Genomic DNA, 69788 nt, shown 5'->3' with positions numbered 1-69788 from the left:
TAAAATGTTTACCGGACTCAACATTACCCCCCCACATACAACATAGTTCGTCCCTTCGGCTCAATGTTGCTGCCCCTGTTCGTGTTTTCTATTGATTTCTCCGAAACGGGGGAAATTGAGCCCTTCAGCCATGTTGTTTCTTCCATTAAGCAGAACGGGTGCTATTACCAGACCCAGGCCTGGGGTTGGGTGTTCTTTACAGAGCCCTCCCCTCTGTCACAGACGGTGTGAGCCTTCAAGGAATATCCCTTCCTACGGTGAAAAGGTATATTTCTTCTTCCAACTGCTACATTACGCCAGTTTTATTGTGGCGCCAAAACGCCTTGTAATTGAGTGGAGTTCTTCGGTGCCGGCACTGCGTCACCCAGTAGCAGCAACACACCACGAGAGAACATAATTTTTAACATGCTATTTTGCAAGTAAACGCTTTAACTCACCTGTATTGGCCAAGTTTGCCATCGAACAGAAAGAGTTTACGCTATCGGTTCAACCGGATAAGAAGACGCTTCGGGAAAAACTTTCGATTCGAAAAAAAAATCACCCTCCTCCAAACGGGGAAGCATCGTTCGGTGCCGGGCCACGCTAGATGAGGTGCAATTTTGCAGGCCCATCCTTCGCTCGCACAGCTACACAACTGCAAATCCTTGTTAAGGCTGAGTTTATAATATGCAACATGATTTATCGCATTGCTGGCACCGTCGCCACCCGATTGCAGCCCCACCAATGCCTCGTGCAATGCGCTATTTGTACCGTTTGCCGTTTGTCTGTCTCATGAAAGCCGGCAGTTATCCTCGAGAACTGGTACGCATGCAAGCATTGCAAACGGGTCCAAAGGCCCTTACACACGCACACACGAACAAGTACAAGGAAACACATTTATTAACTGCAAACATGCAGGATCAAAAGGACTCTCTCTCACTCTGCGGTAGGACAAATGGGAGACTCTCGGTTGGAAGAAATTAAACTATTATACGGCCGGCTAGCTGCGCACCTTTTGCCCGGTGCCTCTTGCAAAAGGTTTGCCAAAGCGTACGGCGAAGGTGACATCACGAACGGTAGCACTAACCACGCTCACCTGCCATGTCCCCATTTTGGGGTAGTCCCATCGTGTGCTTCGAAACGATGGTAGTACGTAATACCCCACCCCGGTAACATCATCTCCAGCACGTTAATTGTAAGCTTCTCAAGTAACAACTTCTTCGACAAAGCTCTCGCTGTGCCGTCCAACCTCCAACCAGGGTGTATCCGTTTTCGGGGGGGTGGCATCTTGTACAACAGCTAGTACCATCCAGCTCTACAGGTCGTCCAACGCTGGGTGAGCTCATCGACGGAACATGCAAAGCGGAACATGTCACCTTAAACCGTACAGACACCGTTCACACCACTCGGTCTGGGTTGACCCCGGGTACGGGATGTGTGTTTCAATTTGTGTAGTTGTTCACTAATTTCACCAGCATATAGTTCCTTTTGCGATTGTTTCCCCGTGCAAAAGGATAAGGTGTGCTGGGTCAAGATGTTTCCCCCGCACACCTTGGCCAAACAGCTTGTTCCGATGGGTGTACAACGTGTTAGATAAACTGTCGTTTAATTGGGACAAAACATATCTAATTGGACCGGGGCTTGAGTCTTGTTTACTTTACAACTGGTTGTAGAATTATATGTGCTTCAACTAATGTTATTTCTGGCGTATATGCGTAGAATGACGTTCGTCACTCCTGAGTGGCTCCTTGTTTGTGTGGAGTGAGAACTAATCTCTTGAATAACAACATTTCCAAGCCTATTCATTCCCAATACTATCAATATATTCAGGCCGCATGTATGTGAGATCAGCAACATTGGAAACAGAAGAGTCACTGCGAAGCATCTCCACAAAAATTCGACATTTTTGTTTGATTCTTTCTTTGGTTTCTTCGGTAGCTCTACTGCAAATGTTCAGCGTGTCAAAAAGCTCACTGTGAACCATTTTCTCTATGCTTCGACCGAATGAATTATGAAACCTACTAGACTACATTACAACGTTTTAAAGCGTATCATACTGCAAGACGGCCTGCTTGGTCTTGTTAAGTTTGAAGATGCTGTTCGGTTTGTTTGTCGTGTTGATGTTCGGAAAAACGAATCACCCAGGATTTATGTGATCGAATGGAACAAGTTCGTAATCAGATTGGACGATTAGGTCGAATTTCCCAATTTTAGCATTGTTACTAACGTTGTCGTACCGTAGATGTCGTCGTGACCGTACACAGGACTGACTATCCACCTAAATAAATAAAGTCAAATGCCAGAAATGACACGTCTAGATCTCTTGAGGTTGTTGTGCCGATTAAAGAAGAATAAAGATGTTACTCAGAAATGGTCCAAAAATTCAGAATAGATGACACTAGTGCAAGGTGAGTTAGAGTTAGATTCCTGTATCAGAATGAATCTTGGAACTGAACGAATGAATCTGAATCCATATTTAGAAGACTCATAAATCCTTTAAAATCTTTCGCGTCCCCACCGGCCTGACTATCATTCCGCTTTAGGCCTCTAAGAGGCATGATTCGCCACATGATCGCCAAGAATCACTTACTGATTTGAATGATTCCGCATTTTAGATTTATATAAATGACTCTTTTCATTAAGCAGGCCACCTTGCAGGTAATAACATACTCGAGAAGCCTCCATTTTGTTTTTTCCTCATAGCATAATCGTAAGAAATCCAATCATGAATATCCGTTGGTTATTTAAAGGTACCAAAGGCTTATCATCTTCTCTTCATTTTCAGAAATTAATTCAGAAATCAACAGTGCTTTCCTTGCAAATTTACAACAATTAGCACGTATCTCCATCATGCCGTATTACCAAGAACATCTTTAATCATAATAGCCTGCATATATACATATTTGATCACTATTCATCGTTGATCATTATCATTATTGATAATCCATGATTATTAAAATCAAAATCAACGTTAATCAACTTGTATGATCAATAGCGTTAGGGAATAGCATATTGTTCATCAACATTAAAGAGAATTTTTCAATAAAATTGTAATAGATTGCTTGCCTACCAATGCAAGAATGAAATATAAATTCAACACCACACATACAACTCCATTAGTACAGCATTGTTTTATCAGTCGGAAAACTTCTTATGCGTTCCTACTGTCTTATACGTGTATTGCTCCAACCCTCGCCCAACTTCCCAACACGTGGACATTGTGCCCACCGATTGCCTAGGACAGGTGAAAAAAAATCCCTCCTCGACAGTAAATCATCTTCCAGCGGTATTCTTTTCGCAGCGAAAGTATTTCGATATTGGTTTCCGAAGCTATGCGAGTGCCAGCAAGGAAGTCTAGTAATACCGGGAGCTAAACAACACACACAAAAACCCCCCATCAACGACCACATTCTGGTGTGGGTGCATATGGGACCCCCGTGTGTATATGCTGTAGTCCCCACACAAAACCCCCCTCAAAATCCGGTGGCCTGCTGCCATTTTCTGCCACTCGCCTCTATCATTGTGAACAAAACAATACCGTTCCGTCGGGTGCGATGTTTGGAATGGCATCGTTAGCGCGTGGGTATAGTGCCAGGAAGCCAGGATTTTATAGCGCAAATCCTTCGCTCCGTGCTGCCGGGCTGGAACAATGAAACAAAACCGAAAAATAGAAAGAAGAAAAAAAACAATCAAATATTCCATACGTCTCCCATCGTCATATGCATTGTTTTTTGATAAACTTTTCTAGCAGAAGTTTCTGCCGCTACCGATGCTGCTGTTGGCTGGTGCTTTTGTTTCGCCTAAAACGATCTAACTTCGAACCTTTCCCATCTTTTATGTTTGTCTACTTAATAACGGCCGCCACTTTAAGAAATGCAATTAATTTTGTTTAATTTCATGTTTGAAATATTTAACGATGCGGACATCGTTATAACTAATTATCAATCTTTTCCTTCAGGAAAGCTACCCAAACACACTGCTTCGCATGGTGCGCTAAACAACGTGACTATCGCTTTCATATTCGCGACGTTTACAAGCCCTCCCTCGGTTCGGGCCTTTCAATCTTTGCCCGGTTAGCATCAATCGTACCATCATCCCGATCAATTCCGATTGTTATGCGTACAAATTTAGCCACCGAATCGTTTCGACCACCCAGACTTTATTGCTAGCGTTTGTTCAAGGTGGTGGTGAGGAGGAATAACAGCCACCCGGCTGGTGCAATTGGCGACGGTACCATAAACAAAACATGCCAACATTTGCTGGGAAGATTCTGGTGGGCAAAAACCTGTAATACGAACAAGTTGCTGGAAGCTACATCGGTGGGAACAGTAAGAAATTATGGCATCTTCATTCTCGTGCCGTGCTTGGCAGCTTCATGGCGAACGAAGGCTCCCGCGCATCCCGGCAACAGTGTCCATCGATGGCTAATCGTTTCGAAAGGTCGGTTAGGTCGAATTAGTAGCTATTCCTCGCTCGTTTCAACCGATAATTGGCACAACATTGATAAAACACCGGTGACTGGGGGTGGCGGTATGGGCATCCGTCGATCGTCCGGTTAAGTCTACCCATCGTCAAACAATCTGCTGTTTCCGGCCGTATAATTGTTCGGTTCTGGTTTGGCGATGTTCTGACCATTGGGTGATTTTTACCTACGAGTATAATCGTGCAGATTACCACTGTTTAGCGTTGAATAATATGTTGGTCAACTTCAATTTTGAGTACAATGCTAAAGGTGGTATTTATTGTCCTATACCTCATGAGATCTTCTTCCGGATTACAAACGGTGATGCATCTTGGTACTTCCAAACTGTGTGCGACTGGATGTCCAGATTCATATTCCCATATCCTATGCCATGTTCTATAAGTTCTACAAGTTTAAAACTTAATTAATTATCATGATCACCATTCCGATCACTGTCGATTTTGTTAAGTGATGAATCTCTCGTGTTACGATCTCCTTTACAGTCATTTCCTAATGATCAATTATACACGGATACAGAGTATCCTCTCAGCTTGAGATCAATTCGCGATTCTGTACTAGTGTCCCTGAATAGGTAGTTAGTAAAGGTACTTAAGATCACAGACTGGCAATCAATTGTTAGAAGCTTGAACGGTTGCGTAGTTCTTCGAATGAGAATGAGCTGCTCCTTTCACATTAAGATATGGAACGAAATTAATTAATAAATATGTTGCTCTTAATTATTCATGTGCAATGGTCTCTTCGACGTCCAGACTCTCTTGAATTTGGATTTAATTGATATGAATCGAGGTACGATCTGCATGTACTCAATGCATACATAAACCAAAATGCAATGTACTCCACTTACCTGAATAGCATGATACTGATAGATGTTCGTTGATACCTGATGTTTGAAAAAGTCTATTAGTTGCTTGAAGAAGTTATCAAAAGTGTGTCAGCGACTAACATCTTTAAACCCCCTAAAGAATATGTTTTTTAAAAGCAAATTGATCATTATGATCGTCGTATGCACATCTTGGTGCAGTTTTGATTGTAGCTAGTGAAAACAATCCGCGGGCTATCTTCTCGCTTTGGTCACGCTTGAGTTAAGACCCCAATTCTACCATTTGATTGCGTCCTGCACTCACACACTGCCACACGGGTCTACGCACAGCTGGGCATTCCAGATGATAACGCTCTCATAAATACGTGTCAGTTCAGTTGGCTTCGGTCCAGCGCAGTCGTACGCAGTCGGTGGCAGCAGCCAGAACTCCCCGGGCAAACAAGCGTCACACGGTGGTGGGATAACAAGTGAAACAGCTGACCACATAAAGTGAGACCTAGTGAACCGTTTCCGCCGACGCAGCTTGCATTGACCGGCCGGTACTTTACGCAAAAACCCGTTTGCACTTGTCGCGTACGGTTGCAAGTGCGAGCATTGTTTGTTTACATTGCGACACGTTCGATCGGGAGTCCGTGAGTCGGGGAGTGAAGTCGTTTCATTCGTGGCGAGCTCATTCGGTGGTTCGTGCTCCCGCTCACGATGACGAGCGATCGGGGCGACCTCTGTGTGCAAGTACTCGAAACTGTTCCCAATTGCGGGCGGGTGTCTCGACTGTCGGAATGTTTTTCAAATGAGTTTGCACGTGCTCCGAGCTTCATTGTGCGGTGCAGTGGAAGGTAGTGGCGATGTTCTGATCTTCTGATGGATCATGTCTTGCCTGTCTGTTTAACTTGGACTGGTCTTCTGTTTCGGGATCTATTTTCTCAGAGTGAACATTATTGGCGAGCATGTCGACTACTGCGGATATCCCGTATTTCCGATGGCCATCGAACAGACGATCCTGCTGGCAGTGGCCCCTTCGGACGACAATCTTCTGCACATCAAGAATGCCGATAGCAACTTCAAGCCGTACAAGTGCAATGTTCTCACTTTTAGGTAACTGAAAGGTTCAAGTGTACAATGTTTTGTTAGTAACAATCCCCTTTATTACTTTTTACTTGACTTCTTCCCAGCATTGATGTGCCCAGTGTTGGTGGACCGAACTGGTATCAGTACGTGTTGTGCGGCGTGAAAGGAATACTGGAAAACAACACCATACAGCACGACGCCCCTCGAGGCATGATGATCATGCTTTCCGGCAACATTCCTCCGGCTTCTGGACTTTCCAGCTCGAGTGCCATCGTCAGTGCCACAGTCCTCGGAACAGCGTACATGCATCATGTGAGTGTTTTACCACACAACCAAACCAATCCCGAGCTTCAGCGTTAACCGTCTCCCATTTCAGGCCACGCTGAACAAACAAACTCTTGCCACCATTTCGGCCGAGTGCGAAAAGTTCATCGGTACTCAGGGCGGCGGTATGGATCAGGCCATTGCCTACCTAGCACAGGAGGGATGCGCTCAGCTGATTGAATGGAATCCGCTCCGAGCCACTCCGATTCAACTGCCAGCACATGGAGTGTTCGTCATTGCCAACAGCTTGTCCGAAGCGAACAAAGCGGCCACTTCCGATTTTAACCAGCGCGTTGTGGAGTGTAGACTCGCGAGCAGGTAGGTTGCAATGTGTCCATCCCGTACGGAACACCCTCTAACACGATGTGGGTCCCTAATTGTGCAGACTGTTGGCGAAACAGATGAAACTGAACTGGCGCGATCTGAGCCGTTTCGCCGATCTGCAGAAGGCGCTTGGATATTCTCTGGAGCAGATGGAAGCTCTTGTGCATGCCAATCTGGTGCTGAATGTGTACACTAGGACGGACTTGCTAAAGCTGCTGGAAGTCACCGAAGAGGACTTTTCCAACAATCTGCTCACGCCAAACACACGTCATTCGCAGACATTCAAGCTCAGGCAGCGAGCGTTGCATGTTTTGCAAGGTAAGCCTTCGTTTGTGGCGTTTATAGTTCGCTAATGCTTTCTTCCCGCTCGCAGAGTCACTTCGGGTGCAACAGTTTATAGAAACTGCCAGATCGAATCCAGACGATTGCATTGCGCGCATGAAATCGCTCATGAAGCAGTCGCATGAATCTTTGCGCACGCTTTACGAGTGCTCGCACGAAAACTTGGATCGGATCGTTGAAATTTCGGATCAACTAGGCGTAGGAACGCGTCTTACTGGAGCAGGGTAAGTATTGGCAAGGGGTTGAAAGAATTCGAGGGCTGTAATACACTTATACGCGACTCTCTTTTACTCGTAGATGGGGCGGATGTGTTGTGGCCCTGTGTGACGGTGAGGAGGAAAGCAAACGCTTTGTCGAGACGCTGAAAACGGAGTTCTACGCCAACATTCCTAAAGCACAAACGTGCGATATTGGTACGCTGTGCTTTGGCACCAGCCCCCAAAGAGGAGCCGAAATTTACGCGATCGATAAGCAAAACAATATTCTGAACCCATCGGCTTAAACTGTAGATTCCACTTATGAGCTTACTTGTAACTGTTCTTTCAATAATCAGTGGATAGATTCTTTCTTAGTTTAGTTGCCATGTTCAATTATGCCATGGCAAGTGTTTTCGCCAATGTTTCTTCTATATACCTTGGCCACAAAAAACATAGCCAGCCATTTTAGCTTTATTCCACTACATACTACGATAGTTTATCTCTAGTGCCTTCAAACATGAGCTTGTGTTGTGCTTTAGCCGATTAACTGCAATGGAAACTATTAAGAATAATAAGTAATATGAATTATATGATAATACAGCTTACAAAAAAGCTAAATTGCAACAGTGTTTTTGGAGTTTTGGTCAGTTATAGGTTAAACACATTGTAATTAGATTATAGTAAATTGCAAATAAAACCTAAACATAAAGCATTGGCATTTTTAGCTTTATTTAATCACATAATTTTAACCAAATATGTAATATATCATGCTGTTCAAGTGTTCACTTACGCATGACATTAATTGTTGTTTGTTAATCTTTATAAGAATGATAATCTTTAAAACCGTATTAATTCTGATGAAAAATATATTTGCGATAATTTTTTCCATAAATTTATCTAACCCACAGACAATACTTCAAACAGTCTTATTGTTACAACGGCCACAAATGATGTTTATTATTGTTTTATTGAAATTCATATAACAAGGCAGTCTTAAAATAAATGATAATTATTCATGTGAACGGCGTCTATGGCTTAATTCGATGGGTTCAGAATGTTGTTTTGCTTATTGATCGCGTAAATTTCGGCTCCTCTTTGGGGGCTGGTGGCAAAGCACAGCGTACCAATATCGCACGTTTGTGCTTTTGGAATGTTGGCGTAGAACTCCGTTTTCAGCGTCTCGACAAAGCGTTTGCTTTCCTCCTCACCGTCACACAGGGCCACAACACATCCGCCCCATCTACGAGTAAAAGAAAGTCGCGTGTAAGTGTATTACAGCCCTCGAATTCTTTTAACCCCTTGCCAATACTTACCCTGCTCCAGTAAGACGTGTTCCTATGCCTAGTTGATCCGAAATTTCAACGATCCGATCCAAGTTTTCGTGCGAGCACTCGTAAAACGTGCGCAAAGATTCATGCGACTGCTTCATGAGCGATTTCATGCGCGCAATGCAATCGTCTGGATTCGATCTGGCAGTTTCTATAAACTGTTGCACCCGAAGTGACTCTGCGAGCGGGAAGAAAGCATTAGCGAACTATAAACGCCACAAACGAAGGCTTACCTTGCAAAACATGCAACGCTCGCTGCCTGAGCTTGAATGTCTGCGAATGACGTGTGTTTGGCGTGAGCAGATTGTTGGAAAAGTCCTCTTCGGTGACTTCCAGCAGCTTTAGCAAGTCCGTCCTAGTGTACACATTCAGCACCAGATTGGCATGCACAAGAGCTTCCATCTGCTCCAGAGAATATCCAAGCGCCTTCTGCAGATCGGCGAAACGGCTCAGATCGCGCCAGTTCAGTTTCATCTGTTTCGCCAGCAGTCTGCACAATTAGGGACCCACATCGTGTTAGAGGGTGTTCCGTACGGGATGGACACATTGCAACCTACCTGCTCGCAAGTCTACACTCCACAACGCGCTGGTTAAAATCGGAAGTGGCCGCTTTGTTCGCTTCGGACAAGCTGTTGGCAATGACGAACACTCCATGTGCTGGCAGTTGAATCGGAGTGGCTCGGAGCGGATTCCATTCAATCAGCTGAGCGCATCCCTCCTGTGCTAGGTAGGCAATGGCCTGATCCATACCGCCGCCCTGAGTACCGATGAACTTTTCGCACTCGGCCGAAATGGTGGCAAGAGTTTGTTTGTTCAGCGTGGCCTGAAATGGAACAGGGTTAACGCTGAAGCTCGGGATTGGTTTGGTTGTGTGGTAAAACACTCACATGATGCATGTACGCTGTTCCGAGGACTGTGGCACTGACGATGGCACTCGAGCTGGAAAGTCCAGAAGCCGGAGGAATGTTGCCGGAAAGCATGATCATCATGCCTCGAGGGGCGTCATGCTGTATGGTGTCGTTTTCCAGTATTCCTTTCACGCCGCACAACACGTACTGATACCAGTTCGGTCCACCAACACTGGGCACATCAATGCTGGGAAGAAGTCAAGTAATAAGTAATAAAAGTGATTGTTACTAACAAAACATTGTACACTTGAACCTTTCAGTTACCTAAACGTGAGAACGTTGCACTTGTACGGCTTGAAGTTGCTATCGGCATTCTTGATGTGCAGAAGATTGTCGTCCGAAGGGGCCACTGCCAGCAGGATCGTCTGTTCGATGGCCATCGGAAATACGGGATATCCACAGTAGTCGACATGCTCGCCAATAATGTTCACTCTGAGAAAATAGATCCCGAAACAGAATACCAGTCCAAGTTAAGCAGACAGGCAAGACATGATCCATCAGAAGAGAAGATCCTCACTACCTTCCACTGCACCGCACAATGAAGCTCGGAGCACGTGCAAACTCATTTGAAAAACATTCCGACAGTCGAGACACCCGCCCGCAATTGGGTACAGCTTCGAGTACTTGCACACAGAGGTCGCCCCGATCGCTCGTCATCGTGAGCGGGAGCACGAACCACCAAATGAGCTCGCCACGAATGAAACGACTTCACTCCCCGACTCACGGACTCCCGATCGAACGTGTCGCAATGTAAACAAACAATGCTCGCACTTGCAACCGTACGCGACAAGTGCAAACGGGTTTTTTTGCGTAAAGTACCGGCCGGTCAATGCAAGCTGCGTCGGCGGAAACGGTTCACTAGGTCTGACTTTATGTAGTCAGCTGTTTCACTTGTTATCCCACCACCGTGTGACGCTTCTTTGCCCGGGGAGTTCTGGCAGCTGCCACCGACTGCGTACGACTGCGCTGGAGCAACCGAAACCAACTGAACTGACACGTATTTATGAAAGCGTTATCAACTGGAATGCTCAGCTGTGCGTAAACCTATGTGGCAGTGTGTACGTGTATTGGGCAATCAAACGATTCTATTAGGATCCGCTGAAGCATATTGTTTGCAGAAAGGTTAGGTCGACGATTGTGTGTGATAAAGTTTATCAGCATTATCACACTCAGAAGCAGTTTTGCACGAGTGCTATCTGTGGCAAATTTCTATACACTTTGCGTTGGCGATGGAAGCCAAAATTGTGATGATTTTCGTATTCTTTTCCCCTGGAAGAGTAGAAATACAAATCAACATACGAATTTCATACACCAAATAACAAGACAACAAGAGTGTTTTTTGTGTAAATTTTATTGATGTTCCCCTTGAATCTTACTAAAAGATTAAAATACTCCACGCTGCTTATCATATGATGATTGGTGAAAAAAACACAGACCCAATTTCATAGGCCAACCAATGAATGCTTTTAAGAGCAGCTTATGACCTATAATCAATCCAAATCGGGGCTAAACATCATTTTGCTCACGACCACCAACCAGATGTAACTTTGTGGGTGCTTGAAAAAGCGATTACAACATTCTATGAAACTGTCTTAAACGAATATATCATTGCTTTCAATGAAATCAAGGACCACAATCGATTTAAAGTGCACTTGTTTCATACAAACCTCATAAAAAAGGAGGTGCATTTGAAAATAAAATTTTTAACTCTAACTTTTCAACCGCTAATTCAAATATACACGCTGGCATACTTTTCTTCGACCTGTCACATCCTTTTTATACCAGCACGAAACCAGCCAAAGATTTCGACCAGCGCTACCGAAGTTTGACAGTTCGGACTGCTGAGATTCTACTGTGTTTGGTTGCTCAATAAACAAAAGGTTGCAAAAGCAAAAAATCGCTTCAATCACAATCCAGGCATAGAAAACGAATTTGGTGAAATACCTGGAAATGGACGCCATAGAATCCCAGCTGCATGTGCGAAACAAGTGTGAACAGCTACAGAAATCGATCAAAGAGCTGTACGAGTGGGAAGAACGCATGAAAACTACAAATACTGCCAAAGCTCCACCAGCGGATAATAGTGAGGTTAGTTGAAAGAGATACAGAAGTGTTGGCTAAATGTTGAGACAAAGCCATAAGGGAATTGCAAAACTGCCCATTTTGTAAAATCGTGATGAGTACCGATTTGTTTTTTTTTTTTACAGAATAAAACATTACCGCCCGTGCGAAGTGATGTGAGAGCAATGAGCAAATTCTCCGAAGACAAAGCGAATGTCGAAAAGCAGGATCAAGCAGAGGGTGAAAGTAAGTTAACAGCGTTTGAAGTAGTTTAACCTACAAAACTACTATTAATCCGCAAATAAACATTTACCTTGTACAGCTGTGAACAAAAAAATGTTGGCCGATGCCGAGATGCTCAAGGAGAGAGGCAATAAGCAGTGCAAGCTGGGAAACTTCCAGGAAGCAATAGAACTGTACAGCCAGGCCATTGAAACGTACGGCGATAATGCAGCGTACTACAGCAACCGTGCGTTGTGTTACATGAACTTGGACCTTTTCGACGATTGCCTTGCGGACTGTAGCACAGCAATCGCAAAGGATCCCAAGTACATAAAAGCTTACTACCGCCGGATGCAAGCGTTCGAACGTTTGGGCGAGAACGAAAAAGCTGCCACCGAATGTCGCGAAATATTGCGCCTTTCGCAGGATGAGAATGAATTGAACACGGCAAAGCGAGATTTGGCCCGAATAGAGAAACGCCTAGAGGCTTCCCAAAAGTCAGCGGCATCTTCACCCGGCAAAAACAGCGCTACGTCAGCGGAAATGGATCCAACACTTGCACTGGTGAAGCAGGAAGCCGACAAATATAAGGAGCTTGGCAACAAACATCTCGCACGGAAAGACTTTGAAAAGGCCGAACGTAGCTACACGAAAGCGATTTCTCTGTTTGCCGAGGAAGCCATCTATTACACCAACCGCAGTCTGTGCTATTGGAATCTGAAAGATTATGACAAATGTTTGGCCGATTGCAATAAGGCAATACAGCTGGATGAAACCTATTTCCGGCCCTACTATCGCCGAATGCAGGTTCGGGAACTTCGCGGTGCTTACCAGAGTGCGGTCGAAGACTGTCGCAAGTTTATCGAGTTGGTCAAGGACGAAAAGCAGAAAGGGACAGCGGAAAAAGATCTTTTGAGATTGGAGCGACTGGTCAAAAATGAACAGCCCGCCAAGCAAGCGTTCGTTTGGAGTGAAATCAAGAAAAATGCTAAGCTGATTAAGTTTATCCAAAAGCCACCGCATCTTCGATCGAAAAAACCACTTACCCGTGTAGCCATCAAAGACCTTACACCCTGTCCGATTGTAATCGACAACAAAAATCTTCCACCCCCGTCCAAGTGTAAACCGATTCCGGATGCAGCGATCGATAAAATGTTTAACAACAATACGGGCGAACGATTAATAGAACCGGAAGAGCCAACCAATCTGGAACATCTGTTCCCGGCGCATTCGAAAAAGCTTCGCAATCTCTTCTCACCGCCTACTACGCCAACCGAACAAAAGAAACCCTTCGCGCCGGCAATCAACAAAGCAACGTCAGCGACAGGAACGGTCCCGAAGAAAGCGGCAACCAACAGCAGCAGTAGCAGCAGCAGCAGCGCCACACAAGAGCAAAAGGATAAATCCGCGAAAAAGGTGGAACCAGTGCAAACAAACCAAAAGAAAATGGAAAAAGGAAGTCAGGTTCGTATTGAAAGTAGTATCGTGGTGAATAGCCCTTTTTTAAAAAAAAACGTGTACAAATTAACCCGCTTAAACACCTATTTCACTCCACTCATGGACGAAAATCAGACAGGGTAACAGGGAATTAAGGAGATGAAAAAGAGAGAGAATGATAAAGAATATTACGTACATTATTCTATTCTAAAGTATTCTGTACTCCGGAAATGTTGTATTGGTTGTTATTTAATGGGGAATATTTTTGCAACTTATATTCTTTTTTTATCTGGCTACTGCGGAGAGCAGAGGTACCAAAAACAAATAGAAGCTCACTTCAAAAAGACAGCGACTCACATGTGCTACCGACGGCCCAAAACTAGTTAAGGGGAAACACTTGTAGCTCTAAATTGCTTCTTTATTTTTTAAGGATTCAAACGAAAGGCATCCCAAACCGGCTACCGTTCCCGTTGTGACCCCCTCGATGCGGCCACCCACCACTGTTCCTGGCGTTCCAAAGACAAGTGCTCAATTTTACACCACCTGGAGTGGATTGGACGAGGATTTGAGATATCAGTACTTAAAGGTAAGAATATTTTGACACTTTTGATATTAAGGCACTGAGAATCAACACAGCTTTCCTTTTCCCTCCCCTTGCAGACGCTTAGCAGCACACCATCGTGGCGAAATTTGCTCGGCGCCGGCCTGTCGAATGAAATGTTAAGTGAGCTGTTACACATCCTGCAGAAACGGTTCATTCCCGACCGGGTCGAGGTAACGACCGTTTTAAAAGAAATCGTGCAAAACGAATCGATCGGCATACTGTCACTAATGATGGACGGAAAGGATCGCGAAGGTATGGGGTCGAAGCGTTGCGCTGAATGTTGACAATCTCTGCCATTTATTTACTATGCAATCTGTCTCTTTCGCGTTTTACAGCTACGGAACAGCTGCTCAAATATATGGAAACTAGCAGTGTAAAGAAGGACGACATAGAATCCATTCGGAGCAAACTTCTATAATGAATCGCGGAGAACCGTGGTACTATAACTTCACCGTGCGCAACTGAATGATGAAAAAGAAACCGCTTAAATTAGTAAACCTACAGTTCCCCAAACGTACTTTCCATCGTGTTCACAAACCAGATCTTTTACTAATAATTATCCACGTGCACCATAGGTAGTAGAGTTGCCAAGTTGCTCCATGATTACAAATAAAGAGAATTTAAACGTTCCAAAAATAACATTTTATTTGTCTAGAATTGCTTTCCCTGAGCGGAAAGAACTCACGTGTATCATGAGTTTAAAAAGTTAAAAATGACAGACAAAAACCACTTTCGTAAAACAACGTCGTTTGTTTTATTATGTTTTGTATTGGCATTAGCTCCTTCAATTAAAAAAGGGCTCTTTGCATGGGTTTAAGCCGGAGCCACTTGTGTTCGGGGGTGTTTCCGTTAATTTTACCCATTCATTACTGAGTGTGTTACATGCCCGTACAAAAATGGAACAACAAGTAAGATCTCCCCCAACTCTATCCGTATATATATTTCTTTAATACTACAATTTCGTTTCTACGTTCCTTTCCGGTCTGCATTCAGTCAGCGCAAATAGTCTCTGGTCTGGTTTGCAACAACTGACACGCTTTGTCCCCCACACTGTGTGTCTACTTTCCATTGTCCTTCTGCTCTCCCTCTCTCTTAAACGCTCTGTATTCTTGTTGTACACGAGCATGCTTGCGTTCGGATTGAAATTTTAGATGTTTTTTTTTTCAACGCCTTACAACATATTCCATGTCCTCCTGCACATTGTTTTACCTTTCTAAAAGACATCTGTTAAGTTTTTGTTTTGTTTGTTTTACCATCTAATATATTTTTTCTGCTTTTTACTTGGTTTTTCTTTTTTTCTATCGCTAATAACAGCGCATAGAGTTTAGAGCACTTTCAATACATTTGGTTTGCTTGTGTATGTTGTGTAAGTGTGTGTGTGGTGTGTGAGTTTTTCTTCGTTCCGCTTACTTGTTTGTTGCTTTTTCAATTACATTTAATGTACTATTAATGGCGCGACTTCGCTTTTCTATTTCCTCCACTGCTTCACACACTAACACAGGCGACAACACGCGCACACACACACTCTTACTCCCGCAAGTGGGGTTGTGTAAAGGAGATGAAATCGTACAGGTTATTAAAAGTTCAAATAACACATTTCAAGCTGTTGGCGCTGTGAATGACGTCATACGCTTGAAGTGGTTGGTTTGTTTGTATGTGTGTGTGTGCGTGTGTGTCGTTGTTTTGGTTCATTGGATGGCTGGTTGGATGGTTGATTATATGGTTAGTTCATCATCACCCCGCTTATCGTAAATGGAAGTAGAACAATCTGGCCAAATGCGCTGAGGATTGAGTGATCGCACCACCTGCCCAATTACTATGCTCTATACACACACGCACACGCACGGCATAATGCATGTAATGGGAGTAAATGGAGAATTCGGTAGAATATACGTGTGGCCTTCCTAACACTGGTTCAAATTCTAGTAGTAGGGTGTATGAAAGGGAGAGGAATAGTATTTACTGGACAGCCTAAGCCTTAATGAGAACTATGGACCTCTTGCTAGTTCGATTTATTTAGTTCATGAGATTACTGGAATTTATGCTGGTTAGAAGAAAGACACTTAACATTATACTGTTTTTTTGTTTTTGGAAAAATGTTTCCTTTCCGTATTCCAGCACCACTCTCCCTCCTCCGTGCGTTATTATCTGGGGGATGTTGGTTTTGTAGAAATCTTTAAACAATTCGCTCTCGCAATCAGAACTGAAACTACAAAATGAACGTAAAACTATAAACTAAATACCCTGCCGGTCATTAACTGCCGAACCGAACTACTAAACGTAAAGAAAATGCCCGTATTATTATTAACCCGGAGCCAATCTAAAGGTTCCTTTCTTTCTCTCTCTAGTGATGCACTAGGCAAAATCATATATATGTTTTTCTTCTTCTGGATTTACAACCTACGCGGTACACAAAATACCTTTCTGTAGCACACATGCCAGTGAATTGAAGCGAACAATTAACCCCTTGAAGAAATAAATGAAAAAACACGACTGACTGGCTATAGCTTCACTCTCGCAAGCTCCATCGAGTTTAGTATTCGTTTACTAGTATTGGGCTCGACTAAGCAAATTCCCCCTGAACACCGTTGCAAACAAACTCGCTTACTACACCTACGGCTCGAATGACACGGGATAAATCGTTGTAAAATGCTGTTCGTTACGTGCGCTGAGCGTGTGTTCGGGACTGTGTCGTAGATAAAATGTACGTAGTCAAACAGCAAAAGGATACACTCGCACAATCTCTTATTATACCTTCCCGTGAGTGTTACTACTTCTTCTTCGACTGTTCACACGATACGCGCTAGGGTGGAGGAGACTAGGCTGTTTCTGTTCTTATACGTTTATCCTACAATGTGTCCTACGCAGTTCTAAAAGATCCAACTATGTTCTACGCACTTCCACCTACCCTCTGCTTTATTTCCGCTTTAGTATGCAGCGTTTATGCGGCACATGCAATTACTCCCGAGGAAAAAGGAAAACATCTCACAAACGGCACGCCATATCCCAACAAAACATGCGGCGCTTAGTTGCGATTGAAACCGCCACCCGATCCGGCGCCACCGCTCAGGTTTTCACGAACGCTAAAAATAAACACGTAATGAATCCTTTATTAATGTGTTCTGAGAAACTGCAAGCGTATACGTATATACACAAAGAAACTATTGATAGTATAGGATAACACAATAACGAGCTAAAACAACCCTTCAGCAAAGGGATTCGATCAATGAGTTGTTAGTTGGTTGATTGGTGATGTTCGTTATAACGGTAGCGAGAAGCAAACTTTGTAGAAAGACGAGAGATTTATTGTTAGTATCGTAAGCCAAACAACAAAATCACTAGTCTTCCATACAATGTTTTGCCATTGACAGAAGAGATGTGTGGGTCACCCGTGCGCAGCCAGACCCTGATGGTTGTTAGTTAAGCAAACAAACGATGAAACGATGAAAGTGAGATGGGATTGTTATAAAGCGATGCTGCCGTATCCTTTCCCATTATGCATGACACAAACACCGACGCAATACGACGATTATTGGAACCACGTGATTTTGTTGCACCATTCACTAAAGTACCTATTCGTGCATGATCGCTTCTTAAGGCTATATGTGTGCATGTGTGTGTAAGTCGAGAGACATGAACAAATATTTACCTTTGCTGTAGCATGTACTGCGCGGCTTGAATTTCCTTCGGTGTTCCCGTAATCGTAATGATTCGATCATTCGATCCAGGTAAGGCTTCGTCTATCTGGATGAAAGCGTTGGATTCATTCCGAATGCGACGTATCCGACCGCCTCCCTTGCCAATGATGGCACCAGCCAGCTGTTTGAGTGAATGTAAACAAAACTTTAGCAAATAGAAATCGCGTTTGCATCTTCACCATATATCCTGCAATACTTACATCTTTGGGAATTGTAACCTGCGTTGAGGCTTTGTTATCCATAGCACCGTTGTTACCACCGCCAAAGTTTCCCAGGCTACCGTTGCCCAAATTGCCACCGGCACCCCCCAGATTCAGACTTCCGAGATTACCCAAGGCGAGGCTGTTGCCACCCCCGAAGCTTCCACCCATATTATTTCCATTGATGGGATTCGCCCACGGGTTGATGTAGTCTCGATCTCTGTCAAAGGGGGGTTTCGAAAGGTACGATGATTTTAAAACATTTTGTCACTCAAATTTCACCTAGGTCGCACTAAACCCAACTACCTACCTCATTCCACCGCCGCCACCTCCACCAACACCTGCTCCCGCACCACGGTTGGCACGATCATTGCCCCGATCGTACCCACGGTTGGAGCGGCCGCCTCGATCATCGTACCGATCGCCACCGCGTCGATCGTATCCGCTACCGGGTGCAGCACCGCCCGCATTACGGCCACCATTGCGGAAAGCACCGCTGCCACCACCGCCACCGCCACCGATACCGTAGCCACCATACTCGTCCGCATACATGTCATCGTAGTTGTGCGGATCGTAGTTATGTACCGGACCCTTTATCGGTGTGCCTTTGATCAGCTTGATGATCTCGTTCAGTGTCTTCAGACATTGTTCCTCGCTGCCTATCACTTGAGCAATGCGGTCTGTACTTTGCGGTGGTATGTTCGAGAAGATCTTCAGCCGACATCCAATTTCCTGCGTAACGACAAGAAGAAATGCAACATTTCATTAACTAAAGTCTAACTATCAGCTAGTGAAGTGCTGTGAGTGAATCATGATAGAGAGTGGACTGTCCTTCATTGGCTCAGTAGAAGAGTTACCTGTGGAAGAATTTTATCTAACCTGATACCGATAAGTTGTTTGCATTCAGCAATTCACTCACAGAGATTCAAATCGCAAATGAGTCATTCAACTCCTGACGTTGATTAACAACTCGCTCACAGTGGATGAGTTACATACACTCATGATAAGTTGGGGAAATAAAAATCAGTAACTCTTTATCGATATTCAAATTGACTTACTCAACAGTATGGTATAACTCAAGTTTACTAATTAATTAATTAATCTAATAAATTTTCAATTAATTAGCGAAAAGCCAAATGATACTCTTTGATCGCAATTGCAATTAGGACAATCGCAATTCAACGATCCATGGAAGGAAAATCCAAAGAGAAGACGAACATCTGTTTTTTTTCTTTAACTCAACAACATTTTTGACCCCCTTGTAATCAAGCGAATCAAGAAAAGGAGGCAAAAATACGGTAAAAGGTGCAAATATTGTCCAACTGTTTAATGATGACACATTTTCCTTCACGGTATTATAGTACCATTCGCCAACCCCTTAGAGCAGAAGCGCATTCAGAATGGCATTCGCACAATTCGCACTCTTCGAAATCGTGCAAGTTGTGAAACTGAAGGAACTTGCGCGCATGCATGTGCCAAATAATGCGATCCTTCTCAAATTCAACACTCTTCCTTCCGGTACCCGGGGTTGGCAGGACCCGGGATAGAGTGCGTCCGTATAATTACGGTAAGATCCGTACCACGAACAGCTCTGTCCTTCTGCTCGAAGCGTTTCCTGCATCAACGGAGACACGTTGATCGGTTGTAAAGCGCTCTTTGCCCGCTACCATCTGCGCAAGCTTGATGCGGCGCAAGACAAATGGGTTCCTGCTAGAGGCACACGAATTATGGTTGAAAACGGAATAAGAACGGAAAGGAAATGCACAGGAAGTAGAAGAATGCGATAAAGAGCATATAAAGCTAACGGATGTGGCGTGTACCGAAGAGCGGAGAAGAAAATAAGAAGCAAAACGATCGAACGAGCAAACAAAAAAAAACCCCGAAGCGCAGCTGTACGAGAAATAAATGGTTGAGAACAAAGAATAAAAATTGGAGGGAAATGAACAAAATAATAATTATTCGAACCATCTTAGGGGTTTCACACTCGCTTTTTTGTTTTAAGACTACGGATCCAAGGATGCCTGGATGTGAGACAAGTCAGCGTGACTGACATATCAAACACACAACATGTGCGTAAAATGCTCATGTACACGAATGCTTGTGTGTGGACCACTACGACACAAATTAATTTACCGGAATTTCGACTACTTTCAGCTTCATTTTGCCATATGCCGAACGCACATATGCGCACATTCTTCAAGAAAAACGACATTATTTACACTGTGCACGCACAAGGGAAAGCTGACTTAATTGACAACCAAAAAGAAAACCGATGCGGGAGAGAGAACTGAGTTGATGGTTGCTATGTGTGTGTCTGTGTGCAGGAAAGGCCAAACCAAAAGAGGAAGGACAAAAAGAGATTACACTTCACGCAACAGGGGACGTCGACGATGACGACGGAACACACTAAATTACCATCGTCGACAATGTGACGATGACGAGACCGACCGATGGCAGATGTGTACGGTAGCGGTGTAAAAGGATACCGCGTGAATGTTACATACGCACACACAAACAAGTTCACAGAATAAAAAGAAAAGTAAAAAAGGAAGTCTACACCAAAAAAAATCCATTTCAATGGTTGCTCCAAAAAAGACAGCTGGCTACATTAACGAATAGAATTGGTTCGGTTCGGTACACGTTCCGAGAAAAAAAGGTATCGTCGCTGTGTTCATACTCGCACTCAGCAGGGCCTACTTTTGCTTTCCCAATTTGCTCTCTCTCTCTCTTTTTTCAGTGGAGACCAATTTGGGGCACATCCTTATGTTTCACTTCCTTCGACGATGCATTCACACACACAGCGCCCACAGAAGAGGACGAACCCCAGGCCGCAGCGAATGAATCATCTAAAATACAGCAGTAATACGTTTTTAAATGTAATTGAACCGTCATCAAGCAATCGTTCTGTAATTTGTGTACACGCCACCATTATTTCAACCTCGAACAGGGAACGCCGCCACTGAATAATCGAACAATTTTTTACAAACCCCGAGAGCATCATTACAAGTGCGCGAATAAATCGGGTGATCTATGTGTGGGGTGCGGACAGTTGGAAAGTGGCGGGCCGGAGGAGAAATGATATACAGCCGGAAACACACAACTAAGGATTCGTACGTATTCGGGTTTATAATACACATTTTATCGATTTGACGTGTGTCTTCTTGCTGTGTCCCCCCCAGGCAAACAAACGTCGTTGTGGTGTACAACAGTGCACCAATGTATGTGTCCAATGGATATTGTTGGAAGGAAAAAGGTGATACAAATCCTTGTCTGATCCGTCTTTCGGGCATGGATCAAATTCGATGGTGCACATTATACAATGCCATCGAACAGTTTTCGCTTTTGCAGGGTTTATTAAAGCAGATCGAACAATTTGCCAACTGCGACATTTAAGGATACAAGCTTACCGCCACTGTTTGGTGCTGCTGCTGCTACTATTCCTCATATACGGTGGTATAGGCCTCAAGGAATGGTTAATGCCTGTAGCAGTTCCGCTTCTGAGCGCTCCGTATCCTCCTGTCACCCCAACGAAGCATCTACGCAGGGTGGCCGCTGCTGACTCTCCAAAGAGGAACATCATTTTCTTGCTCTCAACCGAGACAAATTGAAATATTTCTTTGTTCGATACCCGCAACAGGAAGTACCGAAAACAAAGCACCACCTCTGGCTCACCCAGTGGTACGGGAGTACGGGTGTAGGTGGAAGTTGGGAGGTCAGAAGAATTGGGAAGCGCGCGCGCACACACACACACACGTATAACACCTTGCTTAGTTTATACAGTAACAGAACTCGAGTTTCGATGAAGACATCAGGGCGATTGAAAGGAGTAAACTTTCTCCATTCAAACTGCACCAACCGCGGGCTATTACTTTTTTTATCACAACCCTAATTCTTTCTTGCTGACTGAGAATGTCCGTGATGCTTTTATCAATCACCACCAGCACAATTACACACACCGGATTGGTATCAACGCGGTAACTTTAGCTCTGTGTACCAGTAATTCCGCCCAATTTCTACTGGGCAAGTTTATGGTCCGATCGACAGCAGAGTTGAAAATGATGCCGGCCAAGTACCGTCGCGTTCCTCGAACGGCAACTGTTCGATGCCAACTGAATGACGAGAAACGTGTCCATTGAGCAGAAAGCTGTTGCGCATGCCTTAACCTCTCCCGGTTACTATCATCTTCCTTCTTTCCACCTCCCTCCCCACACGGGGTTTCCTTACTTGCACATCCGTGCTTTAAGGGAATGCAGTGTGTGTCCTTTTCCCTTTTTTTCCCCATCGACCATTCGTCAGGCTCTCCATACAGCTGCCAACGCACCGGAACGTATCTATGGTACGCGCGCTCTTCTGCTCTGGTGCCGTTGTTCTGGTGAAAGATCGCGACTGCTCTACGCTCACTGCTCTCACGGCGCGCGCTCTCGAAGCGGATTTTCGTACACGTGCACGCATACAGAGGCAGGCACGTGACAGCATACATCATATCGAACGAGAGATGATGCTTTCTGCCTTTCCTACTCAGAAGATCCTTTTGTTTCTTCAGCGTGTTCTTCTTTGGTTTTGTAAAAGCCCCGCGCCAGAAACCTCGCCGGTTCCCGCTCTCCTGTCCGTCCGCTGACAATCGGAAACCATGAGAACGAACCGAACAACTGCCGTGTGTTGCGGCTCGCCATCGTCTCGTCAAAAACCTACCACCACTTCTTCTTCGTCGTCATCGTCCACCTTTACGGGGATTTTCTTACTCCTGAACCTTAGGCCTGTGTACGGCGGTAACCTTAGAATACAAATCCTCCCCATTACCTGGTGACTGGTGCAGCTGGCACACCCTGTAACTTCTTCCTGCTTTTGCTTTGTTGCTGGCTTGCCGGATGGACGGCGTTTTTGGGTTCCTTTTCTACAATCAATCAATAGGCGACCTCGCTCTTTGCAAGGGACGGTATGTGTGTACGTTTCAACTAGCACCTGCCCTTCTGCAGCATACCCAAACTGCGTTTCCATATGGCAGCAACGAATGAATACAAAGAGGTCCTGCTGCCCTACCAAACACCACCTTCGGTTGTGTGCACCCGGTGTGTATCATCGGCCGATGCTATGAATGTCATTCAAGTTATGTTATACATAAAAAAATGTTCAAAAGTTACAGATTTTTCCAGATGCTCCATTGTTACATCGTAATAGAAGTATTCCTATAGTTTAAGGGCAAGTAAACTTCTTCTTTTACGCCCTATTGTCCCTTATATTAACTGGATGTTGCATATCGTAGGTTATGATCCTTCTCTGCAGTGGCAACATTCACAAAAGCCCAACCAAATACTATTAATGCAAAACTAACTGTCTATCCGGCCGCATGTATTCACCCCATCAAATCCATATGACAACCATTCGCTCTTGCTCTGCTGGACAACATATCAAAACCACAAAAGACAAAGGACATACGGACCGGTCAGTGTGTGTGTCGCCTGAAAACTTTACCATAATTACCCTACATTGCAGAACCCACCGTCCTCCTCCTTCTCAACTTACAAACGCGTAATTCGCCGACGAGAGTCTCGCCGGCCACCGAAAAGAGCTTGACAGAGCCACAGCAAACGGAAGCGAAATGTGCAATGCTCTCATTACAACCCAGTGGTTAGGAGTCATAATTATTTCTATGAAAACGTTCAAAATAGTTACCGGCATGCATCGGTTACGGGGCAGAAATGCACCAAAGGAGGTCATAGCGCCATCACTGGTGCGCCTTCTGGTAGTCGTGGTTAACCAGCGTGCAACCGCCAACCATCACACCACCGTCCCCGGGACGATCTCCTTATTTGCGTGGCCGTAAGGATATCGGGCGCGGTTGGGTTTGTGGCAAACAGGCACACCAAGGCGCGCACTCCGCACGCCGTGGTGTGAGTGGCCCCGCGCAGCGCAGCGTTTCACTACTACTACATGCAATAAGCCGATCACACACACCACACATCCGTGTGTGCCACCGTCATGGTTCTGTGCGTATCTTAATAACGATTTGCTTTTGTCATCTGCTTCCCCATGGATTACATGTGCCCGCGCGTCGCCTGACGAGCGCCACTAACAATCATACGCCAGGCAGGCAGGCACAGGCAGGCAAGCACCAACGCCACTGCTGTTTTCTAGCCATAGCATAACGCAGCTAACCAACACATACTGTTGGCGCCGTTAAATGCTCTAACTGCAGACAGAAATAGCCTCCCATCCTTCTTCCATTTGCAGCTCCCTCTCGCTAGTCGCACCGGTCCGACAAACTGTCGATCATTCTCGGGTCGCACTCTGCAAACGAACCGTTTTTCATTTGGACTGGGTCTTTTTACCCAGTTAAAATCTTACTGTGGCACCTCGGTGGCGCGCGCGAACCTCACGGCACGACTTTGAACAACGGGTGCCGATGATGATGAGACGGGGATGATGATTGGCTGGCTCTAGTAGCAGCATTTCCGAAAACCTGGCAGATATATGCCCCAAAAATTGGTTCCGACCATTGGAAGTTATACTCCGCCTGGTTGTCTGTGTGTGGCGCTTTTTTACCCCTTTACTGTCGACGTTTTGGCGCAATGTAGCGCAGATGAGATGCCAGGCAGGCAGCAAGGCAATGAATTCGATGCACAAAGCAGTTCAAAAAAAAAAACCTTCAGTCAGTTACCGTTGCATCTCTCTACCATTGCCGCCATTCCACTCACTTCCACACATTGACGTCATATTGGCATGGAAATTGGCTTCACGCGCAACTAGCGCCCCTATTTGCTCGTTTTGCCAAACACGGCTACGGAATGCTAGAGTCCGAGCCCCGTGTTCATTGTACCAACAGAAAAAGGGGTGTCAGTAAGAAACAATTTTAAAGCATCAAGCCGAAAAGGGACCAAAAATGCAGGAGATCGCTGCCAAGAATGCACAACACCACCGTGATGTGGGGCACAGGACAACAAACATTCCACGGCACTTAAACTGTTGACTCAGAGAAGGTCCATAATTTATCCACTGTTTGATGATGAAATATTCAGGACCTGCGCGACATGTACAACTACTGTTTTTTTTTATTTCTCAGAAAGCCGTACTACCGGGCACTTTGGATATGCGTTAGTAGGTCGTTGTGGAATTGTCTGTCATTTTATTACTGTGCGTACTTACATCCTTTATCTCCTTGATTTTGCTGCCACCGCGACCGATGACACATCCGGCCAGACTTAGATGGATCAGTATTCTCAGCTCGTACTCATTATCTCCAGCCTTTGGAGGTTTGGATCCGGATGTTCGATAAATATGGGGTTGCCAAAACGAGAAGAAAAGAATATGGAATTACAACAATGAATTGAAATACAAAATACAGAAAAGCAGACCAATAAAATGTTATTCTCTTACTTAATTTTTTATAACTTAAACATTTCTACTACTAACAAGAATTAATATAGACATTGTAAAAGCATTCTTACATTCTTACACTTCGTAGCGTAATGCGTGTAGAGAACGTTGCCATTTTTATTTTCAATTTAAAAGAACGAATCAAAATGGAGTTTCATGATCATTCATGTTATTGAAACCTCACAAGGTATGGCGCAAGTATCGTATGACTAAATATTCATTGCCTTTTATTGTATTGGCTTTTTCACCAGAGCGTAAACTATCCACACAAACGGTGTATTTCGCTTTAAAAAAAAGGACTCGTGAAAACGTGGCAACTTGGTGCTTATGCGCCATGATAATCCACAGCATTCTGTATTCAAACACGAAAGGCACAGCGTTTGTAACAAACGGGTACAAATGCAAAGGACACATACAGTTTACTTCAAATACATCCAACACGAACCAAATAGCTGTAAATACAGGGTACGCGTCCCGTCTACTACGTACAGACAATCTGACGCCGTGCACTTTATGAAAATTTAAACTTGTAATTACGACAAACACGCGATTCCAATTGTTCCACACCACAGTCATAGTGTGGTTTAGCAGTAGGTATGAGACAGTTGGATTTAAGGAACGGATGAAGCAAAAAAAACCCCTGACACGAGAATACTATTCCCAACCATCAACAACCCGATGATGTTGGGGGTGAAAAAAAACGGAACAATACACGCTAACTTTAGTGAACTATATTTTGGGACCGGCCTTAATCCGTTCTATCGCTGTTCTTAAGAAATGAAAATAATGCACAACAAAGAGCACGACCAATTTGCTTCATTATGTGTTTCATTGAGTGTGAATTGTACATTACGTTCAGTGTACACGAAGAAGTTCATAACATTTCTCATACATTTCCTTACTTTATATAAACTACATGCGGTTGCTGGTTGCTACTAAAACACTAACAACACAAAAAGTATTGTTTTTGGTTTATAGAATCGATTAAATCAATATTAATTTGCCTACAATCAAGCAGTTAGCAATAAATGTATGAAGTCAACTACAAACTAGTACGAACACTCACCCGATCAAGATGCTTCATCACGTCTTTCACGACTTTCGTCACCGTCTCCATATCGCCACCAATAGTAAGAACACTGTAAATACATCGACCGAGAGATAAAAGTGGTAACACACACATTGATTAGCAAATCATCGGCACATCAGCATCGATCTTTGGTTATGGTACGCAATGGTTTTGCCTCAGCAACGTGTATAGAACAACAATAGTTACGTTTAGAGTATTGCACACAAAACGAAAAGTTCATTAGTGTCGTTACGTGAAAATAATAAACAAATCATCCTGGCCCTTTTCGGTAGCCAGCCAGAGGCATACTCATTGGATTGCAACATTTGATTATGGTATGAGGGGGGTTGGTGCGCAATACGATTTATAAAAACTATAAAAGCATCGATAACAGGAGATGGTTTGTTTGCCTGTGAGACATTACGCACACGATTCATTTCAATCGACTTTCAACGTACTAAAGTTGTGCTTGAATTCAAAGAAACAATGTACTTTAAGCTGGTGTATATGCCGAAATGGTAGCTGCACAATATAGCACCACCGGAAGATGAATCATTCAACGAGTGTTTGGATGGTTTAATCGCTACACAACACGGTTGTACATCAACCAAGCCACCTTAAAAATCCCGCTCTTAGTGGTTAGTGATCTTAGCGTTTAATCAGTTGCTTGTTTCTTTATTATTATTAAGTGAATCTGTGTTTATAAGGATTTGAGAAAAGATAATAGTCAACTATGGATTGGTTCTAGTAAAACTTGGCATTAATGGGTTTGTTTTAAGTGTACGAAGTGTTAGTCTGTGGGATAAATGGAACACGACGATTAGCAGATAACCTAAGTAATTTAATATACACTTAATCAGGCCCTTTTCTATGAGTGGGCCGAGAATAGGAAGAATAACAAGCTTAATTTTTATTGTACAATCATTTAAAGAGAGATAAAAAACAAATGCAAGGTATAAAGTAGTGACAAGACAATGCACACCTCACAATAAGGGGATGAGAGGCAAAACGGAGAGGATTCGGGAGGGTACCCAAGGATTTCGACTTCCAGCACTAGTGATTGTTGCACAGGATACAGATAAAACGAAAGTAGTACAGAGACACACAATAAGAGGGGGAAACAGAAACAAAAACAAAATACGAGAACACACGCACAAGATATGTTGCAGCACAGTATAATAAGATGGGTTTTAAAGAAGGGATGAGTTTTGTTTAGAGCACTATGGGCAACACAACGCAAAGGATGATACAGGTGGAAAGAAAATCGTGAAACCAAGAACCAAATCTTATGCCGAATGCATTCTGTTCCATTGCACGATAATCGATGCGGGAAAACCTTCTAGTGGGGCAAGAAGGGGGGTCGGGCGGGGTTCGGGGGGAGACACTTAGTCCAATAGGGTACGAAGGGATTGGAAGGGTACTGTCACGTCACGTAACAGGCGTTTTCTACGAGCATTGATGGTAAATCTTCTCAAACACGTAGAAAACAAACAGATTAACAAATGTGGATATTAGATACTGGGGTGGAGGAGACTGGGGAGGCAACACACATACACGCTAGATCTCTTCTCTACCATTCCATAATCGAATGACATAGAAATGTTATCTTACAACGAGAGACACTTAACAAGAGCATATCTACACTTTATGGAAACCGCAATTGCACCTTCGAAGTTAAGCACTACGTCAATCGGACACAGGAAGGGTTCAAACGTTTTTCAAATAATTTCAATTACCGATAGTTGTGGCAATATTTTACAGACATTGTACTTAAGGAGAGATATACAGACTGCATCTGCAAAAATATCGAATATATTTTCTACAATTTCAGAAATCTTTGGTAAAATCGTTGAACAATATAGCGAAAAGTATTGAAGTTACAGCTAATAGAGCTCGAAGTTACAGCCAACCTTCCCTAATTCCCTTGTTTATACTTTCTCTTCCAATTGTTTGAGATATTTTTTAACCAATAACGACCTTTTTCCGAGCTTTCCCGTGCGTATATCTCATCTTAAGACGACAGGTGTAAGACAGGTGCATTTGTGCCTAATTATAATCCATCCGATAATGGACCAGTTCCCAACCTTCACATGTTTAATGTACAAAAGATAGAAAGAATAAGTTTTTTTCATTCGTTTTACCGTTATCAGCAGCTGTTCGTACGTATTAATTTGTTCTGAACGCACCTGGAACAACATCATTTACGCGTGGGGGAACTTATACATCTGATCCATCCCACTTTACACACAACCTGTCCCCGGGAGTAGCAGTGCTTTGTTCGAAGATGCATAGAGTTATTATTTTGTGTGAAAGTTTCGATAGTTTATCAAACGAAAAAAAACAAATTGCAAACATTTCATCGCCAAATGAACCGTTGTTGTATGATGATAAGTTTGTAAACAGGTGGATGATAGAGTGGCGTGAAATGCACATTTACAAACGATTTTTGCAAAACAAGAAAATTGAACAAAGGTATCACATGTTGGAGGTAACAACAACACTCGCTTTCGCGCTTGGCGGGTATAAAATATGGAAAATAGATGTCTGTGGAATCATGTTCTTTTGGTTGTTGTTCGGGATAGTTATTGTAATATTGCTTTTTTTTTTGGTTTTCTGTTGCTTAGAGAATATATAAAGAGAAAAATAAAAGAAAGAGGTCTTTACCGTTCGGGGCCAGTACAGTCGCCTACATTCACTTGGGCTTGATACTGCGCATTGGGGGGATGATGTGCGCACAAAGGACACGCAGCCGCACAGAAGAATATTGTGTGTTTTGTGTGTGGATTTTTTTTTGTTTGTTTGATTTAGGTGACACAGGGTGACACATACACACGACACACACGAGAGAGACACGAGTATGTTGAGTCGTATAGTATATATGCATATGATTGCACGATTGGGTTTTGGCCAATACACATCACACACGTTTTGGTTTGATTTAAGTTTTTTTTGGGTATTTTTTAATCAAACGATGTTGGAAATTGCGGTGCGCCGTTTTATAAATTACACATGTCCAGCGACACATGTGCACAGAACCACCATTGGAAAAGAGAGAAAGAGAGAGAGAGAAAGAGAGAAGAGAGAGAGAGTAGAAATTTATATTATTTTCCAGAAGAGTTGATCCGAGTTACGTCAGGCACGGATGGATGGACGAGTGAGCGGGCGCACGGGCGGGCACAATCAGACGAGTAGGCAGGCGCGGGCGCAGGTGAGCGATCATCACAGGGCCAGGGCATATGGAAGTGACACAATAGGGTCGGTTTTTGGTGGCGTTTTCGATGATGGTAGCAGTAGCAGTGGCAATAGGTAGGTAGTGGTGGTAGTAGGAACAGTAATAATAGCGGTAATATATATATATTTGGTTGTGGTATAGCGATGGTGCAGATTTCCCGGAACAAATCCAGAGTGAAGTTGAGTCCAACAGACGGCGGATGATGACGGATTTTTTGTTATCAAGGTCGTAGAATGGAGTAGGTTAGACCGACGGTTGGTTTCCATACATTGTTCCATATTCAAACCATGGTTATAGAGTCAGATATGGTGGTATCATGGGTTCATCAATCAAATGACCAGGTAGTCAGCCAGATGGGTGGTGGTGGTGGTAGGCGAGCAAGTGGGTAAGTACATTGGAGTAGAAACGATCGTAGTTTGATCAGTTCGAATCGGATTTTCCAACATCAGAGTGAGTTTTGATTTGGAGATCATCACCAGAGTTGGGCCGGTACAGATTTTGGGCACAGACACGTCAGAAACCAGACCCGTGGTGGTGATGGTGGTAGTTATAATGTTGGCAAGGCAGTCGGGCAGGCAGGTCAGTGAGTCAGTTGAACCGTAACGTTAAAGATGATATACATAGGTGGTGGCGGAACCGATGGGTTAGAAGGAATGTTGCCGAGTGTCACCCACAAGCGAATAATATATGCACCATCATTCACGGGGCGTCCACAGCAAGACAGGATCATGTACACAAGGCGTATTACGACGCATTTGTTCGATGTGCGCCGGATGATCGTTGTTGTCGAACGGTACCCCGGTGGTAACCGAAAAAAGATTTGTGTTTGTGTGGGATTTTTTTTTTTTGTGTAATGTGCACAAAGAATATTTCACCAGGAGACAGACATCATCGTCAGGACATCAATTTCGGGTTTCCAGACATCACCACGCACAGGTTCAGATATCAGGATATGTGTTTGTTTTAGAGCGATTCGATTTTGTTAATCAGCGCGCGTTCAAGTGAGTTGCATTTTTCCGAGTTACGGGTAGTGGTAGTAGGGCCAGTGTGGTATTGGTGGTGGTGGTAATAGCAGTAGATGAACATGAGTAATCATTTTTTTTTTAATTCAATTACGATACCAACAGTTTAACACACCCGAGAATCGATAGATTACGGAATACATATGAGATGGGGGAGAGGAAAAAGAAGAAAAAATCATATTTAGATACAGGCTTAACGATGGCAACCGGCTATTTTCATTATTAAAACATCAATAAAGGACAAAACTCAGAACAATGTCGAACGAGACAAACTAATAATGGTAAAACGGTTGGAACCAAATTTAAGGTTTCCGAAAGACGATTGGCTGTAACCAAATTTTAATCGACATAAACGAGAACGCTTCCAAAGGCAAGATGATCCTACCACCACAAATAGATTGAAGAGACCCTTCTTGCAACCTTGTGGTAGGATATGTTGGATATCAAAGAAGTAGAATACCTCGGTTAGTAAGTAAGGTGTATATATCATCTACAGTGAGGATTTAGCTATCTTATACAACATGTCTTTCCAATAAATCTTCCTTATCTCCTGTTAATAGTTTAATATTAGAACCATCTAACGCGATACAATTATCGATAAGATTGAAACATTGTATCATCATTTCGTTCCGTCCCATTCGAGAAATAACGATTAAATACAAAAATATCTGTTTTCCTTTACTATTACATTATACTCTGCAGCCGAAAAAAAAACCCGATCGAGATGAGAGTAAGATTTGGTTAACTAATAGTCGTGCCGATGTCGAAAGCATTGTACAAGAAATAAAAAAAACGAAGTTTAACAAGTTAACAAAACTTAACAAATTAGATATGCATTAGTTTTCTGATCGATGCACAAGGGCAACGTAATCGCGCCATTAACCATACCTCTGTCCGTAGCTTTTGGATATTATGGCCTCCTTTTCCAATGATTGCCCCAGCCATCTTCATTGGCACATAGAACACAGCAGTGAGGCGCCACATCATTAGATGATTGCAGATCGGAAAGCGGATATAAAAATAAAACAAATGAATTAGTTTCATCATTATTTTCCTAGTAGTGCGATGGTTTTGAAGCATCAATTGATTTGTACTTACCTTGCTCGGAATCAACAGCCGAACCTCCTGATCTTCGGACCGCATTCGCTTCACCGAAGACTTTGTGCTGGAATCGGACGAATCCTCAGCCTGAGCATTATTTTTCGCATTCTGCTCATCGTTGGAACCATCCTGCTCTGCGGACACTTGCTCCTCATTCGCACCATCGCTGGCATCTTCGTTTCCACGCTTCATGTTATTGCTTTAATAGATAGAAGAGAAAGAGAAAAAAACACAACTTCAATTGCACTGACCTCGCTCATTATCGCAATTAAACTTTAATCTTTTCCAACACCTCAAAAGACGATACACAACGAGGCTCAAGATAAAATGCACAATCACACCTTAGGCCACAAGTTTGTCCGCACTGAGTGTGGGATGATAACAAACTTTAAAATTTAAAATAGGTTTCACAATGACAATAAACGCCCTACCATCATCGTCACCGTCACCAGCCGAGACAACAGTTGGTACAAATTGTGTAGGCCACTTGTGGATTACATCAGGACAATCACTATTAGACATCAGCTTATAAGGAAACATGATCTACTACGCTTTTAAACTTGTTTCGTAGGTAAATGTCTCTTAAGCTAGTACACCTTCGAACCACCTTTGTATATGAATATCTTTTTTGTCTTAAATAGAAATACAAATTAGGTACAGCGAATACATTAGAAATACATTAGAATGATAATCTCTCAGTGAAGACAGTGGATGTTGCAACAAACATGTACCTCATTCATAACGCCCGTCTAGTCTACGTCAATAGCAGTTGTATTGCAGATCAAAAACGATCGTACTTTTTTAATATAAGGACTACCACCACACTAGCTACACTTTACACGGAGTACACTGTACAATACACTATACAATACAAGCCTATTATTTTCACTCGGATATAAAAAGGTGAACTAACACAGTACCCCTTCGGTTCCAGAAGGGATCAGAGCCGAAGAACCATTTAGATGCACCGGAAATGTAGGACTGACCATGGTTGTACAAATGGACTCATATTTATTGATAAAATTTTCTGGACCCACCGAAGATATTGCTCCAGGCGACTACCATCAAGAACCCTATGCCACACCAACAATGTTCTGTGTGTTAACGGAGGGGAAGTTCGTTCACCATTTACTAGCTAGAACTATCAATTGAAGGGACATATTTACTAGCTAGACATCACCGCTCTCTGGCCACATCATTGGTACACGTAACTATCTATCTATTTTCACTTCCCCACCCACACACCCACACATTTTCGTTCCGCGGCCCCTTTCGGACACAGGACACAGTTGACGGGTGGCAGAAGAGTTTAAGGATACTACTGCCACGGTTGGCCCTCGCTTGGACGGAACTTAATCATTACACATGCCACGAAACTATTACCACATAGTGGAGCCACACAAAGCACCGCCACAGACAACTTCGAAACTGGTAATTTATTTTTCTTTTTTTTTTCCACTACCACCATCGACAGCTAATAGGCGACGACGACAGGGGCTATATAGCAGTGGGAATATTATTTTTCAATACCAATGCTCACGACATCGGCAATAAATAGGACACAAAGCAAACACCACACATGCTCCCCCTACACAACCCACACCACCCCGCGGGTGTTGGTTAATGTTTGAAAATTTTAACAACACCATTTTTCTCTACGAAACCATTTTCAAGCCTAGCCAAGTGCAAATACACTTACAATTAATTCGTGCAAAATTTTGCACGATTTGGATGATCCCTCAACGACGTTTTAACGACCGCACCAATTCTTACGGGTCTAAATTCAATGAGGATGCCTTCCAAGTTGGAAACTTCCGCACTTTCCGTTTTAACACGATCGAGAGAGTGATCGCTCGCACCACTTGACCCACTGAGACAGACTGAACAAAATCCATCGCCTGTACGCGGTCGCGTCACTTATTCACGGTTCCCCACATACTACGGGCGACAAATAAACAAAACAACCAAGCAAGATCGTAAAACCGCTGCCCACACCGATCGCTGGTGGTGATCAACGTGGTGTGTACAGTGCTCTACACACCACGCAACCGGGCCGGCACCACGGGGGCGAAACGAAGGAGCGTCAGGAAAGCGCAACAGCCAGTGGGATCCGCGGTGGGCCTCCGCATACTTTTCACCTCTACGGGATCACAAATTCCAACAGGTACAGGTGTAGGTCGGCGCAGCAGCCGCTTACGCAGCACTTTTCCAACACGGCTACGATTTGGATGGATTCGCGGCTACAGCTGATGCTGGCTTCAACAACGGTATGAATGGTGGTCGACCACATCAGGGTCGCTAACCACCTTAGTGCGTACCACACACCACGCCGTACTAAGAGACACGATGAATAATTATAATGATCGTTGTTCCCGCGTCCAAAGTGAGCACACAACCTCGCTTCTCGGAAGAATGTTGATCTCCTTCGGTAAACGAGCTTTTAGGATTCAATTTGAGAACACTTTTAGAATCCATTGGTGTTTGGTTACATAATTCCAAGACAGTGACCAAACTGCAGCAGTACAGATGTTAAAAAGGCGCTAATTGCCAAAACGATGCAAAATATTGGATTTTGAAAATTCTAAACTTCTGTTTAAAGCAAAAGCATGAACTTATTTTCATTCTACGCTCGTTACGTAAAAGGTCACCAAACAAGCCAAAACTGTGAAATTGAGTCATTTGTATGAATCTTCAATAAAGAGTCCTTCGAATCGTGCGTCGAATCACAGAAGATATCATAGCAGATTAATGAATTTTAATTATTTTATCAACTTAACACGATTCATTCATTCTAGATCTTAATCCAAGACACTGATGCAGACTTATGTATAAATTTCAGGTATGTAATGACTCAAGATTTGCAATAATAATAATACCAACATGTATACAAAACCAACAGCTTTTATTTCATTAAGAAACACATCTAATGCTACTACAAACAGAACAAAGAATTATTACGAACAAAGAACATATAAAAATAGGCAACAGTAAAATGAAGAAATCAATAACCGCGAGTCGGGTATGTACTACCCCGTGTTTCAATTTTGCAACCTGGCGGTGTATTGAAAAATGCATTACCAGCTGCAAAGTTTCATCGTTGTTACCGATGCAAATCGTGGCTGAATAATACATGCCATACAGTCAAACCGGATATTCGCCACATGCTTGCCACCTAGCGCGAAAGCACATGAGACAGATTGAAGAAAATAGATTTAGACAAGACAACAAGTTACATCGTCTATTCCATGTAAAAATGTTTAATGAGCGAAAGTCTCATAACACAAGAACAACAGATGTGTGAAGACACATGGGTTCCCTTTGAAGAATTTTCTTATGCGAACAGAAAAGCGGAACAAGAGCTAATTATTATACAAGCATTGAAGCTTCTGGATTGATTCGCAAGGAGAAATATGCACTCAGAATTCGATGAAAAGAGTTTCCCATTCAAGAATACGAGAAAAAACACAAAAATTTACGACAAAACATAAACAAAAACGACTTTACATGTTTGTGGCAAACTACCCACATTTGTCAAAAACCGTCAGAATATAAAATATATAAATTTTGTAAGTTAAGATGTTTAAATTTAGAACTTGCCGTACCGGATTTTTAAGTTTTCAAGCAATATCCTAATGGAGGACATTGGAAGTTCAAAAACCGTTGTTTTCCCCGCAACTTGCCGGTATTTGCCCTATAAAACAAAAAGAAAATAGCAAAATCAAAATTAATAACAACAGTTTTTATCTTGTACCAGTTAACTGTGTAAAAAAAAATCTGTTGAGAATTTCCAAGCCAATCATAGCTCAAGGATTTTATTGAAAACAAATTTACTCTTTGGACAGTACCTTATTTGTCGGCATATTGATTTGAAATTTTTACAAAATATTCCTTAAACCGTAAGCTTTCACAAAATATATTTTCCATAAATTTCATGCTGGCTGTAAATCACTCTTCTTGAAAAACTAAAGGCCATTAGAATGAGTGGTGTGGGTGTCAACTGTGTGTTCTACGGACCAATCGGTTGCAAATGATAAGAATCATTTGAAAAACTTGATTGTAGATCGAATATTTTGTAATTCTGTGAAATTATGTAATAATCATGATTTAATATTCGTCAATTGCTTTATGTCGTACGTTGCACCCTCTCTAGCACAGGCGGGCAGCGCGATGTAGCACAATTAGGCTAATATGTGCTCTTTCAAAGTGATTTGCATCGATAAAGCAAAAGCAATACACTATCTTTCCACCGTGTTCCTTACACAATACATAGCTGCGGACATCAATCGAAGACAAATGATAGAATATCTTCCCCGCTGCACCCCTTCCTGCTTATTACGAAAATGAACTCTGGAAGTCTGGCTGGCTGACCAACTCCGGTGGCCACTTTTTGTCTCTTCCTGCCACTAGGTTCTAATACATAAGAAGAAAGTTACCGTCCTGCTGGTTCCGTCCAACTGCATAGCACCCTCCTCAGCTCCCGTGGCACTAAGTCATCAGCAGCCTCAAAACACCTACCACCACTCCAATTGTCTGTCCTTACCTACGCGTAATGGTGCGTTCGTCAAACCCGATTGCAAGAGGAGCCTTTTCTCTCGCTGGTGTGTATTATGTATGTAATAGCTAAATTGATGGGCCCGTGCCGCCAGCCTGTCCGAGTCGCAACCGTCTTTGGGCAGCAAAAGCGCCACCACATGCACACACTGGGGGGAAGGGTAGTTATCTTTTTTACACTACCACGCCGCCGGCTGAAATGTTTGATATTTCTCCTCCAATGTCAAAACAAATCGGTTTCCATGGTGGCAGCGGTGACGACGACGACAACTGCTTTTGCCGCAGCAGCTTGCCGTAGTTTTACCGCCCAACACCCACCAGATAGGAGGTGGAACCGAACGAACGATATGTTGTCCTCCGTTGTATGGCGGTTGCATGCGTTCCTACCTCATACCATTGTGCTTGTAGCCAGTTATCTCCGTATTTTTTCCGGTTGTGGACACATTAGCGGTGCGCTTGGACAGGAGAACTAACAAAAAAAACTGTGTACCATACGTGAACACAATTGTTGCTACCTCTCTTTCTATGCTCTTCCCCATTCTTGCGCTTCCATGTAACTGTCATGTAAGACTGAACCCATTACACGCGCCCGTGCATGCATTCTCACTGCTTAATCGGGCTATCGATTTGTATCAGACTGAAACATTTAATCTTGTCACCGTTAAAAGCCAAATTCATTCATCTGTACTATGATCTGCAAGACGATCTTCACATATGATCCGTTCGACGTTAAACTTCCTCTCGCAATGAACGTGGAGGGGGGAGGGGGGATTTATTGATGTGTTCTAGACAAACATACTTCGTTCGTAACTTTTGTAGTATCGTAATACATACGCGTTATGTACTTGAGAATTTCCATGGTACATAAATGTACAATTTTATAGTGGGTTCGTCGTTTTCATAAACATTCTCTTAATTTTTTTTTCTTTCTAATCTGGCGTGGTCGTTGATTATTCCATGCAGATTGATATTATATGCTGTACAAAAAAAAAGTTACATAAAAACAACCTTCAAACCTTCAGCATCGTAAATATCGTTCCTGTCATATTTGATATAAAGTGTACAATTGTTTGCAATTTTTATATGTTTTGCACAACAGATCCAAATCCCAAATGAACTTTCGATTATTAACCTTGCGATAAACGATCACGATTGTAAGGTAATTTACAACTAACTACCATGCGTTATTTTCAATTGGAGGAATTCCTACTATCCATCGGTCAAAGAAAAAATAATCTTAATTTCTAAAGTTTAGACAGCTGAAAGATACGAGTTAATACATTTAAAAAGATCGTCAAATCCTGAATGACGATTAAAAAAGCTATTAAAGATAATTGAACGCAATCGACTTCGCTTGATTCATAGTCTGTATAGGCAATCAGGAAAAATGCTTCAATGTCATATTGGGCGTCTATACGCGACTGGCCAGAACCTCAGCCTATTATCTATGGATGAGATTTGGTATAAAATGCAGAAGGTAAGATCTGCTTTCTTGCGATAAGCACAGGTCTTCTGTTTCGCAATTTAAAATTTCTCTAGATGAAAAAAGACAGGCGGATAGGAAGAGTTGTAAAAATTTTTCGTTCCGCTGAGACGCCTGCAGTATGAACAAAGCATCAAAAGCCGTAATTGTCTTACTGGTTTCGTACTGGCCGTTAAGCATTAGCCGATTTGGACAGCTATAAACCGCGAAACAGTGTGGCTGGGGAGGCAGAGAACTGACATGAAAAACCGCTGAAAATTGTACATTTATTGTATACCCTCAAATATGTTGGTATGTGCGTTCTAATTTTGGGTCTGTCCCATTCTGAACGTTCAGTTAAAAAACTATCACCACCATCGTCAACCGAAACGATTCCAAAATACATAGGAAATTCGTCGCCGCTCGATCGCAATCGACAGCCCCGCTGCTGAACCATGTTCTTATCAGTCGTTCTTGTAAAACAAACGATCGAAAATAAACGTGTTCCGCAATTCAACATCGGCTCGTCTAATTCATTTGCTAAAAGAAAAAAGAAAAGAGAACCAATAAAACCATAAACAGATCAAGTGTTTCTCCATACGAAATTTTCGCTTCTTACCGGAGAGAAAATCGATTCGTAAATTTCTGCCCGCTATGTCCTGCTCTTGAAGTACTTGATGATTGACTCGCTTGTTTTAGTTTTTTTTTCACTCATGGCATCTCTGTTGCGCCTACATTACGCACCGATATTCTGCGGAAGTGGACCATAAAAACTCACTAGTGGAGTCACTGTTTCGACACGCATCTTTGCACACATTTTGTGATGTGTTTCTTCATTTTTTATTATTTTTTTTTTTTCGGAACACAGGTCAAAATTTTGACACGCATTTCTGTTCGTTCCCCGTGCTGTTTCTCCAATTAACGCGCGTAGCAGAAATTCTCCCGTTCAATGCTCAACACCAAGCGGTGAGGAATAAAACACAGACACAACTTTCATAAGCGATTTGGTGGCAAGACATCGACGACGGACGACGACGGCACCGTAAATATTTGATCATCATTTACATATCGACCAACAGCGGAACTGGAGGGTGGGGTGGAAGGGTGTGCGTGGTCACATTTTTACCAAACGGCGAAATTTGACCCACTAAAAAGCGAAAAAATAAACACTCATCACCCGCAGACTGGAGTACGCTCGGTACCGTTACAAGCCGGCTGACGAACGCATCTTCGCGACCGATACACTCTCATGCCCCTTATTTGCCATCATTAGTGTAGTATTCGCACGTACTGAAACCGTCTCACGGTTAGCTCCACGCATGATGCTGTTCCACCCTAAAAACCTTACCGCGGTCCAAATTATCTACCACGGAACATTACATAATCTCGGGAGCATTATAGTTTAGCAAAGAGCAGGAAGCAACCCAAAATATGCGATGAGTGAAGTTTCTACCCCATACGACGAAATCATCCAAGTCAGCCAAGAATCGTAAATGCCGTTCGTCCCCGGGACAGACGTGCGTCGCATGTGGAAAATAGCCGCGCACATTTCGCCATTTTACGCCGTGCGAATGGCTTCCATCGCGAGAAAGCACCAGCAAAACATGTCCGGAAGTAAAACTTTCTCCTGGCAGGAGAAATAAAGAATTACCTCTCCTGCCGCGGGCACACACACGCGTTGCATAACGTGGACAAATTCGATCAACCTGCTCCGATTCCGACCTCGACCATTTCAGTTCATCCGGCCCCAGACCTTGACGGTCCGTTTGAATGGAACATTCCACGTTCGCTCTCTAGGCTTAAGAAACCGGTTCCCGGTGACCTTCATGTGCACGTTTTCCTTGGCGCTGCGAAAGGATATATCGCTGCGGCGCCACTACAATAAATGGTTCTTGCACCTCCTTTACCCTCCGTTTGTTCAGGCGCGTTCCATGCCGTGCACAACCCGGTAGACACATTCATACACGCACACACACACACTATCACACTCCTTCCCGGTCCCGGTAGGAGAACGTTTTCAGCTTATCACATGCAGATGACGCGCGATGGCCAGCGTACATATTCCAATTTGCTCATGATTTTCCACTTACCCTTTGTCGATGGGAAATGCACCGAAGATTACAACGCGGCTTTGTTTATGGCAGTTACTTTTGTAGAAATAACACTTTCCCGCAAAGCTTGGCGTGGCTTGCAAACACAATGTACTGCCTTCTATTTCGAGGAAGAAAATGGAGCAAATGCAGCAGCGCAGTCGAAACCACCTTCAGCAGATGTGCTGAGAGTTGACGTCATTTCAGCACCACGCTTTGCCACCGCTGTTAGACAGAGGTAGGTAGAACAGTAAAACCGAAAACTGTCACGGCAATGGGGTTGGACTATGGGTTTTCAAGGTTGCTAGAGACTAATGGGACGGTTGGGATTTTATTTTGTTTCATAATAGCTAAATTTTTAAGCCAAATCTCATTTTGGGCACATTTCACATCAACAACCAAACATTCTAGTTTCATTATTTTGCAAAATTTAAACTTTTTTCTCAAATTCGTAATTATGATCGTTTGTACTTTTTTATTAGGTCCGCAAGTAAATAACGGCCGTTTTGAAATCGTCAGCTGCACTGTTTCGCGCGTTTCGTTTTCAAAACCTCATAAACCAAGTTCGGAAATGACACAATCAAACTGCATAAACAGATGAGTGATTATTTCGTGCGACTAAAAGTTCCTATTTCTTGAAAATGTCTGATTTTGAGCCGAGTAAGAGCCATATGCGAGAGGTGTTGCTGTTTCTGTTTCAATCGAAGAAAAGGGCAGCCGAAGCGCATCGCGAACTTGTGAATGTTTACGGAGATGCTGCTCTAAGCGAAACCAGGTGTCGGGAGTGGTTTCGACGCTTTCGAAGGGGTGATTTCTCCGTGGAGGACGCTCAACGCGAAGGAAGGCCCAAAACGTTCGCCGACAAACAATTGACTGCTTTACTGGAGGAAAACCCCAGCCAAACGCAAGAGGAGCTTGCAGACATGCTGGGCGTAACTCGTCAGGCCATATCGCTGCGGCTGAACGCATTAGGCATGATACAGAAGGAGGGCAAATGGGTTAAAGGAAGTAGCATTCTTCCGAAAAGGACAAAGATGCTGGACAAACAATAATGGGCAATTCACCCAGTTTTTACAAATAAACATGCTACAAGTAAAAAAAACTTATTTATCGGTTATTTATTTGCGTATCTGGTTTTTTTTTTCGATAAGCACCTTGGTCATCGAACACTGTTCGTGTCAACAACTGCGAGATATCAACAAATTCGTAAACTCCGGTCGTCATCCAACGTAGCATAACCGTGCGGGTTATTTTTTGTTTTTTTTTAAATTGTTTCTTCTTTATTTCCGCAGTTAAATGTAACGAGGGGTGTTTCAAAACCGCTTACTGCAGCCTAAGTGTCGGTGAAATGAATGAAGAATCTCAAGTATGGACGGACGATCAGTCCAACGCATCTTCCGATTGCAGCGATAGTAGCTGTGATTCGCGATCGCACGAATGGGGCCAGTACATAGTGAACAATGGTCTGTTTTTCGTGAAGTTCGATCTGGTCTGCCACGCAAAACCCGCCGTCTTCGACGATGATCTGTTTTTTCGCAACGAATATCGACGGCTGTCGATACGGAAAAAGGAGAGCATTCTCTCGCGGTTTGGCCAAAAGGATAAGGGCAAACATAAGCTGTTCCGGGTGAGCGTTATCGATACGACGAAAAAAGAACACATTAACGGTATCCAGAAGGATGTTATCATCAGTATTGCGCCCAAAAAGAACGTTCCACTCAAGGAGGTTTTACCACTGACGGAAACCATACTAGGGCTTACCACGAGCCTATTTCCCGATGGCCGGAAGCTGATGGTGGATAAGATCAAAGACTATTCAGTGTTTGCGAAGGCAAAGCTTGTAAAGTCGAAAGATTGGATAAAATCGATCGATACCGAGCAGGTAACGGTGGACAACTTCGAATCACTGCTCGAAGGTTCAACGAAGATCCCGACGATCATAAAAATTTCCTTCTTTGAAATGATCGAACCGGACATCAGCAATGCGATCGAGATCAAGATCACAAACTTTATGGATTTGATCCAGAGCCAGGAAACACTGTTCGACAAGGAAGACATACAATCGATGAGCAATAACGATCTGATCTTTAGCATGATCTACATCTCGAAAGAGTACACACAAAACGATGAGCTGGACGTAAAATTTTGCTACCCAACCCGGGAGAACAACTATCTGTTCAACTCTCGGGGCAGCTTCGTAACGTTGCATTCCATTTTCAACCAATCGTTCGGTCAGCAATCGATCATGACGAATTTGAAGATCAAAAACGTACTGTACTACACGACGTACACCGTGCTGGAGGATGGTATACTGCTGCTAGGGTTCAGCTCCAAGTACTCGTCGGTATTTGCCGTGAAGCAGAAAAGTGAGCAAATCTGTCGGTTTTTAAACGCTCTCTACCGGTCCGGTCCAACCATGTTTAACAGACCAATCGAACAGCAAACGGAGCTGATGCAGCTGTGCGAAATGATACGACACTCGATCAAAGCGAACAGGAATTGTGATAAGTTTGAGAAAACGTTCCCGCAGGCCCACTTTGTACCGCTGCCGAAAGAGATACAGCTGCGCATTGACGATGCGCTCGGTGAGCTGGAAGCGATGGATTATCGCAACTGGAATGACGATTTTGTCGATCTGTTCTGTCTGCTCACCGTGATCGGGTGTGCCCTGTACTACAAGCAGCATCTGATATGTACGCATCTGAGCGGCGAGTACATGATGGACATTGAGACGATGTTGAAAAATCTGGGCGTATTCGAAATCCTGACCACAACGGATGTGAAAAATATGGCTATATGGAGAAAGTTTTACCCGAAACAGTACTGTGAGGATGGTTTCCATGAGAAGAATGATGCCTATCTAATGCTCGTGTCCATTGGCAATCTGCTGATGGTGGTGGTGCTCGAAGTGCCAATCAATACGACACACAACAAATCGTTTTCTCGCTACGTCGATGAAATACAGGACATGTTGAGCTACTTTAAATCGACCGGTATTGAAAATCTCATACGCATCTGGATCGATTCGAACAGGCGTCCGCAATGCATACCAACGAACGTTGGCAAACAGACTGGTAACGATCAAGCAACTCCACATGAGGAAAGGACACAGCAGATTCGATCTCATGATGAAGAATCAAACGCTTCCAGTTCGATCAAGAATCAAGCCCTACGGGAAGAGCATACTGTGGAACCTGATGATGATGATGATTCCGACTGGGGTCAAAGTATGGACAGCAGCCAACGAAGCAGCAGTTTCGACATCACGGATCTGTCCGAAAATCGTTGCAAGGAATTTTCGGAACTCATCCCAACCCAGCTCACTACTGGACTGGACAATCTTCTGTTCTACTACGTGCAGCTCGAGGTGGGTGATGGATACTTTCTGGCACCAACGATCAATGGTGCTAACGTGAAGAATGACATCGTCATGAATCTGTTCCGCAAAACATGCACATTGATTCATGCCACGTTTGAAAACACGAAGAAGTTTCGTAACCTGCTATCCCGAGAATCGTCTAAACTTAATACACAACGATCGCTGGTAGCGATCAAGGAGCAGGGTATGCTGCTATCCGTTCCGAAAGATCACGGCTCGGGAGAGCGGGTCGAATTTTGGGTCGTCGGACGACTCTTCCACAGTCCAGCCAAGGAGCTGTACGTTTGTCATCGAGCAGATGCGCCACAAAATATGGTAGAATTGGCATTCCGCATCTGTTTAACCTGTGCTGGTTAGAGCCTTTAAGAATTTTAACCTTAAGCAAACACTCCAATCCGAGCCACTTCATCTTAAGCGACATGAAACATTGACTGAAGTTCTGCATTTAGTAACGTTTTTGCGAATGGTATATAGCATAGTACATAGCATATAAATAGTTGTTTAAGACATTGATCGTCCAATTTTATTCTAATTTATTAACGGGACGAGAGTCGCGCTCGAATAAAGGAAATACTAATGAAAATCTATCTATGGTTTGTTGAAGAAAATATCATTTTATTTAAAGAGCTAATCAACAGTTGCAAAAGGCACTCTTTTTACAGATGTTTGACACCGCTCGCAATAAATCTTTCGATAGTATATCGTCTCTTTCACACCCTGTTCGCCTTCAACAAGGACACAGAATACCGTTTACAGTTCAGATACTTAAAACAAACAAACTCTATGCTGGTCAGTTTGAGAGTTTGGAGCTGTGGTTAACGTTAAAACTATCGTGATGGTATTTGTCTATGTGTTCCGCCACATACACTACATAAATAAGTGGAATTGCAAAGCAAAGCGCTAGGATAAAGACGAGCAAACAAATCCAGGAAATATCACAATCGCTTCCATTGCACGAAAAGTCGTTTGCCGGCAGCCGGAGTGAGCGCGGCTGTGGAACACTATCGTCATATTCGCCGCTGAGTAGCAACGGTTGGCTTGAAAGCCCATCACTATCGAAGTCCACTTCGCCGTGCAAGTCTTCAAGTTCAATCTCACTCGATCGTACGTCCCTGTGTTTTCCGGAAGACTTTTTTGGGAATTGTGTAGCAACACTACTGCTCGGTTGAATCGAGGCGTTGCTTACGGCCGCAAGAATGAGTTTTTCGTCCAGCGTAGCTTTCGTAACTGCGGGAACATGATGGCTCGCGTTCGGTGGAGTGTGTGTGATGTTTTTCGGACTACTGTTTCCGCTCGAGTGTACACGCGGAAGTGTTTCCAGCAGTATCGAGTGTGGTGTCACCGGAACGCGAACCACGTTGCGTGCGTAGATTTCGTTGTCCTTGTCAATTTTATTCAACTTCTTCAACTGTGGTATCTGCGAAAGATGAAGACCAAAGAAGATAGTTAAAAGATGTGCCAGTTACTTCCGGACAGCTTTGGTACAAAACTCTACCGAACAGTTGAATCGAAGCGCTATAGCTTGCAACGTATCACCGGGCAGTATTTGCGCTTCTAACCATTTTTCGACGGGTGGTGCTTTGTGTTGCGCCAGTGGCAAATCGGAATACTCAGCCGTGTTTGGTTCCTCCACGTAAACATGATTACTGCTCGGTACAGCTTTGACCCTGAAAAATGATCGTGAAGACAAAACCCGTGAAACGAACCGCTGAACTCATCGTGATATACCGCGTGCTAATTACCGCTGACGCTTCATTATGGGACAATTTTCACGGCCAGCTGTCGGAGCAGGACTTTCATCTTCCTTACTTCGGGTTCCGGAAGGATCGCGGACGTGTTACAGCTGCGATAATACAAACAAACTTTCCAAAGGGGAATTTCTTTTTCTTTCGTCCACGAACATCAACAATACCCGTCATCATGTAAATGCCAACACGGGGGGGTTGGGTGGCCACAAGGTTTGTATATTTGGTTGTATTCTGAAACGCCTTTTTCTGGGACAGTCTCGTGAAAGGAACACTAAAACTAGACTCCATTATTGTAAAAAAACCGATTTTAAATACTAAAGTGATCATAAACCACCATACAAGCAATGATCAACAATCGCATGAAATCGCAGCTCAGATAGGCAGCTCTCAACTGTAGACCATAAACCAATATCTAGCTCGAGTTTGACAGCCGTTACAAAACGGATGGCATTCAAAGTGCAGTTGGAAAACAATGGCTGAAACAAATAAATCGACCTGCAAACAACAATTTATCGATGCATATTGTGTTTTGGTGCAAGGGATAAGGTAAGCAATTTAACCAAGACTTAAAAATGCGCACAAAATGATAGCAATCGTCTTACCGCAGTGCTGCCCGGTTTGATGAGTTCAAAGAATTCTTCGCCAACGAATCAGACTTTGAGCTGGCGGTGCAAGAATTTCGCAACGGATTCAAGGAAGCGCTTCTATCGAAAGTAAACAGATTGTGGGATGAAACAGCCATCGACGACAATGTAGCGCTATTGGAAATGTTGAAATCAAAGGCGAGTGGAAGGACGACCAAAACGTGGCGCCCCACTGGCAAACCCGTCAGTGAACAGGTTCTACCGATGACCGTAAACAAACTGAAAACGTCGCTAAAGTTTTACCAACATCAGCTGGAATTTCAAAAGGAAAGAACAGAGGTAAGCTCAGGCACACTCAGGCAATAAGATTCTTTTTATTTATCTTATGTGATCGTTACAGGCACTCATTTATACGATCGAAACAATGCGAACTAAGTACCGAACGATGCAGATGCGACGGAACCATTTACTGCAGCCAATTGTGAATGAGAAGAAAACGTTTGATGTCACTCGTACCCTACAGAAAAGCCTCGATCACAAGGTGAACGATGATCTACTGTTATGAACGGCAGTCCGGAAAAGCAAAACTCATATCCAATAAACGCACCACAAGTACTGGCCTCTTACAGGTAGGATAAATTTGTAACAAGTTTATTATTTAAAAGAAAACACAATTACACTAACCGTACGCGCATTAGATTAAGGTAAACGTACAACATTTCCGTTCGTTAACGTGCTCGCTCCGACAGCGATTTGTTTTTGCTCCGGGAGGTTAAGGGGTGGTGTGAGGGAGCAGGCAGGGGGGCATTTTAGGAGAGTTTGTGACTAAAGTCAATATGTACAGCGCAAGACTCGTTAAGGATAAAAAAGACACTAGCATTAAACGTATGTGGTAATATCCCGAAGCGTTTTGTTATGGTTAGTTATCGTTTCGCGTCCATTCCGTTTGTCCGGCCTTAGTTCCGCTTGGATGAGTTGATCAAATATTTGCAGCAGTGCGTGAGTAGATGCTTTTCGGTGGAGGAATTGTTGTTGTGCGATACCGACCCAACCTCCCGGGTGTAAATGTCTAGCCCGTATTGTCCTTCCTCGGGGAAGCTGCAATGCAAAACGGTATGGGCCACAATAAATCTCATGTTTTGTAGCGAATGGTTTCTGCGCATACCTTATGTTGAATGTGATCATATCGTCAATGATCGATTGTTGAACATATTTGGAAAGTTTCTTTTCCTCGATGCCGTTTTTGTGCAGTGTCGCCATAAAGTCCGTGAGCGGTCGTGACATGCGGAATTGTAGCTCGATCGATCGTCCGGCAAAGATGAGTGGTTCCTGGAACAACAAAATCGAAACGAAAACCCCCCAAAATGAGCCAGGAATGATAATCACTAAATGCGGGATCATTATCGTACCGGATGCGTAATCGGTATAAGACCGAACAGTCTGGTCGCTTTCGTTGGTCCCCATTCACCACTGGCACAATCCGGCAAAGGTACCATAACGGTCTGCAGCTCTTCACAGCAAATCTAGAAATACAAACACCGATATTACCGTCTCTTTCAGAGTTCTAGCTCAGTAACATTATCGTACCTTAAATTTGCACACACTTTTGAACTTCATCGGTTCCCCAGTTAAATACTCCTGAGGTGTAACAGCGTTGGCAAATATGTCGAGCAGAAACGCACCGGAACATGGTGCATGCACCCGGAAGGCTACCACATTGCTGATGACGGACTGCATTACGAACCGTTTCAGGGATACGCCATCGAACGAATCCTCGTCGCTATCGTAGAATTTGAGGTTGTAGTGGAATATCAAACATCCTTGCATATCGGACGGCATCGCTATCCGTACGGTGGCCGCACCTATGGATGGGGAATAGTTTAGTACGCGTTTCACTTGTTTATAAATACTGCTCCTTCTCACGATCATTACCGGTGTCGTCCGTGTAAACAACGGCCCCGTAACCATCATCGGCAAAGTGTAACCCGTAGCGGAAGAACAGCGACCGTACGAACGGCAAATTTTCAAACTCCGTCAGCGTGATCGGTCGCTTCAGCAGTTGCCATTCGTCTTGCAACGGGAAGAACTCGTAGATGAATTCCCGCGGATCGGTCAAAAAGTAGTGATCGTCGTATTCGTACCGCAGGCTATCGTTTTTACCCTTGCCCGTCTTCGGCGCTTCCTTCGCGTTGACCAAATGTCGCGCTCCCCAGTTGCATTGCACAAATCGCCACGCACCGGCCACGTACACGGCATTCCACGAGTTGCGGAATCTGGAATTTTTCGGATGACTGAAGAGGTGCAAAAAACAAACTTGCCATTAAAACGAAGAGTGTCATAGGAACTCCGTTTGTGTGACCAACCGCGGCCAAACCATCACCAATGCAGGCAAAACCCTGGGCGATATCTTACCTGGAGTCTTGGAATTTCACACCCGGTTGGTAACCGGCACTCTTGGAGTAACCCTTGATCACGACACAGTGCAGACCCGCATAGCTGCACAGACGCTTGAACAGCACATGGTAACTCTCCGTGCCATACTTAATGCCCCGCAGCAGACCCATCGGTGTGTCCCCGCGCAGATTGTCGTCGAACGTCATCGTGTTCAGATTCTTCACCGTGATCCACCGGAAGATGGTACGCGCTTTCTCGATGTCGGACGTACAGCGACCGACAAGCTGCCGCACCAGATCGGTGAACGTTTTCTGATCCTCCTGCGCGACGGTGATTGCGATCTGATCCACGTCCTGAAACTCGACCGGATCGTTGTACACCTGGAACTTGCTCAGGGCGGGTGGGGCCGGTTTGGGCGCGACCAGCGGATACTCCATGGCCACCACCGTTTCGTTGATGTCATCGTCCAGGAATATGCTTTCGCTCTGCATGTATTCGCTGCGCCGCACACTGATCAGCTCCAACATTTCGCTCGACTGCCGATCGACCAGGGCCGCCGTTTCGGAGCGCTCGTGCTCGAGCAGCTTTCGCGTGAGGCTTTCCTTCTTTTTCGTCTTCCGGATGGTCATGTTCTTTTCCAGATCTTCCTTCTGCTGTTCGTGCTTCAGGGTGAGCATGCTTTGATCCTCGCGCGATCGTCTACTGGTGGTCAGTTCTTTCTCAAACTTGTGCGCTAACCGTTGCAGTTCTCTTTCCCATTCATCCTGAAAGATGAAAGGAAAAAAAAGGAGCTTAGAGTGTATTTTTGGCAATAACAACTTAAAACTAATATTGAATCCCCGAGTAGACGAGAGCAAGGAAGAGCTTTTTTTGGTTTCTGTTGCAAATAGAACTAGAATTTGTCGAATTTGTCCTGTCAAGGAGATCCTTCGCATTCGCTAGATTTTTCTCGAAACTCCAAGTCTATCTCGACAATATTCTAATTCTACTCGAACAGAAGCGAATAAGAACTCCAACTCTGCAAGATAAAATTGAAAACCCTGTAATGAATCTGATGCGAAGAGTAATGAATTTGTTCAATAACAATAAACTATACCTCGGGAAGCTTCGAAACTTGCCAAGCCAGAATCTTGAAGATTTATGATTCTTCATCAATCGCTTCAAATAGTCATTAAGAGTTTCATTAAGATTCAGATGCATGCAACACTACTTTTAACGCAAATATTTGAGAGTGTACCATATAGTTTAAACGAGACTGAAGCTTTTCAGGTCATACTGAGGCACCATACAGTTATGATTGTAAAAATTAATTACTACTAAGATCATTAGCTCGTAGAAAGCTTTCAGCCGCCACAACCAACCTGAATCTCGCTTTGCATCCGCCGATCTTCCTCCTCCCTTTTGCGGGCAAATTTTCTGTACAGATCATCTTCCTCTTTGCGATGTTTCATTTCGAGCTTCGCTTGCTCATCGCGGGCCTAGAGAATAGGAAAAAAAAAGAAATGGCAGTTAGATTAATACATACGCACTGTTACGATATTCGACCGACCGGCAGTGCGACACACTTACCAAATAGTAATCGATAGGCTTTTCGCGCGGCTTGTCGTATGCTTTCTGTATTTCTGTTTGCTTCAGGGCATGCGCTATGTGCAGTGCGCTGGCATCGAACCGTCCATACTTGTAATCGGGATCGTTCTGCGGTGGTGTGTTCCCTTCTCGGCCACCGTTATTGTACCCATTTGGTGTCCCTAGTCGCGGTTGCCCTGGTGCAGCAGTGGGAAAAAAAGGAAAACAATCATTAACCGCCGTGGCAGAGCGCCATCTCATTGGAGATGGTAAAGATTTTTTTTGTTCAAATTAAATTAGTGAATGTCCGGGGAACGGGGAATGATCGTGAATGATCGAACAGCCGGGCAGAAGCGCATCGCAACAATCGGTTCCATCGTTTTGATGAGTTTTTGATGCATTACGAGAAAGTGTGTATGGCATCGATCAACTCAACTAAGCCCGCAACCGCCCCGGTCCCTGGTTTAGTTCGGTTGAATGGGATTGTGAGTAACAAGACGGAAAATGCGCATCAAAGCTTTACAAAAAAAAAACAACGCTGCGCTTCCGTTCCGGCCTATTGGGGCGTACCAACCCGCGCGTTTTGATGTTGCTTGTCGTCAATAACAAGCACCGCGGGAACGGAAGCGCGCTCATTTAAACCGCGCTAAAGTACACATTTTGCCGATCACCAGTGAAATGTGCTCCTATCGGGTGGAAAGCTTTCGTTTTCAAGCAATTTTCCAGCTGAATAGTTTAGCCTAAACACGCGCGCATCGCGGTTGGGCGGTTGGGCAGCCGGTTATGCGCGTCGACTCCCTCGGTGCAATCGGCTTTGATCGGGTTCGTGTCCGTTTGGGAATTTCCGATTTTCCATGTCGGTGAGGGGTTTTGAATGTTGTGTGGTTTTTTTTTTGTTCGACTTACCATCGATGCTGTCGTTTCGATGACCCCGGATTTGTTCGTTCACATAGTTTGTGCTTTTCGGTACGTTCAGCGCTTGCCGGATGCCGACCGATGTTTGATCGAAATGGCCAGGACCACTTTTTGGTACATGTGAGCAGCAGTAAACCTGCGTGGGGGGAAAGATAGAACGTAAACGAATTATTTAACTGAAAGTTTTCATAATTGTAAAAAATATCTCCAAACATTAATATAAACAAATATTATTTAACCCAACAGTTTATCAACCTAAAAGACAAGTTCTTACCAAAGAATTTTATATTTTGTATTTTAGGGATATTCTTCGATGTGGTAGCAAACATCTCGACACAACAGCTGTACTGGATATAGGGCTTGCCTGCTAACAACGAGCAACAAGATAGCTATTCTTGCAGAACTTTACAAAATTGAACGAATCTCCCTTTGAAAATGTGGTTACGGTCCACATTCGGACGAAACTCTAGAGGTATAAGCTTGCTGTATGTCTAACGGTTAGTCCGGCATGGAACACCAATTGCACACACCTATACACTGACCGTGATAAGGCCATCAAATAAAAGTATTGTTTTGATATTGTTTTCAAATTACATGCTGCACATCGTTGCAACATGTAAATATTCCATGTCTATGTCTATGTCCAACACACGAAATAAACGTTAAGCAAAGGCCTGTACGATATTGACGAACTCATTACTTTAACTACGACCCTCCCAAACTCGCCATCGGTTACAGTATACAATGTGCATGTGTCTCCACAATCGGGAAGTACTCGCCCACCGGTCACGTAAAGCAGTAACCGGCACGCTTTGAGCCATCAAGCATCAAAGCCATTGCACTACCTACTACCTACCCATCGGGGTATAATGCACTTTCCTCAGGTTGGGAGAATGTTTAGAAACGAGCAACAACAGGAAGTTATGAAGTAATTGGGAACATTAACTGGAAGAGCTAATTGGTGCGCAGAGGGACACGAAGCAGCGTTATACAATTTATGCAACAGTCTCCAGCCTGAGTGTGATTGATCATACGAACCCATCCTGGTTTAAGGGTTTAATTTATGCAGAAGGGTGCGTGCGTTCTGATGTAACGTATTAGGAGCGCAAACCTACGAACGTTTCTTTTTCATAAGATTTATTTTTTATGGTAGTTTTATTTTAGATACTACGTCACTCACAATATTTCCAATAACAATGCGGATCCAGAAATAATTTGAGTTTATTAAACAGTATCATTTATTATTTATTAGATCTAACATCATAATTGTATCCCTCGCTTTATCCTCATGTTCGGCATTATCCTTCATTAAGCATGGACTTAAAGAATGCATTTCAATACTTTATTTCTTTATTAGAGATAAGCAATATGTCCATTTGAAGGGATGGGAAATGCGTATGGTTGGCGCATTGCGTACCGTGTACCCTTCATCATTTAAATCGTTATTTCATTTTGAATCAAATAAAAAAAAACCCCGAAAGGAGATGAAAGTGCCCTCGCGTTTGTTCGAATATGCTGCACGCTGCTTAAAATTTCACATACTCTCCACCGATTAGTTCTTCGTCGGTTCCCGGTAACGAGCCATGTAGTTCGTCGGGATGAGCGTCGATTGGCCGTTGATCATGACTAATGCCTCGTTGCTGCCGGACATGTCGATAAACTCGCCGACCGTTTCCCGATCCTCCCCAACGATCACCTTAAACTTCTCGCCCGGGTCGGGCAGTACCGGCTGCAGGTTCGACAGTGGCACGGTCACGCAGTGGTCCTCCTCCGGCAGAAATACAACACAGTCGCCATTGTTCACCGTGCGAATAATACCGGTCTGTCCGCTGAGATCCGAGTCACCGTGGCTCCGAATCGTCACTTCAATGTCCGTCGTAAACCAATCGCCCAGCTGCGGATCAAGCCCGGCACCGGGTGTTTGTGGGTTGTACGGGGAAGCGGGCGCACCCGGCGTGGCCGGCGAGTAAGCGCTTGGCGATGGAGTGCCGATGTACCCACCGACCTGGTACGGTGAAGGGCTCGGATTCGGGCTGGCCTGATATGGGCTGTAATTTTCCGAGTTGAACATATTGCCGGGCGTTTGCGGTGCGTACGGTGTGTTGATCTGGTACCCGGGTGTGCTCGGATTGTACCCGGGCGACGGTGATGGTTCCTCCATAAAATCGAAATCATTCGAACGTGCCGGCGTGTTCGATACGGTCGGATCCCAGGCACCGTGACGCGGTGTCATCGAACCATCGTGCGACGGTGTCATCGAACCGTACGGCGTACGGCTACCCGGATCGTACTGCGGTGTCTGCGAACCGTGCAACGGTGTCTTCGAGCCGGAATATACTGGGGTTTGTGCACCGTAGCTGCTGGCCGGTGTGCGGCTCGGTGTGCGCATGTACGACGAAACGCTTCCTGCCTTGGTTGCGCCACCGTCCACCACCGTGATGTGGTTCCGATCGACCGAGATCGTCTGGCAGGACGAATGCAGCTCCACACGGGCCGTCGTTTCCGTGGCATCCTTCACAATACCAACCGCACCCTTATACGGTCCGCCCGTGATTCTTATCGTACGGCCCAATATCTCCCGATCGCGCGAAACGCGACCACCACCGCGTCCACCTCCGCGACCACCGCGGTTAGGGCCACCGCCGCCACCACCTCGCCCACCGGACGGATGCATCGGCGAGTGGATGCGCGGTGACATAATGCCACCGAACGGTGACATCATCGGGTTGCTGTTTTGCATCGGATTTTTGTTTCCACCGGCCAGCTGCAAATGACGCGTTTTGACCACGAAAATGCCCCCGTTCTCCGTGTACATCCGCGAGTGCAGGAAAGCAAGGTTGCGATACAGATGCTTAATTTCACCATCACGCCCCGTGTGCGGGCCTTCCATCACCTTCACGATGTCCTTCCGGCGGATCTGATTCTGATCCCAGTCGAGTGCGATCGTGTTGCGATTCTCGCGACGCTTCTGCAGCGCCGTCGGTTTACACTCGATCACCTTGCCGTGCATGCCCAGCACGTGGAAATTTTCGCGCTCCAGCCGCACGATCACGCCCACGGTTTGTGCATCGAGCTGGACCAAATCACCCCACTGGTAGATGCCGAGCGAATCCACCCCGGTCGCCATATCCGTGCAGATCTGCAGATCGCGCGGCAGTACCTCCAGCTCGTGCATGGTCAAATCGGAAACGAGCACAATGCGCGACGGTTCCACGCGCACAATCAGCCCCGTTTCGCCTTCGTACCGACCGGCCAGCACCTTCACGTGGTCACCCGTTTTGAAGTATTTGCGCAGTTCGGCTGCCTTGAAAATAAGCGGATCACGCAGCTCCTCGTGCTTTGGCATCACCGTTATCAGCGAACCGTCGATCGCGATAATTTTCGCCTGCAGATTCATCAGATCTCCCACACACACCTCCACGTTATCGCCCATGGAGAAGGAGTGTCCCGTCACCGGGTCTTCCTTGGACGAAACGGCCAGCTCGATGTTGATCTCCTCCGGCTGCTCCTCGAACCGCTCCAGCTCGGCAAGCGTTGGCTTCACACCGTCCGCTAACACGGCCGACATTGTGAACGCTTTGTAAAGGAACCCTTTGCGCGAGTACCGGTTGCCTTCGAAGATAAGGAAATCTCCATCCGACGTCAGTTCGCCTCCGATCGCACGGATCGCTTCCGGATCGAACGATTTTGCCGCCGGTCGTCGCTTTTTGCGCTTCGCGTCCGTACTCTCCTCCGTCTGCGTGGCGCGCAACGCACCACGAAGCCGCGTATAGTCAATGCGCGGCAGCAGCTTCAGATGGACCTGATTTTGGGCCAGATCCACATAGTCCACCTGGGCGATATCATCCTTGTAGATGCCACGCTTCAACCGCACCCACTGCTTCGGCTTCAGTCCCGTCTGCTCCTTGACCACCTTCAGTATATCCGTCATATCCTTGATCGGGACCATCTCCTGCTTCCAGATGCCGACGCGCAGATTGCCCACATTATTTATCGCCGACTTAACGTGTGCTTGTTTGTACGCTTCGATGTAGATGTATCCCTTCACACTTTCCGGTGCCACCACGGACTTGATCTGCATCGGTTGGTCCGTATTCTGATAGGTGAGGAATTTGCGCATTAACAGCAATGCGGTCGCCTTTTCCTCGCCGATGCGACATTTCACCATCCACAGGTTTGGGTCTTTGATGCCGGGCAGCAGCGTTTGTTGGGTGATTTCGTCCGACATTTCCTCTCCGCCATCACCGAACTGACGCCGTGCCACGGAAGCATCCGCATACTTGCGCTTCAGATACTCGGCCAGCTCATCTTCCTTGTGCGAGTCCCACAGATTCGTGCCGCGGCGTCGATTCTCGATTTCGCGAGCCGTCTGTCCTACCTCCTCGATTTCATTGCTAACGATGCCCATCTCTTGCGCCCCATCTTCCCACTCATCATCCTCGTCCACCTCGTCGTCTACTTCGGCTTCGTCGATAATATAACCACCATATCGGTCCGGTTTCTTCTTTTTCTTACGGCCCCCACGCCGATTGTCGTCATCATCTTCCTCCTCTTCATCGTACTCTTCCGAGTCGAGATCTTCGCCTTCTGGTTCCTGCTCGTCCTCCACCTCTTCCTCATCCTCGTCGTCATCTTCGTCATCCACACGGCGCCGATCCTTGCGCTGTTTCTTCCTTGGCCGCTCGTTGTCCGATTGCGATGTTGACGGTGACCGGGAACGCTGCGGTGATCGTGACAAAGACCGTGACACCGAGCGGTTCGAGCCACCACTTTTGCGAGAACGATTGGATGCCACACTGTCCGCATCCGAGCCGCTGCCGCTGTCCGACATCTTGCTGTACGGTCAACTACACGCTACAAACGATGAATATTGCGTATTGAACTGTTTCCAACGTGAATTCAACGAGTTACTACACTATTTTCACTCTATTTTAGCAGAAAAATCACATCTTTTGCACCGTGTTGATGTTGCGTTGTTTTCTTCACACCATTTTGGTGACGTACGCTCCGCTTGGAATGATCTAATCCGCTCCGAGCTGTCATGGCGTACCCAAGTACCAATACCCAAGTAGCATTTTTTTGATATCAGAGGGAAATTGTAAATTCACAAAAAATAATTTACAGAACAAAATTATTTTTAAGTTTTTCATAATGGAATGTGATACTGAAAATTAAGTTTCACTATTTTTACGATCAACTTTTCACTACTAAAGTCCTTATATTACAGAAAAAAAGTATTTGAAAACTGAAAGTTTTATATTTTACATGCAATAATTACTTTATTTTCTTATCTACATATGTCATATAAGTTTTCATGCTCATAAATGTATCAACAGTTAATAAGAAACGTCCGATAGCATTGAATCGCTTGCGGCTGGCTCTGTGTACGTTAGAACGGCGCTTCACATTTTATTGTGGTTCAGTGCAGTTCGTATGAACGATTGACCATCACTACAGCGTCTGTGTGCGCCCAAGTAGCAATTTTGTACCCGTCAATTTCCTGTTGCCTTGATAGAAGCGCTCGTGAAGCAGGTTCGAACTTGAAAGCTGTATAGAAGCTGATGCCGTGTCAGTTTGAGAAACGACGGGACAGAGAACTTATTTGTACGATTTATACGATACCCAGTTTTTTTAGTGACTTTAAAAGACTGAGTGATGATGTAACCAGACCACATAATTCTGGTTAGAAAACAGACTATCTATGCGATTATGGGTAATATCCAACTAATAGATAGTCAAATGGTTAGGTCTAGACTAAAAAGAGTCGTCGGGACATTTTACTCAAATAAACGGCTTCCTTTGACCTTATTTTCCTATAAGCTGGACATTCAGGTCTGCTAGCTATTACTAATACAGCATACCACCCGTACAACTGTCACGGCGCACCAGGACTTTAAAAGTCGACGTAATGGCTGTTTATTGGTTATCTAATAAATAATACTTAATATAGACGTTACATTCCTACCCCATCCCATCGAAGACTCTTTAATTTCATGATAACGTATCAGCATTTTTTAAAAGAATTCTTAACATTCCCTAGATGCATTCGTTCCTCTCAAGCCATTGCCGGAATTAGAGGTGGGACGCTTCTTCATTTCATCTTCTTCATACATAACAGAAAACAAAATAAGTAGTGCAAGACTCTTCGCACTACACTAAAAATCATCCCCTTTTTGATAAATAAAATCATCCAGCAATATTTAAAACGGAACCATTTTAACGCTATCCACCACAATCGCCTTGCCTACATGAAGATTTACCATAATTCAACACATTGCGCATAGATAGCTGGGTTCGCCGGTGCCGTTTGCTGCTATTAGGGTATTCATTTAATGCGGTAACACTCCACTCAAACGCCCGTGGTAGCCATTTAATTCATTTCCTTGTTTTAATCTTCATCCCCCACACCCCAAACCGCCTTTCCAACCGTTTCACCCCCTTTCTGTTACCCCACACCCGTGTACAACGCGACCGGTTGGTGCGCGAAAGTAAGATCCATTCCGATTGACTTACCTCTTTATCATCCTGATTGTGCTGGTTGTTGTAGTAGGTCTTGAGCGTCAGCTTCGTTCCACACCGTTTGCACTTGAAGCATCCGGAGTGGAAGAAAGTAAAATCTTTCAGCGGACCGACCCTATCCACCTGATAAACGATTTCGCTGCACCGTAAGCACGTTGATTCGTAGAAATTCGGTCGGTACATGATGCTGGCTGTCGGTTACCGATTCCTGGATGTATGGAGATGGATTAATCGACACGCCGTTTCGAACGTGGGGCTGTTTTCCTTCTCGCTTTCTCGTACGCCACCTTCTTCTTCCACGCAGTTCCGTGTGTGTTTGTGCGGGCTGTCCGCAACTGTTGGCCACTGGTATTTGTTGTTTGTTTTATTTTATCGATCGTATCTTCAATGCACTCACTGACACTATCTCTTTTCGGGGATGTGCAATCACCACATCAGCGTTGCACCAACTGGCTTTCCACATCCAGTCCGGAAACCGCCAGGCTCATTCACCGGGCAATTTTGGGGGTTTCTATTCGGTGCTCGGTTCAGTTTCACTCACTGCCGGATCGGAACCACGCGCACTGCTCACACGCTCCCTGCGTTTGTGCCGGGTGGCAACGGAAACGGAGTAGGAAATTAAATTAAACAACCAGCTTATTACTATTCTTTCTCAGCCGTCCGCACCCCAAACCTTTCACTCAGGGTGTCTGTACCACTTTTGCGCGGAATGGGATTTTAATCGCAACGGTCAGTAATGCAACCGTCACTGTTAAAATTCGCCAACGTTTCACAAGGTAGGCAGATAGTTTGGGTCGCTTTCGTTACATTTTTCCACCTTCACGTCCGTGCAATAATGATGGTTCGATTGTTCTTCTGCCCCGTTCTTCTGCCAGTAATACCAATGTCTCGATCTGCAGGGTTTTCACTGCTGCGTTTCTTCTCGAACGGCACGATGAACCACTTTGAGGCCGTAAGAAAATCAACACTACCACAATAACAGCAAAAAAAAAAGCCAAATATGAAATGATTGCAATTCCGATAGTTCCGTTGATGCACACGTGAGAGGAGCGAAGTCACTAACCGCAACAACACTAACACATTGACGGGCCGAACCGAACGAAGAAATGCACTAGCCGCATCACACACACTGCACCCGGGGGGAGGGCTTTGGTTCGATTCTATACCATGTGGTTTTACCAGGCAAGCAAATTGCCGGAGAAGTGAAGCAGTGGTGAGTTTTGTTCACCACAAGGCGCAAAATGACAAGAAAAGCATTTTTTGTTGTTATTGTTGTGGTTGATGTTGTTATGGTTGTTGCAGCTGTATCGATCATGGCACAACAGGGGCACGCGCACGGACTCTCCAGCGTGGATTTTCACGCTCTGGAAAACTCGAGCGCATCTTTTGCACCGCCACCTATCGTCATCTGCCGGGTGGTGCGTTCGTTTCTTACGTTTGAATGCCGCCCGGAGGAAGGGATCGGACCGGATCGAATCAATCCGTCCGACTCAATTCCCGCGTCCGCCTCTCTATTGCCCATCTTCCCTAGACGATCGTTAGCTGCTGTTAGACGATCGCGATCCACACAACTGTCAAGCGGGCGAGATGTAGGCAAACGAATCGGCGTAGAAAATGGCCACCTTGTGTACACTGGATTATAGTAATATGGTCGGTTTGGTGGATTGCTTATTCGCCAGCACCACACACCACAAGATCACATTCCACGCGGTCGGAGATTTTCTGAATGGAATGGCAGGCAATGGAAGCTAATGATTTAGGAATTTAGACCATGAAGTTGGTGAAATAATGAAGGGGATTTAGCTTTGGAAGCACAGCACTCAATAAATAAAGAAACCTTTTAAAATAGCTTAGAATTTATGCTGATTTTGTACATTACTATCAATAGTAAACATCATAAACATATTAAAAATGCACCACCTTTAGCCATTTTTTTTATTTGAAGTCCCTGCCTTTTATCAAATTTGTAACAGTCTATACAATGGAGTGCAATATAACAACTTCTTTAAAAGCTTTGTTTGAACTTCAGACGTCACACGGGAAGCGAAGGAGTTATACGTGGTGCGGCACTTTGTGACTGTCTATAATATCTACTCCAGAAGGGCAGAAAGATCTTATTCTGGCCGCTCGATAATCTAGAGAATTACATCGCAGGCAGAGTGATGCTCTCGTTTCACCCCTGGGGTGATGAAGCAATCGGCCAAACAGGGAAGAAATACGTGGATGAGATGGGTCTTGTTATGCAGGTTAGTCTGTCGAGGCCACTCCGAACCTCACCCGCGCTCAGAAATATTAGCATTAGCAAAATTATAAAAATCCATCTTTGATTCTTTAGTTCTTGAGTTAATTGAGATGAAAATACGGGTGAATATTATTTCCAATTATTTGAACTAACTTAAGCATGCCTGTCCCAACGTGAATTGCGGTTCCTTCGAGGTTTCGATCAGTAGAATGAAGGAACCTACGTTAATTATTCAGCATTGGTGGTATTGCTTTTATATATCTTTTAACGGTTCTGTTTAGAGCTAGCCTGGTGGTTTAGTGGTAACGGCGACGTTCTTTACACCCCCGACCGGTACCAGAATCCCATTCCGACCTGGTGGTGTCAAATCTTTTCTTCTTTACCAACACATTTCGTTCTGTTTTTCTAATTCACTTAAACACGGTACACCCTATTCCCTCTTCATTCTCTCCCTCTTTCCACCACCTTGCATTACACTTACTCAAAGCAGGGTTACCGAATAAGCATACGTCGTAATGTGGTAATAATAGTATCAGAGTGTGCTCTCCGCACCTCTTGTTGTTGTGCACTTCGGTTTTCGGGTTTCTTTTGTTCGTTATTTTTTTTAAAAGAAGCTTTTCGGCCGGAGATGGTACACTGGAATTTGCGAATCTCTCGTTTTCGCAAACCGTGACACACTCCTGCTACAGACCGCAAACAAGGGCGACAGCCACAGAACAGGTGCGGGTTTTGGACGCGCGGCAGAAGGAGGAGGATCGTTCGTGGTGAAAGAGAGCTAGCAACTGTGGGGAGGAAGTTAATTTAAAGTTTCACTTTAAATCGTGTCACACAGGCACGGTTTTTGCTTTTCGATTAATGGCGGTTTTTGGACGGGCGGAGGGTTTGATGCTTTCGTACACTTTCTCACTCTTGCTCGCCCCAGCACCCCATCGCCGGGATCCAGATGCCAGATTCCGAATCTGCGTCTGGTTGTACTTTTTTTTTTTATTTGGGATTTCTGCCTTCCGCTCACTTCCCGCAAGGCCCTTGCCCCACGATCGTTGGCACCCTTCCCCCACCGTTGTTTTTCACACCACGATCACACCGCATCGCCCGGTACGCACCGCCGCCGTTCGGATGGCTACTTGTTGCGGCTGTACATAATGATTGAAAAACTCGTTTCACTCCATTCCATTTCTTTCCGGCCACCGGACCGGGGGCACCACTATGGAACCGGGAAGCAAGAGTTTCTTCGCGAAAAAGCACTACGTTTTCTCGCGGTGGCCAGAGATCACCTGCGAAAAGCACACGGGCACTCTTTTTTTTTTGCGCAAGCAAGTTCAGCTGTGTGCGCGAGCGCGCGCAAGGAATTCTACGATAAGCGGGTGTGTGTGTATGGGTGGTGTGCAAGAATAGTATGCTTGAAGCTTTCGGGCTCGGGAACACAACACGGGCCTCCCTGTAGGGAGCGGGGAGGAATGCGAGCACGGTGTAGTGTGCTGGTTCGGATGACGCTACGCGACGACTGGTTGGGCTTTCTGGGCTTTCCGGGCTTGCTGCCTACAACTGCTTGGCGATGAGCAAACGGGTACTCCGCACTTCCGAAGGCAGCTCAGGGTTGGGCTGAGACCTCGCGATCACTTGCATGCATTTCTTCTCTCGATTTAGTCAGTGTGTTTGTGCCTTTTTTGCTCACTTACTCCGGCCCTGTTGGTAAATATTCGTCCATTTCCGAAGTATTCTCCCAACTCCCCAACATGGGCGGAATGTGCCTTTCTCTGCACCTTTCTCCCTATCCGTTTCTATCTCCCTCTATCGCTCTGTCTCTTACAGGGGGGGATGTGATGTTCGCATTAATTTATCACTCCCTGTTTGGCCCTTTTTCTCTCAACGATCTTCCATTTTTCCCCCCCCTTTTGCTAAAAATTGGAGAAAGTTTACCACCTTTTGCTGTGTGTGTATCTCTCTCTCTCTCTCTCTCTTGCTTGAAATTTTGCCTCTCACACAACGCCACCATGAGTAACGTTGTTTAGCGGTGGTTAATGCGTTTATAATATTTCTACATTGCAATTAGAAGCTTTACCGTCAATTTCAGCGTGTGAAATCATCGACCGTATGACAACATGCTCTATTGTTCAATTAGCGTCCAATGTTTAATCTCTGCTAGGCTCCGCGGGACCAAACCTGGCCTGCACTATGTCGCCGTATGTCCTCCAACAACCCCAACACGATGGAAAGTAAGAGTTTTTCTTCCGCAAAATACCAGAGAAGGCCATACACCGTTTCAAACCGAGCCTTCCCGAGCCGGTCCGAGAGGGTGACAGGTTCTGGGCACCGTCCATTTTCGATGCGACCAAGAAACAGGAAGTGTTTCCGTCGCGTCGCGGCTGTGACGCACTTTCCCAGGCCCGAAAACCCAAATGCACCCCACCAACTGTTGTGCACGGTGTTTTGCTTCGGACACCACTTGACACATGGCCCATAGCGCTAGCGTAACGAGTTTGGCTGGATCGTGTCGATCACCGCCATTGCGCTGCGGGAAACGATCGCTGTGCAATGGGGGGGGGGGGGGGGGGGGGGGCTTCTATTAGTCTAGCGGTCTACGGCACACACATGTAATTTATCACCAGTCAAAGAGATTCCGTACGATTTGTTTGATTCGTCTCTCGTGGCATGGTGAAAAAAGCGTAGCTGATCGCAACGAGGCGGAAGTTCGAATCACGATCGCAAGCCCTCTTTTTTTTTGTTTATTTTATTCGATCGATTATTTGATTAAGAGTTTCATGTAGTGTAGATTTTGGAATGGGGTGCTCCCCTTTTTTCAAATCTAAACACCAAATGATTCGAAATTAGCAGCTCCACTAATAAAGTTCTATTCGAGGTTCTTCATTATAAACCTTTAAAGAACTTGTGTAATTTCTAATCCCCCGATCGCTGATTCTAGATCAAACGCTTATTTACTCTTTTAGTGTTGGTTTGCTGCAGGAGATCTTTAAACTACTCATGGTCGACAGTGGTGGGAAATAAGAAACAAAACTGGTGGAATGGTTCTGCTCCTTTACGACATCAGGTTTAAAAATACCACTCTTCCGGTGGTTCTTTCCAGTACAACGCTCCTAGGAACGACGGTCCAAATATCGCTCCTTGGAACGAAAGTCTGAAAAGCATCCCGACGGAAAGAAAAAACGACGGTCCGAACCTGTTGGAGCGGTTCCACTAATTTTGAGGAGGGAACGGATTCGTTCCGCTCCTTTTTTCGGAACTTATCCCTTCGCTAATGGTCGTGCGCCTTCGTCTGCTAATCTAATATCCTGGCCTTTCTGGTGACAACATCAACAACAACATCACTTCATACCGACTTGGGACTGTCACACTTCCGCTGTCCATGTGAAAGACCTAATGAGACTTTACGGGACCAGTCACGGGAGGGGCTTAACAAGTCATATTCACTGTACGATACTGACTACATCGTTCAACTCGGAGAGTTTGTCATTGTAACAGCTCCTCGAGGTGATTTGGATGGGAAAGTTTCCTCGAACTGCAGAGACCACCCTAGCGCGTCTCACAACATTAATGTTGTTGTCGATGCTGACTTTTGACCCAAGGTTGTTGAAGTTTTGGACGACTCCAAAGGTGCAACCGTTTATACGTACAACACCTCTACGTAGGTCAGAGTTTGTTGGCAGGACCACTGATGGTGGGTTTCCTCTGCTCGATCCTGTATTAAACCAGATGCTATTTCAGTAATAATTCTCTGAAAAAACAAATTAATTTTCCTTATATTACATTGTTTCTATACCGTTTTTCCATAAAAGACGATACAATCAAAAGCCTTTCGTTTGTGATTTACTCAGTGTCATGTATTATTGCAACAAGTTCTTCGTTCTAAAATAAGCGACGAACCTGAAGTTGCAAACCACATCCCACCGGAGGTCGACATCAAACCAACGGCCCATTCAAATTTGATCTTCGAAGTAATTACGTCCTTATCTACATTCTTTCTTCAACTATTCAACGAAATTAATTCTCTTGCTGTTTGTCAACGTTTCATAGATGTCTTAAGGTTAACAACTTCAGTTCAAACCTTAGCGAAAGATACAATTTTATTAAAGTCCTCAGTAGCTATAAAAATGCGCCTTACTTGTTATTAAAACAGAGCTAATTTGTAAACTTTTAATTGCCATTTAATTGGCCATTTTTTTTTAACGGTCCCATTACCTTACCACATCAACAGTAGATCAACAGCATCAACAACAGTTAAATGTGTTACTGCAACCAGAAAAAAACCCCCCAAAAGCCAGATCGCCAATCGCGATCATTTGTGAGCGGGTGTGATGAATGGAAAACCATCCAACCATCGATTTGCCAACCGTGTTGCACAACAGAGACGGAAAAATGAAAACCTTTTTTTTGTTGAGCGATTTCAAAAGAAAGCAATAGAGACAGAGAGAGATAGAGAGAGAATGAAGGAGAGAACAAATCAGTGTCAGAAGCGCTATAGATTGGTGGTCTACTATGTTATCTTCATTAATCATTTTACGCGCAGATGAGTTTTATTGACCAGAGCGCGACCGGAGGAATACCAATGGTGTAAACCAAACCAAACAACAACAAAATGGCAACACGATCTAATGGGGCTGTGGTGCGATATTACGGTGGCCACCGTAATCGCCCCAAAACACTGCACCCTATCGGGCTCATCAATCGCGCGAGATTCAATTACTTCGCAAAACGATGCAATATTATGGCGGTCGGATGATGATGATGATGATGATGGTGGCAATAAACGGGCAGTGATAATGGCCGTTTGCAACATTGTGAGGTTGGGTGGGGAGGGGGCGCACAACACCCGATAACAGAAGTCCATAAAACTATCATTTGCGATTACAAAGTACGTGCCGGTGTGTAATTTGTGGAGTGCGCCGTTTTTTATATTTTTGGCACAATCAATCCAGCTGATAAAATGAACACCACAAACCTGCCAATGAGCGATGTGAACATGGGCCTCGTTGGCGTTATCGAAAGGGAAAACCACAAACAAACAAACAAACAACAACTGGCCGCGAAAAAGAAATTGGTTGGAAAATAGTTTCGATCATTCTCACTTTCGTTTGCATTTCGTACTGCGTTGGTGCGGGTCGTTGGCCACCAGGCCCGTTTGCCGGCCAGGCTAATCGACCGTTGGAAAAATGCTAATCAACCCCGCTGCCCGCTGGACGATCACGGCCGGGGATCGCAACGCGCCGACGGTGTGAAAACGAAACGATTTTTTTTCTTGAAAACCACTGTGGTTGTAGGTGAATAAAATCGAATCTTGCATGAGGCGCGCATATTTGCCAAAATAAAGAAGGGGAGGAAAAAAAACATACACAACAAGTGAACACACAGCCGGGCACGCAAATAACAGGAATCATCGCTTTCACCTACGCCGCATTCGATTCGGCTTGAAATTGAATCCACCTCGATCGATCGACAGCGATCGTTCGAGGGAAGCGTGTCATAGTGGGAGCTTCTGATTGGGGAGAGGAACAAAAACCGCGAAGACGGTGGAATATACGGATCGTATGCAAGCGAAGCATAGATGATGCATACCGTACGGTACCAGTTTGCGGTATGCTGTTTCCATGTCCGTTTCCATTCGAACGGATGGCACGGTGAAGGTATTCGCGAGTGTTTCACAAAACATTTGCCAAGTGAACGGTGATTTGCACCACGAAACGGTGACGGAAGTGCATTACGAAACCCTGATCGATAAGGTTGGAGGTTGGATTTAATTGTTTCTATTACTGTGATCAAGGTCACATGAAGAGGCAAGTTCAGGATGAAATCAATTACATTTGTGATTAAAGTAAATCTGGTTTAAGGAGATCTATTCGCGCTGATCTGATGATTAAAAATGTTAAAGTGTCTTCTTTCATAAAACTTTTAAAGTGAGTTAATTCTTTGCAGTGTTCTTCTTCTTCTACTACTACTTCTTCTTCTTCGTCTGCTTCCTTTCCTTCTTCTACTTCTTTTTCTTCTTCTTCTAACTGTTTCTTTTCACTCGACTTCGTTTTCTTCTTCTTTTTCTTCCTTTATTCTTCATCTTCGCCTTCTTCTAATTCTTCTTCATTCATATCTCTCCATATTCATTTGCTAACCTGGTTCAATTTTGTTTCTCACTTTCTGAGAGTCATATTGGCGGAAAATTTTGCCAGCCCAATAGTTGAGCGTGTACAGCGCATTAAAAAATCGCGATAAATAACCAAATCAGTTCTTTGAGCTTTTTCCCTCAGAAGAACGAAAAAAGAATGTAACGAAATTACTGTTGATTATAAAAATATATCACTGAAATAATCAACCAACCAATAATCAGTGAAAAGAGAACAAAAGAAACCAAATAACACGAACACGAAGGAGAGAAAAAATAATATTACAATCATAATAAATACTTAAAGAATAACAAAACATACCAGCATAATAGGAAAGAGAGAAAACCCTGTACATCAAAGAAAATTTCACCAGGGACATTCAAGGCACTGAGTGCAACTTAGCATCAAACTAAAGTGGGAAAGACCTGCCAACCAATGATGTAGTGTCACTGCCGAATAATTCTTTAACACATCTTTTTTTATAAAACTACTTCCGTAAAAATAGACAAATATTACATCGCTTACTTCTAAAGCAGCGCCCGAAGGCTTAGCACCTCCAGCAGATGGTGCCTAAATAATCTCCAACAGATCTCCCCCTTATTGCCATCGTGGTGTCACGGATGCTGTTCTGTCTCGTTGTTTTTTTTCCTTGCTATTTCTTTTTAGCCACCCCCGAGAACCGTCTATGTTTGGAGTGGATGTCCGGATTCCAATGAATTATACGATCCAAACACCGAAACCGTCACAGAAATCGTCATCGCCCCACCGGAGAAGGCAGAGGCGTACTCCCAGCAACCAAACCGCCAATAAACATTGCTGGCATATAAAAGCCGACCAACAGACAGATGTGGCCATCGAGTGGAGGAGGAAGAGAGGGGGAGGAGGGGGGGGGGATGTGAATGAAAACAAAACACACACATGTGAGTCTGATCCGCCCATGCGCATAGCGCAAAAACCGAGTGCCGCCACAGAACTCGCGACGGATCGTCAGGGCCATTGCCATGGTAAGAATCCTTTCAGGCATTAAAGCGCGGCCCATGCCACCGCATACCGTGCGCACGGTACGCGAAGCGAGACGACGTTCGCGATCATCACCGCCGACGTCATCGTCGTCGATAGTTTTTCTACTCATTGAACCTTTTTGCCTACCAATAGCGCGATCGGTTCCGAAAGTGGACAGGAAGCCGATGGCCGAGGCCTTCACCGTTGGCCAGAGGAAATAAACACACACACACATACGCGCACGCTCCCACACGCGGTGTACAAATGCAATTAAAAATGTATTATTATCGGTGCCGGTTGAATGGTTTGTAGTTGGGGGTGCAAAAGGAATCGTGTCGATTCGGGGCCACCATCTTGACGGCGCCCGCGAAAAAGGGCGTCCACTGTTTTACCGTACCACATGGTTACGGAGTTGAAGTTTGGAGGTCACCGGTACGCAGGAATGCAAGCGGATAGCAACTTAAAAGTATTTCGCAATTTTGATCACATTTCGCTGTGTGGTGTATCACTCGATTGAGCCACATTGGCGTTGATCGGTTGATCGGTTGGCAGCGTACAACAAGGCAGGCGGCCGTTCGGGAAAATCCCCCCCCCGAAGATGAGCAGAAAAACATATGTTATACATACTTTCCGCCCGAGCACATTCGTACAGCCAAGCAATGATTTCGCTAATCACTGAACTAAATCGATTAAAGCGTAGCGCGTTTGGTTTCTATTTCTCCCAGTTCGCTTACACCACATTACGAAGCGATTAAGGTTTTGGGCGAGAAGGAAATCATAAGTACGGATGGGCGAAAGACTAACGCGGCCGCACGGGAAATGCGTGAGTGAGATCGTTTTGTTTTATGTTAATATTTTCTGTGTTTTTTGTGCGCCCTAAAATCTTACCGCGGCGAAGCGATGTGACGATTTGGCCGAGGAATCAAGGTGTTTGGATGAAGCACCGCAGCATAGTTTGAGTGATCAATATTTGTCCACACACAGCACCACGCACGCACGGAGCTGGTGCGGATCGGTGAAGGTGGGACCGAATGTCCGAAACGATCGCTTATTTCCTTCTATGCTGCCAACCTACTGGTCGGTGGGCTGTGTGTGTTTTATTTCACAGCTCGAAAGCGTCGATTTTTGTGATGGCTGTTCGGCATAATAATATATTCATATTGATTGAAATGGCTTTTATTTGCTACACCGGTACACGGTTCAGGGGGTAGCACACTTTAAGGCTTTAAATCGTTCTTTACAGTGTTTGTTTTATAGCAGTAGTGTCACACTCAGTATTGTCGAAAAGGTTTAAAACTTCAAACGCGATCAACTCCAAACTACGCTTTCCAAAGTTGGCGGACATTAACCACCCAAATGGACGGATTTAAACGCCGTTAAAATTATTGATTTTCCCTCAGCTTTTTCTATCATCGTACGTATCCGTTTTTCTACATCTTATGCCTCTTTCACGCAAGTTCTTATGCGCATTTTTGCGTCTAAAACGTTGAACATTTTTTCAAGCCATTTTAATTATTGCATTTATCAACATAAACGAGAAAACTCTACGTATGATGTTAGAAAACTTATTGGAAATTTGAAGAAAAACATCACTTTTGTTCTAGCGCCACCATTGCGGCTTGTAAAATGTCCGCCATATATGATTATTTTCCGTCTAAATCGCCAAAGTTAAAGACCTCCTTGAACTATGATGTGAATATTATTGATACTCCGTTTACTGATTCAGTTTAACATCCTTCAAATATGTCCTTTAAAGACTTAAAATGAACTTTTGTAAAGCTTATCTCACCGTCAAAATGGTTTAACATTAATGCGTCACGCATTTACTCCCCAAAACGCATTGCTTAAGCAGCTCCAAAACTAACAATGCATTCAGCAGTATTGCTAACATCTGAACCACCCATTTAACGGCGTGTAAAATGGTGCACATAATAATATTGCTCGTTTTTTTCCCAAAATTACACTATAATAAGCTGTATTTCTCAATAGCATGCACCGGCCGAGCGTGTGCCCTTATTACCACACCACCATAATTTCCAGCCTCCCACCAGACAAAGCAAACAAAAGTTTGCGACTTGCCACTGCCATCAAGCAGCTAAATAGCCTTAGCAATGAAGCTGGAAAAATTGCACCGCATCCACACTGAAAGCCACCCGTCGTATCGGTCTTGAACCTCAGCTCGACAGCGTTCCCGGTCCCTTTCGGCGTAAGGGTTCGTCGCCTGCTGACGTTTCGCAGTCTTTCGTTGTGCGAACCGGGATTTGGCTGCGGGGAGCAGCCACGCAAAATGAAGCAGTTACCAAACGGTGGCACCGTCATCATCGTCATCATCGTCATCGCTTCCCGAAAAGTTTTCACAACAAACCCAAAGCTGCCAGTCGTCGGTACGACTGTATTGTGCGATCTCGCGTTAGCTCTCGCTCACTCACGCACCATTTTCAGATCCCGGTCGCTTTGTCTCATTCGCCGAGTGAGCATTAGCATTTTTCTCACCTGTGTTGTGGCACCGCTTTTGTGCTGTGGCAAACTGTTCCAAACTAAACAGCGGGAAAACTTACGGAGTTGTAAAACTATTCGACACAAGCACAACGGCAACGAGCGGTGTGTATGGAGAAAACGTTGACTGTTGGACGTTTTCTTTCTCTATTTCGCTTTCTTCCTCTCTTTCTCTCTCACACGAACACTACAATCATTCACAAACACCAATGCGTACCAGACAGCACCGATACGCGCACGTACGCAAAGCAAAAGCACAGCTGAGCTCACAATTACACTGAACGCTTCAGGTCGAATGCGCAATCGCGGTCGCCACGGGGGGAAATGATGATGTTCTTGGGAGTTTTTTTTTCCCTTTTCTTACTTGCCTTACCAACATTCCCTTGCATAAAATCTAATTTTTATTACAACAATATTACAACCATCATCAACAACTGATCACGCTTGGTGGATGTTTTTCGAGCTTCGATCGATCGTGGCACCTCTCGTTGGGCAGTTGCTCGTGGGGTAGCTGTGGAACGAAAATACGCACCCACCAGTTCCACCGGTTTGCTCTCTAAACACTGTTCAATGGACACTAACACAACGGCAGTAAGAGCTTCTCCCGTTGCGATGAAGACACTTGGCAGACGAACGTTCGCACCACACTCCGACACCTTACATTTAAGTCGGGTTTCATTGATGGATTAAAGTAAAACAACGTATGGGGCGCACATCATGAATGGATTAGTCGTTAAAATTAGCATGTTTGCATTAAAAACAGGAGAACGTGGCCAACAATTTTGCGGATTTTCTCCACCGATCTCCACCGCATCTCAGAAGTTGATGATGTAACTTAAACAAACTGATCGAAGATCACAACCCAAAAGGATGACTTCAATTGGAGACATTGAACCATGCCATTTACTCTGTTTTTAGCAGTCACCGTCACAAACGA

At 44.5% G+C, this 69788-nt stretch overlaps 9 protein-coding genes across 9 annotated transcripts; 4 read left to right on the top strand and 5 right to left on the bottom strand.

Moving 5' to 3' along the window:
• Positions 1 to 5981: 5981 nt before the first annotated feature.
• Positions 5982 to 7842, top strand: LOC128712189 (N-acetylgalactosamine kinase-like). Its single transcript, XM_053807084.1, has 7 exons — positions 5982 to 6118; positions 6210 to 6377; positions 6455 to 6662; positions 6727 to 6992; positions 7060 to 7316; positions 7372 to 7564; positions 7638 to 7842. The coding sequence occupies exons 1-7, from the start codon at positions 5982 to 5984 to the stop codon at positions 7840 to 7842; spliced, it is 1434 nt and encodes a 477-aa protein (XP_053663059.1).
• A 730-nt stretch (positions 7843 to 8572) lies between these two features.
• LOC128713116 (N-acetylgalactosamine kinase-like) lies at positions 8573 to 10430 on the bottom strand. Its single transcript, XM_053807979.1, has 7 exons — positions 10294 to 10430; positions 10038 to 10205; positions 9753 to 9960; positions 9423 to 9688; positions 9099 to 9355; positions 8851 to 9043; positions 8573 to 8777 (listed from the first exon to the last, which is right to left on the bottom strand). Exons 1-7 carry the CDS (start codon positions 10428 to 10430, stop codon positions 8573 to 8575), a joined length of 1434 nt encoding a protein of 477 aa, XP_053663954.1.
• A 1293-nt stretch (positions 10431 to 11723) lies between these two features.
• On the top strand, positions 11724 to 14515 carry LOC128713975 (RNA polymerase II-associated protein 3). The gene is made up of 6 exons (XM_053808850.1): positions 11724 to 11861; positions 11981 to 12080; positions 12157 to 13520; positions 13924 to 14079; positions 14154 to 14349; positions 14433 to 14515. Exons 1-6 carry the CDS (start codon positions 11724 to 11726, stop codon positions 14513 to 14515), a joined length of 2037 nt encoding a protein of 678 aa, XP_053664825.1.
• Positions 14516 to 17122: 2607 nt separating this feature from the next.
• On the bottom strand, positions 17123 to 31985 carry LOC128710883 (heterogeneous nuclear ribonucleoprotein K). Its single transcript, XM_053805738.1, has 9 exons — positions 31791 to 31985; positions 31581 to 31637; positions 29103 to 29146; positions 26436 to 26508; positions 25139 to 25237; positions 18306 to 18727; positions 17996 to 18215; positions 17747 to 17916; positions 17123 to 17180 (listed from the first exon to the last, which is right to left on the bottom strand). Exons 1-9 carry the CDS (start codon positions 31983 to 31985, stop codon positions 17123 to 17125), a joined length of 1338 nt encoding a protein of 445 aa, XP_053661713.1.
• A 9259-nt stretch (positions 31986 to 41244) lies between these two features.
• On the top strand, positions 41245 to 43632 carry LOC128714298 (protein inturned). Its single transcript, XM_053809174.1, has one exon. The coding sequence runs from the start codon at positions 41245 to 41247 to the stop codon at positions 43630 to 43632; it is 2388 nt and encodes a 795-aa protein (XP_053665149.1).
• Positions 43633 to 44065: 433 nt separating this feature from the next.
• Positions 44066 to 45031, bottom strand: LOC128713115 (lysM and putative peptidoglycan-binding domain-containing protein 3). The gene is made up of 3 exons (XM_053807978.1): positions 45018 to 45031; positions 44771 to 44942; positions 44066 to 44692 (listed from the first exon to the last, which is right to left on the bottom strand). Exons 1-3 carry the CDS (start codon positions 45029 to 45031, stop codon positions 44066 to 44068), a joined length of 813 nt encoding a protein of 270 aa, XP_053663953.1.
• Positions 45032 to 45495: 464 nt separating this feature from the next.
• On the top strand, positions 45496 to 46172 carry LOC128715060 (uncharacterized). Its single transcript, XM_053809943.1, has 3 exons — positions 45496 to 45569; positions 45631 to 45946; positions 46008 to 46172. The coding sequence occupies exons 1-3, from the start codon at positions 45496 to 45498 to the stop codon at positions 46170 to 46172; spliced, it is 555 nt and encodes a 184-aa protein (XP_053665918.1).
• A 391-nt stretch (positions 46173 to 46563) lies between these two features.
• On the bottom strand, positions 46564 to 57184 carry LOC128710783 (hillarin). Its single transcript, XM_053805635.1, has 10 exons — positions 56996 to 57184; positions 50474 to 50618; positions 49571 to 49764; positions 49363 to 49479; positions 48020 to 48765; positions 47540 to 47880; positions 47195 to 47469; positions 47017 to 47130; positions 46773 to 46936; positions 46564 to 46705 (listed from the first exon to the last, which is right to left on the bottom strand). Exons 1-10 carry the CDS (start codon positions 57182 to 57184, stop codon positions 46564 to 46566), a joined length of 2427 nt encoding a protein of 808 aa, XP_053661610.1.
• LOC128710782 (transcription elongation factor SPT5) lies at positions 52035 to 55486 on the bottom strand. Its single transcript, XM_053805634.1, has 2 exons — positions 55430 to 55486; positions 52035 to 55364 (listed from the first exon to the last, which is right to left on the bottom strand). The coding sequence occupies exon 2, from the start codon at positions 55311 to 55313 to the stop codon at positions 52035 to 52037; it is 3279 nt and encodes a 1092-aa protein (XP_053661609.1). The 5' UTR covers positions 55314 to 55364; positions 55430 to 55486.
• Positions 57185 to 69788: the final 12604 nt, after the last annotated feature.

Source organism: Anopheles marshallii, chromosome 3, assembly GCF_943734725.1.
Source record: "Anopheles marshallii chromosome 3, idAnoMarsDA_429_01, whole genome shotgun sequence".
Taxonomy (NCBI): Eukaryota; Metazoa; Arthropoda; class Insecta; order Diptera; family Culicidae; genus Anopheles; species Anopheles marshallii.
This window is presented reverse-complemented; position numbering and strand designations above follow the sequence as displayed.

What these genes read in the sequence shown, in the direction of transcription:
- LOC128712189 (XM_053807084.1), top strand. Translation starts at nt 5,982, where the DNA reads ATGACGAGCGATCGGGGCGACCTCTGTGTGCAAGTACTCGAAACTGTT. An exon ending in AGCGTTGCATGTTTTGCAAG is followed by an intron (nt 7,317 to 7,371) that starts GTAAGCCTTCGT and finishes TCCCGCTCGCAG; the next exon opens with AGTCACTTCGGGTGCAACAG. An exon ending in ACGCGTCTTACTGGAGCAGG is followed by an intron (nt 7,565 to 7,637) that starts GTAAGTATTGGC and finishes TTTTACTCGTAG; the next exon opens with ATGGGGCGGATGTGTTGTGG.
- LOC128713116 (XM_053807979.1), bottom strand. Translation starts at nt 10,430, where the DNA reads ATGACGAGCGATCGGGGCGACCTCTGTGTGCAAGTACTCGAAGCTGTA. An exon ending in TGCAACGTTCTCACGTTTAG is followed by an intron (nt 9,961 to 10,037) that starts GTAACTGAAAGG and finishes ACTTCTTCCCAG; the next exon opens with CATTGATGTGCCCAGTGTTG. An exon ending in GAACAGCGTACATGCATCAT is followed by an intron (nt 9,689 to 9,752) that starts GTGAGTGTTTTA and finishes GTTCCATTTCAG; the next exon opens with GCCACGCTGAACAAACAAAC.
- LOC128713975 (XM_053808850.1), top strand. Translation starts at nt 11,724, where the DNA reads ATGGACGCCATAGAATCCCAGCTGCATGTGCGAAACAAGTGTGAACAG. An exon ending in AAATGGAAAAAGGAAGTCAG is followed by an intron (nt 13,521 to 13,923) that starts GTTCGTATTGAA and finishes TTATTTTTTAAG; the next exon opens with GATTCAAACGAAAGGCATCC. An exon ending in TGAGATATCAGTACTTAAAG is followed by an intron (nt 14,080 to 14,153) that starts GTAAGAATATTT and finishes CTCCCCTTGCAG; the next exon opens with ACGCTTAGCAGCACACCATC.
- LOC128710883 (XM_053805738.1), bottom strand. Translation starts at nt 31,985, where the DNA reads ATGAAGCGTGGAAACGAAGATGCCAGCGATGGTGCGAATGAGGAGCAA. An exon ending in GGCTGTTGATTCCGAGCAAG is followed by an intron (nt 31,638 to 31,790) that starts GTAAGTACAAAT and finishes GTGCCAATGAAG; the next exon opens with ATGGCTGGGGCAATCATTGG. An exon ending in GACTGTACTGGCCCCGAACG is followed by an intron (nt 26,509 to 29,102) that starts GTAAAGACCTCT and finishes ATGTATTTACAG; the next exon opens with TGTTCTTACTATTGGTGGCG.
- LOC128714298 (XM_053809174.1), top strand. Translation starts at nt 41,245, where the DNA reads ATGAATGAAGAATCTCAAGTATGGACGGACGATCAGTCCAACGCATCT.
- LOC128713115 (XM_053807978.1), bottom strand. An exon ending in CGCTTCGATTCAACTGTTCG is followed by an intron (nt 44,693 to 44,770) that starts GTAGAGTTTTGT and finishes CATCTTTCGCAG; the next exon opens with ATACCACAGTTGAAGAAGTT.
- LOC128715060 (XM_053809943.1), top strand. Translation starts at nt 45,496, where the DNA reads ATGGCTGAAACAAATAAATCGACCTGCAAACAACAATTTATCGATGCA. An exon ending in GTTTTGGTGCAAGGGATAAG is followed by an intron (nt 45,570 to 45,630) that starts GTAAGCAATTTA and finishes GTCTTACCGCAG; the next exon opens with TGCTGCCCGGTTTGATGAGT. An exon ending in TTCAAAAGGAAAGAACAGAG is followed by an intron (nt 45,947 to 46,007) that starts GTAAGCTCAGGC and finishes TGATCGTTACAG; the next exon opens with GCACTCATTTATACGATCGA.
- LOC128710782 (XM_053805634.1), bottom strand. Translation starts at nt 55,313, where the DNA reads ATGTCGGACAGCGGCAGCGGCTCGGATGCGGACAGTGTGGCATCCAAT.
- LOC128710783 (XM_053805635.1), bottom strand. Translation starts at nt 57,184, where the DNA reads ATGTACCGACCGAATTTCTACGAATCAACGTGCTTACGGTGCAGCGAA. An exon ending in GGATGCAAAGCGAGATTCAG is followed by an intron (nt 48,766 to 49,362) that starts GTTGGTTGTGGC and finishes TTCATCTTTCAG; the next exon opens with GATGAATGGGAAAGAGAACT. An exon ending in AAAGTGTGTGCAAATTTAAG is followed by an intron (nt 47,131 to 47,194) that starts GTACGATAATGT and finishes TTGTATTTCTAG; the next exon opens with ATTTGCTGTGAAGAGCTGCA.